Below are 72,089 nucleotides of genomic sequence, written 5' to 3'. Positions count from 1 at the left end.
TTGCTTATTAACTGCTTTTCAATTATTTGAGAACTTTGGATCAGCAAGTTTTTATAGCACTGGATTAATTTCTATCAATCCTTAGCAAGAGAAATTTTAAATCTAGGTTGAAAAAAAATGTTTTTTTTGAATAAACAGCAAAAGTGTGCTTTTTTTTTCCTTTTTGCATCTTCCATTTTTTTCTTTTTATTCTTTCCTCTTTTTTAGTGTCTACACCTTTTTGTTTCAATTGTAATCTTCAATAAGAGTGCTATAAAAAGGAATATTTAGCGGGGGGAAATATTGAATGTATGCATACTTAGGAATAAGTGTGCCAATAGTAGTAAATTAATGTATTCGGTCAATTAAATTTAAATCACATTCTGTTTTTTAATTGGCCTAAGCACCTTTTGTCATGATCCTGCTCATTTTTGAAATAGGACTTTGAGAACATCATTCTAAGTCACAGTCCATCACACCCACTAAATCAGAAGTTTGCACTTAGTCCTAGGCTCATTTGGAAAGAGTTCCCAGATAAATGTTAATTCTTAGTTTTTTGGTTTAATCTGCACTGATCATTCAGTCCAGCAAAGCAGTACTGATGACAATGAGATCTTTTGAGTATCTGATTATATTTAAGGTTCTTACCAATAATTATTTGGGAATATATGTCAAGTGTCAAGAATGAGATGCCTGGATTTTGATTTTTTTAAAAGCAAAATATGATCACATTTTACTGCTGCTGTTCTTCTTTCGGAATTAAGTCATTGGGAGGAGCTATACAAGGCCATTGAAGTCAACTCCCTGTTCATTCTAGGAATACATTTAAGCATTTCCAAAAGAAGGCTAGGTAGCATCTCTTTGAAGACATCTAGTGAAGCCCACCATATCTCTGAATAATTGGTTTCACTGTCAGTCTGATTTTACTGTGAGGATGTTTTTTTTCCCCTAACATTCCGTCAGAATCTAGCTTCCTATGACTAAAACATATTATTCTACATATTCTGAAATTATGGAGAACGGATCTTGACATCCTTTCAAAGCTAAACTTGCCCAGTTCTTTCAGTTTCTCATCTCAGGATTTAATATCTAGTTCCCTTTCTCTCTTCTAAACCAGTTTATTTGAATAGCAATAGCGTTTGCATTTATGTACTGCTCCATAGTGCTTTAATGCCTTCTCTGATCGGTTTGCATAGTCAACAGATTGGCCCCCAATAATTTAGGTCTTCATTTTACCTATCTCATAAAGATGGGAGGCTTGGTCAACCTTGAGCCCATCAGGATCGAACTGCAGGCTGAGGGCAGAGTTTGCTTTCCATTCTGCATTTTTGACCACCGTGCCACCATGCGGAAGAATCTTTGGAAATTTTTTCTAAAGTAATTTACTCAAGAACAGGATGCCATACTTAATATGGAGCCTGAGTAATGCATAACTCTTTCTTGCATGACTTGGAAACTGTATTTCTGTCAATGAAGCCTAAAATTGACTTTGCCTTTTTTTAAAAAAAAATAAGTCATATTTCTGTGCTGATTCATGTTTAATTTAAATATGAAATCCTTTTCTTTAGAATGGAAAAGGTGCAAAAGCTGAACAACAATTTGATATGGCCATAAGGTGCAGGAAAATCTAAGAATCTACTCGGGTAGCTTCATGGAGCTCTTCATTAAACTGTCAATTCTGTTGGACAAAGATTCACTAGGTTAGACAGAGAATTGATGGAGAGGCACTTATTGTCTAAAATGAAAGAGGTGGCTGAAAGATTGTTTCTTTCTCTAACCTTTAAAATTTTTAGTGCACTTCCACCTAGAATAGATTCTTTGGAAAATACAGGTTTTTCCCCAAGGCACCTCCTTGATGTTAGCCCTTTGAGGTAGTCCATACAAGGAGCATTATCTGTGAGTATCGTCCCTCTCTTTATTGTAAGCTTAGTGACAGAATCTTGCAAGACTGAAAGGATCTCTTCTCCCCTTTTATTCTCCAGAAAACTAGCTCTACCCTTTGAAGGGACCAAACATACTTTAAGGACTCCAGGCTTTTTAAAGGTTAAAAAAAATATTGGCCACTACTTTTTGAAGGTTAGAAATCAAGTGCAAAGCTAATATGTCTGTACATGTATTGTGGAAAAAAGACACTGGATTCATGGCTTGGAAAGAAGGTTTTTAATGGTGGATAGGACCACATGGTATGAGTTCCGGGGGGAGGGGAGGAAAGAGATGCTGAGAGTGCCTTGATTTTATGCCTTCTCTGGGCTTTTGAATTTTAGCTAGTATTCTGATTGGTTGTCAGATTCCCATGGGGCCATTGAGGGGCAACTCTGTAGACTGTCCTGAGTCCCATGCTTGGTTGAGCCTTACTGGGTGATGATGTAATGAAAGGGCTTTGGGCAATGCCTACTATGGCTCTGCCTGAAGGAGGTAGGTCTTTGTTATGTAGAATAGACTGGCTCAGCCCTTAATGGCCCATTGACAAAGGTGGGGGTTTGAGTTTCTGCCTCCCCTTTAAGGGAAATATTCTGTCCTTGAAATATAGCCTAAAATATTTCCTTTTTTCTAGGAGACGGGTGAGTGCTAACTTCCTACACTGATATGGATCCACTAGCAAAAAAAAAAAAAATGTTCACCACTCTTACTCAGGAATAGGAATTCTGTTCAATCCCCTGTTAAGAGCAAATCAGGAGAAAGCAGAAACTCAGCAAGATTAATGAGAGCTTTTTTTTGCAAAGCACAAATATGTATTTATTTTGAAGCATGTGTCATCATTCTTTCATACTTGTGATAGATTGAAACCCAGCGATAAATTACTTCCCTGGGACAATTGTGTTTTAGTGTTAGCAGGTGTAGACACTAAATGTGAATGTAAATGGCCAATTCCTTCTCTTCTTGGTGACCTCATGAAGTCTTCAGGGATTGGGTTCCATTTCCCAAATGAAAGAATTTAAGAATTTAATTAAAGAATTTAAGCATTTAAAAAAAAACAACCCATGAGTGTCAAAGCAAGCAAAATGTACTCATCCACCTATCTGGGCAAGGAGCTTTTCAGTTCTTCCCTGGGTCTGTTGGATTCAGTTGGATACCAGAGTAGAACCTTGAATTCTTCTACTTTCCATGGATGGACTCTCTATTGTGGGAAGCAATCCCACCCTCCTCAAAAAGAATGAAATATGTTGGGAAATACTAAAAAAGGCAGAATATTATATTTCCCCAAAGGAGAAATACCGTATTTTTCGGAGTATAAGATGCACCTTCCCCCCCCCCCAAAAAACGGAGGGTAAAAATCTGGGTGTGTCTTATACACTGAAAGCAATATTTTTGGCCTACCGAAACACCGCCCCTTCTCAAAAATGGATGTGCAGAGGGTTTGGGAGGCCTGCAAAGTTCTTCTGGGGGCTGGGAAGGGCAAAAATGAGTGAAAAATGGGCCGGTTTTTTTGCCCGTTTTTGTTCCCCAGCCCCCAGGAGCACTTTGCAGGCCTCTCAAACTCTCTGTATGCCATATTTTTCACAAAGGAGGCAGGTCTTTGTTATGTAGAATAAACTGGCCCATTGACAAAGGTGGGGTGGGGATGAGTTTATGCCTCCCTTTTAGGTGAAATATTCTTCCCTTTTAATATTTCCCAAAATATCTCATTTTCCTAGGAGAGGGGTGGGTGCTAACTTCCTACAATTAGTAAATGCTTTTTTCAGAACTGAATTCAAGGCCATTGAATTCAATCCCTTGTTAGCCAAGGAATCCCATCTAAGCATGTTTAACAAATGACTATTTAACCCCTGCCTGAACAGATCGAGGTGACAGGAAACAAGCAGCACTTGGGTGATTTGTTCCATGGCTGGAACTGTTGTTCCTTTTCTGATTTGTGTGTTTCTTTGTTATCTTTTTAAAATTATCCAATGAAAATCTATGACTCAAGTTTTGTGATGGGTCATCACTTTTGACAGCTTCTTGATTGGCAGAAGTGATTGCCTCCACTCTGGGATTAACTAAAACAGTCAGAATTAGATCAATGCAGGTGGGTGACGTGCTCGTGTTATTTCTTTCTTGATAATAGTTCATCAAAATTCACAAGCCTCTTCAGATCTAGATTTAATTTGAATGTAGGAGAACCTGACACAGGCGGATGTATCCATCACCACCAACCCTTCGCAGGAAGGAAGGAACTAGGAGACAAACAGACTCTAAGCCAGTGTTTCTCAACTTTGGCGACTTAAGTCCTGTGGACTTCAACTCCCAGAATCCCCCAGCCAGCTGGGGGATTCTGGGAGTTGAAATCCACGGGACTTAAAGTCGCCAAGGTTGAGAAACACTGCTCTAAGCAATCAAGCGATTTATCAGGCTGACATTTTTCAGGGGGAAAAAAATCCAGTGCCTTTGTCTGAGACGCTGGTTCAGAGTTCCTCCAAATTGTCAAAGGGTTTCTGCGCTCTTGTTATCAATTTCCTTCCTCCAAATCTCACAATTTTGTCGCCCATAAATATTCTGAGCACTTTCAGGCATGCATGTAAATCAGCATGAATTAACTAATCTGTTCCCCACTGCTGCTGTGTTGAAATTCCTCCAGAGATGTGGGGTTTTTTTTTTTTTTTTAGTTTTCTTGTGTGCTTCCCCAAATTGTGGGAATTCCACCTCCCCTCTGGAAAATGTTTAATGGAGGGTGGAGAATTTAGGAGGCCATTTTCATTTCGACCTACACATAGCCTCACAGTGCCACCCAGTGGCGATTTATCAGAATGGTGATTCCACAGAGAGGAAAGAGGGATGGGAAGAAGGGAGGAAGAAAGGAAGGCGTTCTCTCTTATATTCCTAGAGAATAGATCTCTATAATGGCCAAATTAAGGACAGATTTAATCGAAGAATCTTAGACCTGATTTCTGTTTATTATAAACTGTAATAGATAGGGAGCTAAATTGCTTTTCCTCATAGGATTTCCCATCTGGCCCAGAATCTTATATTTCTTCCAAACAAAAGCCAAGGTAAAGAAAAATCTAAGAATAGAAAACGACATGGTGGTACATCATAACCCTCATTTGTTCATTTGCCTATAGACTTCTTCGCTTCTGTATACTGACCTATGTGTTCTTGTTTAATATTACAGGAAGCAACATTGCAATGAAGATGATATCATCTAGAAATATCTGACAGGGAAATTATATCGTGTATTGCGTGAGCTTGCGTGTGGATAAGCAAACAAAGAATAATTTAAACATGGTATGAAGCTCTACCTGTTAGAAGAGAAGGAATGCAAGAGTGGAACTGCATTTTATTCAAGATAAATAAGCACTGCTCCCGAAGACTCTGATTTGCAAGTTTTAACATCAGTAGGGGAAATGATTAAACATATATAGAATAAATGTATTCACTCTATTTAGTGGAATCAATTTATGTTTAATGCACTTGAAATTAATTACATTGGAGTCTCTGTTTTGACTGTCATTTTTTCCTTAGTATGCCCCAGTGGGAAAATGTAGCCTGCAGCATGCTACTCTGAGCAATGTAGAATTCGCATCTTTTTTTTTTAAAAAAAATTACATCTCTGCAAAACAGGAACGATACAACTAGATCCTGTTCCTAACCAGAGCTGGTCTTCTCCATTTTCTGCTACAGATTGTTTGCAAGAGGCAGCACTGAGATATTGGTCTATGGAGAAAGACTGAAATTTATTCATGAAAAATATTTCAGGCTTGGAAACATATCAGAACAGAAGAAAATTAATTTTGAGATCACATGAGGATGACAGAGTAAGAGGGATCGTATAACATGAAATTAAGTTTCTGGGATTTATTTTTTATTTTTTTAAAAATGCATTTAGATGTAAATAGAATTTCATTTTCCAGTGATTGCTTTATGAAGCCCAATGTCTTATTTAATTAATCAGGGAAGTTTGCATTAGTGACAAACTCCCCATCAGATTACTTTAAAGGTGTCGGTTCTATGAAGATGGCATTAATTGCAGCTCCATCAAGGACTTAATAAAGAGTTACAATATCTTCATCGGAGAAAAACATAAAGCACGAGGCCCAAGAGGGGTAGAGTTTATCAGAGAATGCAATTTTCTAATTAGAAAATGCAGATGCTTCGGAGCATTTGAATGCACAAGCTAGCACTGTTATGCTTTTTTTTAATCTGATGCCCAGCAATAAAATAGTGAGACTATCAGAGAAGGGTGCGTGAGCATTTCAGCCGAGCATTTTAGCTGAGATATCTGCAGTGGTCTATCTGATTCCACTTCCTAGCATTGGAACTTCCTTCATCTAGCCCAGGAGTATCAAACTCAAGGCCTGGGGGCGGATCCAGCCCGCAGGGTGCTTAGACAGGGCCGCCCTGAAAACGGCAAAGGACCGGCCCATGGTGCCTCTCTCAGCAAAAACAGAGCTCAGGGGGGCCACGGGCAGCCCTCCTGACCTTCGTTTTTGCTGGCAGAGGGTTGCGAGAAGCCATCGGGAGCTCTGGAACTTGTTTTCACTGACAGAGTGTTCGAGCAATCATAGGTGTCTCTGACATGAGTGATGTCAAGCTGGCCACGCCTCCTGGCCACACACCCTGCCTCCCCCCAAAGTCAAACACAACCCTGATGCGGCCCTCAAATAAATCGAGTTTGACACCCCTGCTCTAGCCTTTACAAATGGTAAATATGCTGTTTTTTGAGAATGGGGTAATAATTAGGGGATGCTTTCTCCGAAAGGGGAAAAGGGATCAAGCAAACGAGGCAGGAGAAATGAATCTCAGACCATTTATTTCCCCCAGTTTTGAACTGCAGTCCAGATGTCTTTCTCAAAGGACAACAACTAAGATCGGCAGTTGCTGAGTAATGCAGTCAAATGACATTTAAAGGCATCCATTCAACTGGTGGTTTATTTTTTCAATCATTCCTTTTCAGCTAAATTGATCTCACACAGGGGGAAGGAGAAGGAGTGGATATGTTTGCTGCCGTGAGTTATTTGTAAAAAAGGCGGATTTAAAAAAAAATAATAATCTAAAAATGGAGGGAAAATAACAGGTTGTTAGAGCCATCGTGGCACACACTGGTTAGATGTAGTATTGCAGGCTAATTCTGCCAACTGCCAGCAGTTTGATCTCACCAGCAGTTTGATCTCACCAGAAAAAGGAGGCCCCAGATTGTTCGGGGCAATATGCTGACACTTTAAACTGCTTAAAGAAGGCTGTAAAGTACTGTAAAGCAGTATATTAGCCTGTGCTATTGCTATTATAGAACTCTGGTTTTCAGTAGAAGGAGAAAACAAAGTAATGCTGGGTATTTGGCACAAAGGCTCAATAACATCACATTTGTTATGTCATCATTTAGCTGATATGAATTGTGTAATGTACAATGTAGCTAACATATATTCCATCGATTGTGCAATGATAGGACACTATTTGCCCCTCTTGGAAGCTGCAACATTTTTAATAACATCTGAGCAATACACCAATGTTTTTGTCCATTTATTACTTTTTTATATCACCCATCCCCTCACATCCTGGACATAAATTGTTTCAACTTCTACCCTCAAAATGATGCTATAGGGCTCTGCACATCGGAACAAGGACATAACGATAGTTTTTTTCCTGAATGCCATTACTCTGCTAAACAACTAATTCCCACAACGCTGTCAAACTACTTACCAAGAGTTTATTATTATTATTATTCTCATTCTTCCTATTATCTATCTGCTCCCACTTATGACTATAACCATGTTGCTTGTATCTTTACGGTTTATATTGTTCTATTTGTTTCCTAGTATGATTTGATTCCTTATTAGTATCCTATGACTATCATTAATTGTTGGACATTGGAGAGCATACGCACCAAAGACAAATTCCTTGTGTGTCTAATCACAATTGGCAAATAAAGAATTCTATCTTCTATAAGTCCCCCGCTCCTCAAATAAAGTGGCAGAGAAAATAATTTTTACGTAATCTAATCTTGGAACTGTTTTCTTTATGCAAAGTTTATCCATGTACTTTATTTTATAAATGTGGTGTTATAGTATACTGTCAACACCATTATACAGTGTGTATGCCTTTTTTTGTTGTTAATTAGTATAAGGACACCAAAATGCTCCCCCTTGAACCATTTGTTCTTTTCTGAATTCCGCATATTTTATAAAACCCCAAATCCTACTTAAGGTGAGATATAAGATATGTTGTTAGAAACAGGACTAAGATCAGAAATGATTTAAACTGTTAAAAGTCAGTTCAGTAAGAAGAAGCTAAGGTCAATCTAGAATGTCATTAATTTCTTTATTTCTTTTTTCTCAATAGATTTTAGACTGTGTTAGTTAAAAATCCATACCGGGTACGGGTTCTGGGAAGTCGGGGGGGGGGGAGGAGGAAGGGGTGGGGGGGTGGAGGGAGGGAGGGGTACACACACACAAAAAAATTGTACTTCAATGTCTTAATGATTGACAAATGATGACATATTTGTGTTTTTTTTTAAGGAAAAAAAATAAAAAAGTTCTGTTTCAGGAAAAAAAAAAAAAAAAGAAACAGGACAATAAATAATCTGAATGTATAAAATTAGCCTCTTCTAGTTTGTAGTCTTGGCCTCATAGGCCAAAGACCTATGGCGATAGAAAACTTAATAGAATTTTAACTGTTGGAAAGATGAAAGCCTGAATCAAGGATTATATAGAGATGGGTATATAGAGATGGATACAGTAATTCTAGTCTAGACTTCTAATTTTCTCCTCCATTTTTTCCATCCCTTACTGTTGTGGCCCAGCAGGAGCTGTTGGAGCTGCCACCAGACTCCGACAGCGAGGGGCCCTTTGAGTCAGCTCTGGAGGATGTGGAGGACCCTGGACAGGGTTCCAACTCCGCGCAGGGCGCAGAGAGGCTGCTTGGCCACCAGGAGGCGCCTGAGCCTTGGACCAGTGGGGAGGAGACAAGGGAGTGTGATCCTGACGTCATGCATTGGAGCAGTGGGAAGAGCCAAGGAGTTGTTCGTGGATGCTCGGCAGCGAAGAACTAATAGGCGTAAGGAGCAGTTACACAGTTACAAGAGATAATTGCACTCAGCTGATGGTAATTAGGCTCCTCTCAAGACTATAAAAGGAATGATTGAGTGCACACCCTTTGCAGGAGTCAACATAATCACTAAAGTTGGAGAACTCTCGTGGCTAGCTTGGCAGGCTGGATTGCTGCCAAGATTAGTCTGTGCTGGATTGCTGCCAAAGCCTGGACTGTGCTGGATTGCTGCCAAGGACCTGTATCTGTGTTAATAAATCCTTGAAGTATCCTTGTCTTGGCATGCTTTGGTGTAGGACGAGGGGGGTCAGAACACCTTACTAATCTTGCAAACTGGTCCCATTTAGCCTTGAACAAACAGCAGTATGGATGTATTAGCATGTTCTGCACATTTTGGCTAGACACTGAAACCTTTGGTCCCAAATAAATGAAAGCCTTAAAAAAAAGGAGGCCCAAGAGTCCCCAGAACAGGATTTCATCTGCTCCTCCACCATTTCAGAAAGGTCACCCACTCATAACTCTGTTATTGCTTGAAAGTGCTGGCTAGTTCCACACCTCTGGTACATTAGGGCAAACCTCATCAGCAGAGTTCAACAGCAGTTTTATAAATGTCAGCTCTTAAGGCTTACACAGGAAAGTTCATTGGTGCAGTAAAGCACTTGGTTGGCCTTTTGGATGGCAATGGAGTATTACATCCCAAAGGTCAGAGGGATACAGTTACATTATCAACATGGGAACAGACAGGTTGATCAGTCCAGGGAGTCACCAACCTAATTAATCCTTAATTACTGCTTAAATCATGGGAGGAAGGGAGGGAGAAGGAGAGAGGGGGGGAGGGAGGGATGGAGGGGGAGGGAGGGAAGGAAGGAAGGAAAGAAGGAAGGAAGGGAGAGGAAGGGAGAGAGAGAGGGAGGGAGGAAGGAAGAAGAAAGGAAGGAAGGAAGGAAGGAGTCTCCTAAACAACATTGGATCAGAGAAGCAAACCAAGGATTTTCCTCCTTTGGGAATAATAAAGGAATAATAATAATAAAGGCAGGTGCAAGTTAATGCTAACAATTTTTCATGAACTCTTCCATTCCCCCACCCCACCCCCCATCAGAATAGATTTCTGATGATTACTTTAAAGACACACTATTATTTTTCCGCTGCTTTAATAGCTTTATTATAACATCGATTACCTTCCTCCTATTATAACAGCCATTTTTGGAATAATAATCAACCACTGGTATATATATATAGACTTCGGAAAACAATATAGCCTTTGGTTTATAACCATTTCATATACTGTATATTTATTCAGTATATACATGTACACATCCATCATGTTATTCTCTTCTAAGGTTAGAAATGTTATGGGAGAAAAGCAGAGGTGGTATTCAGCAGGTGCTGACCAGTTTTGGAGAACCGGTAGCAGAAGTTTTGAGTAGATCGGAGAACCAGTAAATACCAGCCCTGACTGGCCCTGCCCCCATCTATTCTCTCCTCCCGAGTCCCAGCTGATTGGAAGGGAATGGGGATTTTGCAGTATCCTTCTTCTGCCATGCCCACAAAACCACACCACGCCCACAGAGCACGCCCACAGAACCAGTGGTAAATTTTTTTGAATCCCACCATTGGAGAAAAGGATTAAGAAATAGCAAGGCAAAGAAATCAAAGGCATGAGGAAAGATAAAGGGAATGCAACCAGTAAGATGTGACCATAGCAACTGCCACTGCCATATATTCAATATGGTTGTTTCTGTTACACACAGATATCACTTTATATATAGTGCATTTTGTTCGTAAGATCTTCTTCCTCCTCCTCCTCCTCTTCCTCCTCCTCCTCACCCTCCTGCTCCTCCTACTCTCTCTCCTCCCCCTGCTCCCCTTCCCCTCGTCCTCGTCCTCCTCCCTTTCTTCTTTCTTCTCTACCCTGTGCACACATAAGGTTTCTAAACACACTTCAAACAAGCCACACAGACATGTCATAAGAAAACCATCTCCATGTATTAACGTTTCCGCAGTTGCATCATTCAACCTTAATAGTTACTCTCCTCATTCTTTTACAAACCTCTCAAATATCCCCTCCAGCATCACCTCACTTAGGTTTCATCCCAGTTTCAGTGTTTTGATTTTTAAAATCTTTCCTGCTGTAGAGGGTTTTATTTTAGTTACCGTATATCTTTTATTCGTAGATTAAATTAGATTTATAGATTATTATTTTTATTATGACACTCAAAAAGCAATGTACATAATGCCCCTTCTTTCCATCATCACCCACAAAAAAGTGAAGTTATGAGGCTGAGAGGGTGGCCCCAGGTCACCCCCCATCATCTTCAAGGGGTCAATGTGGACTAATTTGAGAGCTTCCCTGCTAATGGTCTAACAAATTAACCCAACATCACACTGACTTTCCTTTCTTTCTCCTAAGTTAGCCTATTGCCTTAAAATCTCTCTACATTTCCTCTCTTCTTTTAAATCATCTCTTGCTTTGGAAAATACCACCAGCAGGCAAGACAAGAAACAATGGATGGAAAATAACAAAGGAAAAAAGCAACCTAGAATTAAGGAGAAATTTCCTAACAGTGAGAGCAGTAAACCAATGGAATAACTTACCTCCAGAAGTTGTGGGTGCTCCGTCACTGGATGTTTTTTTTTAAAAAAAGAGACTGGACAGCCATTTGTCTGAAATGATATAGAGTCTCCAGCAGGGGGTTGGACTAGAAGACCTCCAAGATCCCTTCCAACTCTGCTATTTTGTTTTCTATTCTTTTTCACTACATTCTTTTCAACTACATTTTTAACTTCTGTATACACACTAAATAAGTCCATGCTCTCATTCTCATTCTGTCTCTTATGATCATTTTTGTCTTATCCACAACATCTTTCACTTCATCATTCCACCAAACATCCTTTTTCATACTTCCCATTAGCACAAAACTACATACTTGTACATAATTCTTCTCACTCTGTTCCAAGCTATTTCTACAATCCCTTTACATCTATTTTCCATTTACTCTGTTGGGATATTATTCTGTCTTCTAATATATATTCATAGAGCACTCATACTTTTTTCTTCCCGGAATCATTCTGCTTTTGCTCTGCCTCCCTCCTCCTCCCTCTGTATCCATTTTTCTTCAAGATTTTCTCTTGAGACTAGCAAATAATAGTGCCCTACATTCAGAGCCTTTCTTCCCACTCGTATTCTTCACCAATTCTCTCAATCACTCATAATAAATCATCGGATCAGCATACTTTTATATGTATATGCATCACTTTGTCATCTTGATATGCAATTAGACTTAAATTTAAATCACTTATTCAAAAAAAAATCAGTCCCTTTTTTCAATCAGATTCTCATCAGTCGTCATTTTTGTTTGTATTTGAGTTTTTGAATGACTCAGTCACATGCTGTGTACTATCTTGTTTTGTTTCTACCCATCTATTCATATCCTTTGGCAGTTGACACATATTCATTCAGAATGGGATACAACAATCCCCAAAGTTCTCTGGTTCTTCCATTATCTGTATTCACTGAAGTGTAACAAGCAACTACCAGGATCTTACAGGTTCTACTGCTATTGTTAAATACTAGATCAACATCTAGCAGTGATCATTCAAGGCTACCGGATAATAGTTTTTAGTAAGATAAAATGTGATGGCCAAACATTGGATCTCAAATCCAAAGAAAGTTCTACTAATCCTTTTGCTTGGGCAGATTTCCTTTTTTTTGCATATTGCCATGGACATAAGGAGCTCCTAAGAAAACAAGTTGGTTAGGCTCTAAGATTTATTTAATGTGTTTGCGACCTTACCATAAGGTCACTACTTCAGCTGACTGCAGTTCTGCAGTTCGGCTGTTCAAATCTCACCGGCTCAGGGTTGACTCAGCCTTCCATCCTTCTGAGGTGGGTAAAATGAGGACCCGGATTGTTGTTGGGGGCAATATGCTAACTCTGTAAACCGCTTAGAGAGGGCTGAAAGCCCTATGAAGCAGTATATAAGTCTAACTGCTTTTGCTATTGCTATTGATCTTGAACAAGGATATAGAACTCATCATTTTTATTAGTGGGAAGTTATTTCCTCAAGAAACATACTACTTCACAATAGAAGAAGAGTATATGTCCATTAAAAGACTCTTGAAGGCTTACATTATTATTTGCTAAGGAGGCCATTTAAACTTTTCACTGATCATTCAAGCTTTGAAATGGTTACATGGCATGGCCTATCATAGTATGCCAAGAGCAAGCTGGCAGATACTCAAGAAATTTCCTCTAAACCATGCAATTTATTCCAAGTGGTAATTAAGATGATCAATGAACAACTTATCCCTTGCCTCTTGAGCTCACTGTAGAGTTGAGGCTCCTGACACTGACCAGCTACCAGCTATCTGGTAATGTAATGAAGACAAAGCATCAGCTTCCTTGGAAGTAAGCCTCATCAGCAGGGAATGAGTATTTTCTACTGCTTAAGCTTAAAGGCTGCACCAACAAGGAGAAAAGGAAAGAGGGAAAGAACAACGGTTACAGTGAACACCAACCAATGATAAAAAGCAGAAATTATTTGGACTTCTTTGTGCACACCTGTAAAAAAAAATGTCAATGTTACTCCTGAAAAGGCAATCTAACACATTTGAATTAACAGTTTGAATAGCTGAGGCTGCAAAAGAGCTTTTCTTGTTTTAAAGACAGGTTCCTCAGGACCTAAGAGGCAAGGACGAATACTTTTTAATAAAACTCCCTTCTCCTTGGGCTGTTCGAAGTTTGCTTTTCTGGCTCAAGCAACTGCTAGCAAATGCCCCACCAACAGTATCTACCTAAAAAAGAGTCACTGCCCCAGAGATAGACATAGTTTCTTGATTAGCATTCATGACATACCCCCTGCCAAAAGTAAGGATGGTGTAGTTATGTTGTTGGTTCGAGCTTGGTGATTTGGTTGCAAACATTTCGTCCCCATTCGAGGAGACATCGTCAGTGCGCTTTGGATCCAATGGGGACAAAACATTTGCAACCAAATTGACAAGCTCGGAGCTCAAACCAACAACATAACTATCAACCCGAGCTACTGATATTCAAAGACATTGCATGACGTAGTCACTTTGAGCAAATTTGGGGAAAGCACAAATAAATCCATGTTTATGTTTAAGCATGTTCGTGCTATTCCATTCAAGCTCAGAATACTACCTTAGATCAGGGGTGTGAAAGTCAAGGCCCAGGGGCCAGATCCAGCCCTTGAGGTGCTTAGATTTGGTCTGTGGAACTGCTGTCTGGAAACTACAAAAGAACAGCCCATTGTACCTTTGCCAGAGAAAACAGAGTTCTGGAGGACCATGTGCGGCCCTCACCAGCTCCATTTTCACTGGCAGAGGGTTGCAGAAGGCCATCACTGTGGGAATCTACCCCATAATTGGCTGGGTGAAATTAGCTGGGATCAATAGGATAGGATGGAATATCTATCTGGATCAAAGAATCCCAGTGAACATTTTACCAAAACCATGACAGCCCTGGGAAGATCAAGATAACAAGGTGTTGGAAATTCATCTTGAATGTTTATGTGAAAAGTATCTAAACATAAGCAACACAGAGATGAATTAGCCTTGCAAAGTTTAAACATCCTTTTGCCTGATAATTAAAAGCCGCCTCATGTAACAAGACTCCATATGCCTAGGCTGAAATGTAGCACTCTATGTGATTTACAATTCTATACTTCCTAATTTCTCCTAATCAAAGCAACAGTAAGACCGTTTGTTCCTCCTCCCTGCTCTCCTTATCAGGATGTGGAATGCCAGGATGTGTAATCAAGAAGTGATTTGTAACATACTGTGAAATCCTTTGTTTGTACTAACTGCTGACTAGCTTTCTTTGAACTTTCCTAATAAAAAGTGTTCTGGTTAAGCCAGAAACCACCATTTTCACCCAGTCTGCAGTGTGCGTGTGTGTCTCGTTGCCAAAGCAGCCTAGGAATTAGAAATTCGTGGAGTGGTCCATCGGATTGGGAGAATGCTTGTATCCTCAATGCAAGCTCATTCTTTCAATCACATCTGAAAACGGAGCTGGGGAGCCTGTATTTGCTGGCAGAGCACTCAGGCCATCACAGGCACCCCCAACACAAGTGATATCAAGCTGGCCATGCCCACCCTGGCCCCCCAAGGCCAAACACGACCCTGATGTGGCCCTCAATGAAATTGAGTTTGACACCCCTGCCTTAGATCTATTTTTATTATTTTATTTTAATTTAATTTAATTTCAGTGTTATTATTATTTTATGTAACAAATGTACATAGCTGCCCAACTCACACACAGAGGCATAAATACTTTTCAGATTAAAGTTCTGTGACATATCCAAACCAAATAATGCAAGCATTGCCAGTAAAGTTTCTCTGGGTTACAGATTTGTTTAATATCCAGGCACAATGAGAGCTCCTGTTGATCCAAAAATTAGAGCATTCGATTTTGATTTGGAACTTGTAACGGGGTTCCTTTGGTATCCCTATAGAGTATATTTGAATGGTGCAATACAGTTTCTTGTTTTTGCTTCAAAATAGATAGATAGATAGATAGATAGATAGATAGATAGATAGATAGATAGATAGATAGATAGATAGATAGATATTTTATTTGTATGCCGCCCTTTTCCCTGGGGGGACTCAGGGCAGCTCACAGTTCAGGGGGAGGGAGGACAAACCATGTTAAACACATAAAACAACATTAAAAGCACAACATTCATACAATTCGGGTGGGGTCAATATCTTTAACCCCAGGCCTGTCGGGACAGCCAGGTTTTAAGGGCTGTGCGGAAGGTCTGGAGGGTGGTGAGGGTACGAATCTCCACGGGGAGTTCGTTCCAGAGGGTCGGAGCTGCCACCGAGAAGGCTCTCCTCCGCGTAGTTGCCAGTCAACATTGACCGGCTGATGGAAGTCGGAGGAGGCCTAATCTATGTGATCTAATTGGTCGAGTGGAGGTAATTGGCAGTAGGCGGTCTCTCAAGTACCCAGATCCAATACCATGCAGGGCTTTGTAGGTGATAAGTAGCACAAAATGCAGCCCAATCCAGTGGAAGTTTATTCAGCGATAAGCTCTATTGTGGTTAATTGGACTACCAGGAGCAAAGACTCTCTTCTTTTTCTTGCATCAGTGAAGGGGAGTAGCTTTAAATATTCTTGCTATTTATGCAATATTCATGCTTTGTACAGCACTAGAGAAATCCAGGAGCAGAAAAGGGGTCAGTTGAACATTTATTGCAATGTATACATTTATGAGCTTTAAAAATAGCAATATCACATTAATTGTATGCATAAGGTTTTCTTTTTTTTCTATTGGAAGAACCAGTGGTGATTTGAACATGTTGCCATTGTCTGTAACATACCAGAAGGTGCATCTAATCAGCGGTCATTTTTCAGGGCTTAAAACCAAACCCAGTCAATAATAGAAACTTGCCTTCCATATCAAAGCCCCAATTCACTCAGGTCTGGCATAACAAGCTGTCCCACCAGATGTTGGGGGGAGGGGAAAGCTATCCTCCCCCATCTTTCCTAAAATTAAATAAAAACTATTATAGTGGGTTACAGTTATTTAATGAAAATCAATAAAGAAAGACAAGATATTGTTTGTTTTGTTTTGTTCTGTTTTTATTTTTGGCAAACAATTACACCTCTATTTTTTTATCATTTGGGGCACCTTACTGGTGGTTAGAATGCAGTATTGCAGGCTACTTCTGCTGTCTGCCAGCTACCAGCAGTTTGGTAGTTCGAGTCTCACTGGTTCAAGTTTGACTCTACCTTCCATCCTTCCGAGATGGGTAAAGTGAGGACCCAGATTGTTGGGGGAACATGCTAACTCTGTAAACTGGTTAGAGAGGGCTGTAAAGCACTGTAAAGTGGCATATACTGTAAGTCTAAGTGTTATTGCTACTGTGATCACACTTGCTCTCCCCCCCAAGGAAATGCAAATTATTTTCCTTAAATTTGGCTAAAGTTTAATGCAGCTCGTTTCAGTTTTATTTTCACTGATAAGGACAAAAAATGTGTGTGTGTGTGTGTGTGTGCACGTGTGTGTGTACACGCGCGCGCACGCGCACACACACACACACACACACACACATGCAGATTTTGGTGTATTCGGGTCTTTTCCTGTGTAAGATTGAGAGGGTGAGGACTGTATAAACCTTCATGCCAAATGCCCAATAAAATAAGATCAGGCCATTCCCTTTCCTTGTCTGTCTCTCTGTTATAAAATAAAAGCCTGTTCGATCATTGAGAAATAACATTTATCATTTACTCATTGAAGAAGTCAAGAGCTAGTATGCACTTTCTGTGATGAATAATCATCATTTTAGCTGGGCATGCTGCTCAAAATGCCCATAATTCTTAATCCGAGGGAAGATTCTTTATATTAGGGAAAATCTTAAGAGAACATAGATATCTATCACAATCAGCAGTCATGATTAACCACATTAACAGTCCTGTAATTTTAGTCCTTGGCATTTTGGGAGACAAGCTGGGTTAGTCTAAGGCAGCAGAAATATGCTAAATTTCTCTTGGACTCATGGCTCCTGATGGAAGAACAGGCGGTAGCTATGAGCCAGTGGTGGGATTCAAAATATTTTACTACTGGTTCTATGGGTGTGGCTTGGTGGGTGTGGCATGACTTGGTGGGCATGGCAGGGGAAGGTTACTGCAAAATCCCCATTCCCTCTCGATCAGCTAGGACTCGGGAGGCAGAGAATAGATGGGGCAGGACTAGTCAGAGGTGGTATTTACTGGTATTTAATTACCATATGTTTCATATAAGATGCACCTTTTCCCCTCAAAAAAGAGGCTGAAAATCTGGGTGTGTCTTATACACTGAATACAGCATTTTTTTGCCTCCCAAAACCTGTCTCATTCATCAAAATGGCTGTGCATAGCTTGTAGGAGATTTTCAGAGAGCTCCTGGGGGCTGGGGAGGGCAGAAATGAGCAGAAAATGGGCCTTTTGTTGCTCAATACCCCCCAGCCCCCAGGAGCACTTTATAAGCTTAATACAATACAATAGCAGTTGGAACGGACCTTGGAGGTTTTCTAGTCCAACCCCCTGCCTAGGCAGGAAACCCTATACCATTTCAGACAAATGGCCATCCAGTATCTTCTTAAAGCCTTCCAGTGTTGGGACATTCACAACTTCTGGAGGCAAATTATTCCACTGATTAATTGTTCTAACTGTTAGGAAATTTCTCCTCAGTTCTAAATTGCTTCTCTCCTTGATTAGTTTCCACCCATTGCTTCTTGTTCTACCCTCAGGTGCCTTGGAGAATAACTTGACTCTCTCTTCTTTGTGGCAACCCCTGAGATATTGGAACACTGCTATCATGTCTCCCCTAGTCCTTCTTTTCATTAAACTAGACATACCCAATTCCTGGAACAGTTCTTCATATGTTCTAATTTCCAGTTCCCTAACCATCTTTGTTGCTCTTCTCTGCACTCTTTCTAGAGTCTCCACATCTTTTCTACATGGTGGCAACCAAAACTGAATGCAGTATTCCTAGTTTGGCCTTACCAAGGCATTATAAACTGGTCTTGATTCTATCCCTCTGTTTATGCAGCCTAGAACTGTGTTGGCTTTTTTGGCAGCTGCTGCACACTGCTGGCTCATATTTAAATGGTTGTCCACTAGGACTCCAAGATCCCTCTCACAGTTACTATTGAGCAAGATATCACCTATACTGTACCTGTGCATTTCGTTTGTGTTGCCTAAATGTAGAACCTTGCTCTTTTTGCCATTGAATTTCATTTTATTAGATAGTGCCCAATGTTCAAGTTTGTCAAGATCCTTCTGTATATTAAGCCTACCTTCTGGAGTGTTGGCTATTCCTGCCAGCTTGGTGTCATCTGCAAATTCGATGAGTTCCCCATTTATTTCCTCATCCAAATCATTGATGAAGATGTTGAAGAGTACCCACATTCTTCTATTTTATCTAGTAGTAGGTTATGGTCTACCTTATCAAGTGCCTTACTGAAGTCCAAGTAAACTATATCGATGGCATTTCTCTTCCTAAGGCTCTTTTTTTTTTTTTTTTTACAAAAAACAGGGCGCTTTTGGACATTTGAGGGTGGAAAAACTTTTTTTTTAATTTGCCTCTTGGTGCGTCTTATACTCTGAAAAATATGGTGCTCAAAATTTCCGCTACTGGTTCTCCAGAACTGGTTAGAACTTGCTGAATACCACCTCTGCTATGAGCCCTGCTGGCACAATCATTAGAATGCAGTATTGCAGGCTAATTCTGTCCACTGCCAGAAGTTTGATCCTGACTGACCAAAGTTGATTCTGCCTTCCATCCTTCCAAGGTTGGTAAAACGTGGACCCAGATTGTTGGGGGAAATATGTTGACTGTGAAAATGGCTCAGAGGATGCTGTAAAGCACTGTGGAGTGGTATATATGTCTCAGCGCTATTGCTATTCTGAAGTAATCTCTCAGCATGAAGTTCTGTAATCTGAGTTTGCCCTATTCTCATCATCCCACTTCCTTTTTCTTTTACCTGAGCTCCAAAGAGCCAGGGGTATGAATACATGTTGCAGTTTTGTGTTTTCAGCTGCTGATACTCAAAAGAGAGCAGGTGCAAGAACGAATAATCTTTTTCAGGGGCATATTGAGTGGATTAAGAATGGGGAGGGATTCTTCTCAGGCTACAGTCTAATCCAGGAATATACAACTTGAAATCTGACAAGTACATGAGACCCTCATCCACCACCTACCCCAAAAAATCATGGCACCCCTTATGTGGTCCTCTGGTCTTGAACTTGGCCTGCCAGTTTTCCAGCCAATAAACCCAGAATTTTAATGGCTGTAGCACCCAAAATGTGACAGAAGGGATTTTTTTTTTCATTTATCATTGAGGAGCCGAGGCGGTGCAGTGGTTAGGGTGCAGTACTGCAGGCCACTTCAGCTGACTGTTATCTGCAGTTCAGCGGTTCTAATCTCACCGGCTCAAGGTTGACTCAGCCTTCCATCCTTCTGAGGTGGGTGAAATGAGGACCCAGACTGTGGGGGCGATATGCTGACTCTGTAAACCGCTTAGAGAGGGCTGAAAGCCCTATGAAGCGGTATATAAGTCTAACTGCTATTGCTATTAGATTTTTATTCCACTTTTATTACTTTATAAGCAAACATACCTAATATTTCTGCCTGCTCCTATTTACCTCACGAGAACAACCCTATGCAGTAAGTTGCTCTGAAAGAGAGTGACTAGCCCAAAGTCACACGGCTGACTTTCATACCTAAAATGGGACTAGAATTCACAGTCTCCTGCTTTCTAGCCTTAATCATTAGACCAAACTGGCTCTATTTAGTTATATGTATAGGGAATACCGTATATACTCGAGTATAGGCCGACCCGAATATAAGCCGAGGCACCTAATTTTACCACAAAAAACTGGAAAAGTTATTGACTCGAGTATAAGCCTAGGGTGGGAAATGCAGCAGCTACCGATAAATTTCAAAAATAAAAATAGATACCAATAATGCCATTGCCCATTGAATAACATATACAGCCTGCCTGTGCCCATTAAATATACAGTAGCCATTGTAAAAATTTGCTCTGCATAACAAATTATTATCACACAATACCGGTGTATTCAATGAAATACTTCACTCACCTCATGATGCTGATGTCCCGCTGTGATGATGATGTCCCGCCTCCTATGACACACGGCACAGTGATTCCTATCATTGGATCACTGTACCAGAGGAGGTGGGACATCGCTATGTGGCTGCTTGCCATAACAAGGAGGAGGTGGGACATCGTTGCAGAGCGGCAGGAGGGGGAGGAAGGGGAATCGTAAGACAGCCCTGCATTACATTAGAACGTGAGGAGGGGGGATGGTGCGGTGCACGCTGCGCGGCAAACTGACACAGAGGGAGGGGAAACTCAGGGGCGCTGGGCCATTCACGAGCGTCACCCAGCGGCATGGCCCCGCCCCTTTTTCTCCTCCATTTCGGGCAAATTTTTCACTGACTCGAGTATAAGCCGAGGCGGCTTTTTTCAGCTCAAAAAGTGGGCTGAAAAACTAGGCTTATACTTGAGTATATACAGTAATATACAGTGCTATTGATGTACAATGTTTAATCTTTTACAGTGAGTTTTGCATCTAATCAATCATTTCTCAGGACAATTATTTGTCATGGCCCCAACTACTTTTCGGAGTGCAGTTCCTAACATGTCACACAAAGGGGAAAGGGAGCCCTCCCAAAGTCACACAACTATGACCTAAACTCTTATTAGATTCATCTCATTGATTGTCTAAGTGCTGTTAAGTTATTCTTGAATGTTAGCAGCTTTGTGTCTTTTTCCCAAGATGATCTGTCCTTTAGTTTAACCTTTTAGGTCTCTCAAAAGATCATTCATTGGTGTTGTAATTACATGACCTGGTCATTCTCCTCTCTTTCTTTCCACTTTTCCCAGCATTATGAAGGGTGCTGGGTCTTCGTGTCTCCAATATATGGCAATTTGAGCCTCTTCATCTGTGCCTCAGTTGAGAACAATGCATTGATTTGTTCTACAGTCCATTCCACCATTTTCTTGCTTCCAGAGTTTTCTTCTTTTTCTTCTCACGGATCTTCATCAAACTAAAGGCCAAACTTATCAATATTCCTTCCATCCCACTTTTGCTGTTTTTGCATCTATAGCGTCACAGGGAAAAACAGTTTCTGCATCATTCTGATCTTGGTATAAATACATGATTGGTGTGAATATTTTTTTTTGTTTTTCCAAGGCCTTCATTACTACTCTACTGAGTGCTATTCTGCAGTGTATTTCTTGACTGCTGTCTGCTTGACTATTGATAGTTCTTCCCAAAAGATAGAAGCTATTTTTAGCATGTCAGCTAACTAAGGCTGATTGCAACACCTGTTGTCATTACATTTGCCTTTGTCATCTACCGAAAATAATATCAGCTCAACTAGAATGACTAGTTCTAAAATGCCTGGAATTCCTGGAATGCATTTGGGTCAATATTAAAAGGGGGGGGGAATGACATTGCCATAGATATATACTATAGGCCAGTGGTCCCCAACCTTTTTATCGCCGCGGACCAGTCAGCCTTTGATAATTTTACCGTGGCCCGCTGAGCGCGCGCAGGGGTGGGGGGGCGTTGTTCGCGACAACACATTGATTGTCGTGGGGGAAATAGGGGGTGGGAGTATTAGGTATCTTCACTACCATATATAAAAGGAGATACTATCTTAAATAACAAAGTGGGCCCCCACCTCCAAAATATACTAAAAGAAAAAAGATTCCATGTGCTCAACTAATTTTTTTTTAAATCATCACTATATTATGGACTACAGACATAATACACATATATACACACATACATACATACATACATACATACATACATACATACATACATGCATATATACATACCGTACGTATGTACGTACGTATATATATAATGTCCAAATAACAGGAAAAGCGCTTCAAGGACCAAAGTATATTCCTTTTTTGCAGCCTTAAGAGAACTCTCGTTTTTTGAGGCTCAGAACCAGGCATTCTCGTGGGCTGCAAAAAGGAAACGCGACCCGGGAGCGCAGCCTCCAAGAGTCCATATCGTCAATAACTACGCGTGGGGGGAAAGGAAATGTGTTTTGTGAGGAAGAGAAAGAGCGCGCTTCACCGATGCCCGTTGGCGAAATTTTGGAAGAGAGGCAAGAGACTTCAGGCACCGAGCCCCCACCCCTGGCTGCGGCAACTGGAGCGGGCGGGAGGTAGGGAAGGGGTTGGCAAGACCGCCACTTTTCCACCGTGCGCTGCCCCCCATCTCCCCTCAAAAGACCCCCCCGCCCTCGGCTGCCCGACATTCTCTCTCTCTCTCTACCTCTCCCGCCGTTCCTTCTCACAAGCCAAGGCCGGGCGGGGAAGCCGCCAGGGCCTCCAAGGGATCCGCTTCCAGCGCATGGTCCACCCCCTCCTCGCCTCGCTTCCAGGTGAGCCGACTGAGGCGAGAAAGGAGAAAGAGGCGGAGGCGTTCACTGAGGGGACGGCTGACTCGGGGAGGGGGCGGAGGTGGTGTAATAGCGGGGGATTCTTCCTCCTCGCCTCACTTGCTCCTGTGCTTCCGCGCAGCTCCCCCCCTCCGGCGACGGCGCTGCATGAGTGAAGAGTCGGCCGTTGCATGGCCCCCGGCCGCTGCGCGGCCCGGTGCCAGGTACTCCACGGCCCGGCACCGGTTCGCGGACCGGGGGTTGGGGACCACTGCTATAGGCCACCCAACCAAACAGAGGAAATAGATGAACTTTTTGCTAGTCAGTTAACTAAGGTATGTAGGAAGCACACCACAATAGTAATGGGGAATTTTAATTACCCAGGCATCAACTGGGAGACAAATTCCAACATGTTCTTAACAAACCTAGCAAACAATTTTGTTTCCAAAAAGTAGAGAAGGTCACAAGAGGATCAGCCATATTAAAAGCCATACTGGACTTAATTCTCAATAAAAGAGATGAAATGATGGAAGGTGTTGAAGCTACATGAACCTTGGGGGCAAGTGATCATGCAATATTGGAATTCATCATTATGCAAGCACAAGCAATAGAACAAAGTCAAACTAGAGTCTTGGACTTTAAGAGAGCTAATTTCAATAAACTTAGAGAGAGCTTGGGAAGGATTCCATGGATGAGAATCCTCAAAAGAAAACAACCCAAGAAGCTTGGGAAATTTTGAAAAGTGAGATTATAAAAGCCCAGTCTATCACAATACCAATGAAGAAGAAAAATAACAGCTCTCAAAAGAAATCAGCATGGCTGCATAAAAAGCTCTCTGACAAATTGAATGACAAAAAGGACAAGTATAAAAAGTGGGAAGAGGGGCACATAACTATGGCAGAATATCAGCAAATAGCTTGAGCCTGCAAAGATGAAGTGAGGAAAGCTAAGGATCACAACGAACAAAGGCTTGCAACAAAAGTAAAAAAATAACCGAAAAAGCCAATAACCAATATGTTAAAAGCAAGAAAAAAGTTAAGGAAATAATTGGACCACTGCTGGGAGAAAGTGGCAAGAAAGTGACAGGCAACAGGGAGAAAGCAGAACTATTTAACTCATTTTTTGCATCTGTCTTTATACAAAGGGAAAATTATAAAAAGAAAAGTTGGAGAAATTTCTTTGGAAGCTAGCAGAGGGTTTAAAATTCATTTGCATATATCCTGTCATACTATTCCATTTTGTGAAAATGAAAGAATTTATGCAAAGTGCTGTAAGGAGGAACAAACCAAAGAAATTCAATGCATGAAACAAGAGAACCAATAATTTTGTTCCTCTGTACTTCTATACTTGTAAAACATTCTTGCTTCCACTATATTCATCTCATCAATTCATACATTGCTTTAAGTCTTTCCATTTATCTTTTTGAAGATCTTATCAACCCCATCCAACCAACTCTCTCAGTCTTTCCTATCATATCAGTGCATTCACTCTTTCTTCATATAGTTGTTTTGCAATTTGATTTTTTTTTTAATTCTTCCTAAATGACCAAACTATTTTAACATACTTCCTTTAATACTGGTCACTCTCTTTCACATATTCCATATTTAAATAGTTAATATTCCAAATTGTGCACCTGTTCATACTTAATTGACAGACTTATATGTCAAATTTTCACTGCATACTACCATACAGCTGTTTCTCCTGACCTTATCATTCTGTCCTAAAATTTGGACAGAATCACACTCTTATAAGCATTTTTCCACAAACATGTAATCCACATGCCTATCACATACTGCCCTCTATCTTTCTACCACCACAACTTTCTCCATTGCCTGATCTCTAGCTACTACTCCATCATACATGTAACCTGCAATTGTTTGTTCCATTTTCCCTGTCAGAACAGGCATTCATTTAATTATGGTCTAAAGTTACGATGACTTCAGAAAAAGTGGCTTATGAAGCGTACTTGCACTTTTAAATTGTGTTTATTTATTAGCTTTAGGTGCTGCCCATCTCACCTAGAGAAGATCAGTTATGACCATCACACCATTCCTTGTGGACTTTTTTTCTGCTGATTTCTGAGTGGAGGGGGGAGGAATAGCTATTGGGAAATCTGGATTCATTTAATGACCATGTGAGTCAATTACAACTACAATCAGAATAGAGCTGGAAGGGACCTTGGAGGTCTTCTAGTCCAACCTTCTGCTCAAGCGGGAGATCCTATACCATTTCAGACAAGTGATTGTTCAGTCTCTTCTTAATAACCTCCAGTGATGAAGCACCCACAAGTTCTGAAGGCAAGCTGTTGCACTGGTTAATTGTCCAAACTTAGGAAGTTTCTCCTCAATTCCAGGTTGCTTCTCTCCTTGATTAGTTTGCATCCACTGCTTCTTGTCCTGTGGTGGTTCGCTTAGCAACTGTGGTGATTTAGTTAATAATAATAAAAAATTTAAAACCAGGTCCGACTTGACTTACAACCACAATTACTTATGAGAGGAATATGCCTTCAGTTGTGGCCGTAGGTTGAGTATTACCTGTATGCAATGGGCTCTACATGGGGTTGCCCTTAAAGTGCATCCGGCGACTGCAGTTAGTCCAGAATGCAGCCGCGCGAGTGATAGTGGGCGCACCACGGTTCGCCCACGTTACACCCATCCTCCGCGAGCTGCACTGGCTACCTGTCGATCTCCGGGTGCGCTTCAGGGTATTGATGACCACCTTTAAAGCACTCCATGGTAGTGGATCTGGGTACTTGAGAGACCGCCTTCTGCCGATCACCTCCCTTCGACCGATTAGATCGCACAGACTGGGCCTCCTCCGCACTCCATCTGCCAGTCAATGTCGACTGGCGACTACACGGAGGAGAGCCTTTTCTGTTGCAGCTCCGACCCTGTGGAACGACCTCCCCATTGAGATCCGCACCCTCACCACCATCCAGACCTTCCGCACAGCCCTCAAGACCTGGCTCTCCCATCAGGTCTGGGGATAGGTTCCCAATTTACCCGCCCGAGTGTTGACTGTTGAATGCAAGTTGTGTTTCTATTATTTTCTTTCTTTTGTTCACATATTGTTTGCCTTTGATAGTGCACCCCCTTCCCTTTGATTGTAAGCCGCCCTGAGTCCCCTCAGGGAAAAGGGCAGCCTATAAATCTCAATAAAATGACTAAAAAAAAAATCTTGATCTGTGATATATTAATTTTCAAATCTTACTTCTTATTGAGCCATATCATTACCTAATATTCCTGCAAATAATACCACTTCTTGGCCAACAGCACAGCATCATGTGTTCACATCCCCAACAATGTACTACAATAACACATTAATCTTTTAATACATAAAAAGAAAGGAGACATCATACATTCCTATGTTACTTTCTAATCAGTGCTGAGCCAGTAGCTAAATATTCTTTTTATTCTCATGCAAGTATCCATGATATAGTTGTCTTATCACTTTTTCGGCAATCAACCTTAAATTCTACATTAATGCCAAGCATGAACTAATCCACCTGTAGCTTTTGCATTCATTTTTTTGCTATCTATTCATTTCAACAAGGGCTCAATAACAGCATTCTTCCAATCTTTGAGCACTGATATTCGGCATTCAAATGCATTGAATAACTCACGCAGCCACTTCATAACCAAATCCCATGCATATTTAAACATTTTCCCAGTTAATGTTTCACCCAGATCACCTTAATTCTTACGGTGTTAAGTATTTGGAGTGGCCCTTGTCTATGGAACATTCTCTCTTTGGAGATTAAAAAGGGCCCTTCCACATTAGTTTTTCATAAGGTCCTAAAAACTATGTTCCTGTTAGATGTCCCATTTCCTAGCTGTATTGCCAACGGGTCAAGTATCTTGTTTAATCTGGATATTTTTAGTTTCTTATCTTTATTGCTTTAAAATGTTTTAGCATTTTTAATTGTAATATATATTTTTTTGAATTGTAAACAACCCAGAATCATTGACTGAGAAGGGCAGCTATAGAAATTGAGTAAATAAGTGAACAAAAAAAAAAAACCAAATAGTTTTCATCACTTTCTAAAGTCACTCTAATTTCATTTTCAATTCCGTTCAGTCTGTTTGACCTCCTCTGGTTCTCTTTGTCCATTGCCAAACATTTTTTTAAAAAAAATTCAATCAAAGTCACTGGATTTTCTCTACTTTTTTTAAATCTTAATCTTTTCTTGTCATTTTTGATGACCATTTTCTCTATTTTTTGCAGAAATCATTGCCTTATATCAGGGATGTCAAACTCATATCATCATGTGACGTACCACAACTTTTTTCCCTTTGCTAAATTGGGTGTGGGCATGGCCACCATGTGACCCATCTGGCCCACGGGCCACAAGTTTGGCACCCCTGCCTTATATGCATTGTCTTCATAACTATAACTTCTTTTACAGAATCATTCAATTATTCTTCTAAGCAATTGCCATTAGCATAATTTCACAGACATCAGTAGCACTCTGTAACACAAAGTTTTTTACTCTGTTTCAAGTTGTTTTAACATTGTCTTGCTTAGTCTTTTTTCTCTGTTTCAAGAGTACCGGTAATCTACCTTCTAACATATATTCATTACAGACTCACCCATTCTCATTCTTCCATTCTTCTATATCTACTCTACTGTCTTTTATGGTCCACATTTCTCCCAAGAAAGAGCTATTAAAATAGTCTGTCCCAAATTGGAATCCCATTAGTCTTACATTTTGTCTTCATCTTAATCTTTCATTCAATTCAATATTATTATGACCCATAATGATCTGAGAAAACAAAACAAGATAAAAGAAACGGAAATAACTTTAAACATCAGTATATATAGCAATCCATCTTATTTTTTGCTATGGATCTCCTGCTGGAATCTTGATGCCAAATTATATGTGGCTGGAAAAAATCTTATCAGCAAGCAGGAAATCAATACAGAAATATCTGATTGATCAGAGATTGCTACTAAAAGAGGAGAAATAAGCTGTTGGCACAATATCCACAGTACAAATATATAAAGAAAATTTGTTGTATCTTTATAAGCCACAATGAGTTGTAGGAAGTTTGCATTACCTGCCCTATAACAATACTGAATGGAGGGCATTGAGGCAAGCATTAGCAACTGGTGGGTTGGGTGAGTCAATGAATAAAAAGAAGGGGTTATACGATTAATTGTTTTTGGGATCATACAAAAGCTTAAATTATACTGAAACGTGATTTTCTTCTTTTTTTAAAACAGTTTTTATTAGTAGCAAATAGTAGGAAAAATAGGGAAGGGAAAAGTGAGGAAAAGAGTGGGGGGAGAGAATGAAAAGCCATCCAACTCTGTTTGGTGCAGTAGAATAATGTAATAACATCAAGCCTCAACTTTTTACATTTACATAATAGTTTAAAATAGCTTAGCCATTTCAACAAATCTATCAAATCGATAAACCCCAAAATCAAAGTTTCATTTTTTTTACCTCAAGCACAAAGTCCAGAAGTGGTTTCCAGGTAGAAATAAAAGTATTTGCATTTTTTTTCTTTGATCAAATTAGTCAATTGAGCTATCCCTGCTAACGAACTCCATCATTTTTTGCAGCCGTTCATCCATTATGGGGATCAAAATGTCCATCCATTTCTGTGTGTCGTGTTGAAGGCAGAAACTTGGTTTTCAAGTAGTTGTTGGCTGTTTGCCTGAGACCAGATAGAATTACAGGAGATAATCTGCTGAAGTCAACTGTTCAAAATAAACAGAACTTTTTCTAAGCAGTAGTTCATTAAACAAAATCATCTATCTTATCCAATTGTCTCCAAATGGGCCAAACACTTTTTTATACATTTTATTCCCATCCATTCATTTATGTTTCCCTCTGGATTGCGTTCATTCAGACTCTACAATATTCTATATTGTATGATGAAATAAATCTTCTATACTAGCTAGGTTCTCTAATCTAGAGACAAACTTGCAAGCCAGCATCTTGTAATGCTCATCTTATACCAATTTGGCTGCACCAGCACCGCTTCTACTTAGCAAGGAACTTTCTGCAATTTTTTTACCTTGTCCCTTGCACTTCTATAGCCTCACAAATCACCTCCATTGACTTCACTTGCAGAGCCAGCATCTATACATTTGCCTCTTGGGCTTGAGGATTCATAGCCAGCTTTCCATCACCTCTAATTTCTTGTTAGAGCAAGGAACAGTGAATTCTTTTGTCCCTCTGCTCTTATGGGAGGCACTATGCTCAAAAGAAAACTTCTGAGCAATATACTCATTAAAGCAACCAGGATAGGGAGTGACTTACATTGCTCATTGAAAGAAAAACTGGCTTCAAAACAAGGTGTTCTTAGTGGAGTTTGTGACCGAGGCATATATAAGGAACCTGGTTGAAATGCACCATTAGTTTAGAGACTCTTTGAAATTACAACGGCACAGAAAATGTGTTTTACACTCTCATGACCATTGCAGCAGCCCCATGGTCATGGGATCAAAATTTGGTTGCTTGGCAACTGGTTTATATTTATGAAAGTTGCAGTGTCCTGTGGTCATGTGATGTCAGGAAATTCCCGTGTTGCATTTCCTTACAGGAATAGTCCAAGAACCGAAGGTTGGTAAGTGAATGTTTTCATCACCTATGATCAGCCATGCCTCTTGGAGTGCTATGAAATCAGACTCAGAGTGGAACTCCACCAGAGTTTTATCTGTTACTCTGTCTTTCCAACCAATGATAACCCATGGCAATATTTGCTTAGAACCCTTGTGCTTAATAATGATGGGGATGATTGGGAAAATATTGAGATTTGAGAGTTAAATAACAGGATCCCTTCAATGGGAGTGATTGTCCCATTTTCTTCTAGTCTATAAATATGTTTTGTTAGATGAACTGCTAAATTTGTATATGCTACCATCAACCTATGAAATTAGGCATTTTATAGAATGTCTATGGAGATTCTCAGTCATCCTGGTCATGGTTGTCCCAAAGGTGCTTTTTTGTGGGGGGAAGAGGCAATTGGACTTTCTGTTTTTTCTTTGAAGATGTTTAAGGTTTAATAAGGTTTAAGGTTTAATAACATTTGTATGCCGCCCAATTCCGTAGGACTCCGGGCGGCTAACAATACAACGTAAATCAAAAGAAAGGAAGAAAAGAAAAATAGATTTAAAAAACATAGATTTAAAACACACCATGCACTCCGTTCTAAGTGGGGCTGGACCGCATTTGGGGTCAACAGCCCCAGGCCTGACGGAACAGCCAGGTTTTAGTGGCTTTACGGAAGGTCGAGAGAGTGGGAAGGATCTCTGCCGGTAGATCATGTCACAGGGCTGGGGCAGCTACAGAGAAAGACCTCCCCCGAGTAGTCGCCAACCGGCATTGCCCGGTCGATGGTACCCGAAGGAGGCCCAGCCTGTGATATCTTATAGGTCGTTGGGAGCTATGTGGCAGGAGGCGGTCCCGCAGATATCCAGGTCCCAAGCCATGTAGGGCTTTAAAGGTAATGACCAGCACCTTGAATCGCGTCGCGTTCGGAGACCGATGGGAAGCCAGTGCAGCTCGCGGAGGATAGGTGTAACATGGGTGTATCTAGGTACACCCGATATCGCTCGCATGGCTGCATTCTGGACCAATTGTAGTCTCCAAACACTCTTCAGGGGCAGCCCCAAGTAAAGCGCATTACAGTAATCAAGCCTAGTCAATCATTTCTCATCCAAGAAGCTTCTTCAGTTCTGAGCTCTCAGCTTCAGAGCTGAAGAAGCTTCTTTGATGAGAAGCAAAGTGTCTTTAAAGAAAAACCAGAAAGTCCAGTTTCCTCTTGAAAAAACATCTTTTGGACATTTTGTAGAATGCCTAGGAAATCTACATAAGGCCAAAAATAGAATGTCAAAGTATTAAATGCTTAATATTTTGCCCATTTCCAAAACATTCTGTGCAATACCAAAAGGAAAAGTATAAAATATTTCTGCTAAAATGCCATTCCAGCCTTCCTTGTTGCAACAAGTAGGCCAATCCTGTTTTTTTCTCTTGTTTTTTTTTTTTTAGTTAGAAAATCCTGTACATTATTTTCCATTTCTTCATTCATTTTCATATGTGTCCAAAAAAAAGAGAGGTGGGGGAAGAGTTAGGATTATTCCTATCCCTGTCCCTAACTCTGGTGCTGGAGAAGACTCCTGTGATCAAACCAGTCAGTCCTAGAGGCAGAGGTGGTATTCAGCCAGTTCTGACAGGTTCTGAAGAATCAGTAGTGGAAATTTTGAGTAATTCAGAGAACCAGCAAATAGGCTGGCCCCACCCCCACTGCCTCCCAACTGATCTCCCTTTGTTGCCCTGAACAGAGCTAAAAAGCAGGTGGGAGAGAATGGGGATTTTGCAGTATCCTTCCCCTGCCACGCCCCCAAAGCCACACCCACAAAGCCATGCCCACAGTAAAAAAAAAATTGAATCCCACCACTGTCTAGAGGAGATCAACCCTGATTGTTCTTCAGAAGGCCAGATCCTGAAGATGAAACTCAAATATTTTGGCCACCTAATGAGAAGGAAGGAATCACTGGAGAAGAGCCTAATGCTGGGAATGACTGAGGACAAAAGAAGAAGAGGATGACAACAGAGAATGAGGTGGCTGGATGGAGTCACCGAAGCAGTAGGCGTGAGCTTAAATGGACTCCGCGGGATGGTACAGGACAGGAAGGCCTGGAGGAACGCTGTCCAAGGGGTCACGATGGGTCGGATATGACTTAGCAGCTAACAACAAACCCTAACCCTTTTCATGACTCTCTTTTCATACTTTGTCTAAATAGTTCTTGTCATTCTGAATAATGCCTAGGTGTTATATACAATGCCTAGGGAACGTATACAGCAGATTAAACGAACACAGACCTTTTATACTTTGCCTAAAAATGTCACACACATTCAATAGATTTCTTTGGCATTCCGTACAATGCCAGCTTTTCACGCATTGCCAGTAACATGTACAAGGCAGTTCAGTTAAGAATCTGTTAGATTGAACAGCTTGGGGTGATGTATTTAACTCAACATTGATTCTTTGTATTTAGCATGTATGTAGTTTATGATTGTATTTTCATTCACGTATTTTATCCTGGAAACAGACTTTGTATTTTTACTTTTATTTTCATTTATTTAGCATGGTTTTAAGACAGATCGATCAATAAACTATAAGCTATGCTAGTAAGTTATGTCAGGCTTTCCTAAACTGATGTTCTCCAAGGGTGTTTGAATAATAACTCTTAGGATTTCCAGGGATGGGTTTCAAAAATGGATATGTGTATTAGAAATGTTCTTGTGTGCCTAACTCTATAAAGCAAATAAACAAACGTCTTATTGGGGTCCTAGAAAAAGCCCCCCCACCACATAGACAGACACAGACAAAAAAGGATGTGGTTTATTTTATTTTACATCCAATGCCCTTTAGACTTTGCAGGCAGAGCCAAGGTCAGGTTAATAAGTCCCCCCTCCCATTATTAGGGCAAATGCCCTGAAGGGGAAGTGATCAAGCTGGATGCTGGAGCAGAGGAGAACACTTTGAAGACCAAAAAGCTGAAAGCAGCGTAATGAAATACAATGAGGCAGAGCGGAGGGAGCTTGACCGAGTGAGAAAAAGCATCAGAGGAATCAATCGATACCTTGAGAAACCAACAGCCATGCAAAGTGGAGAAGAGAGAGAGAGAGAAAGAGACAAACACTTGGAAATACAAAGCAGAAAACTTACTCAACTAAGCGTAGGCTGTCAAACTGTGGCTGAAAAAGAAGAGAACCCTGTTATCACAGGGCCCCTGAAATGAACTGATCAGTTACCCGTATCTTAAAGGTATTTAGCCAATGAGCTAAAATGTACGTAGTCACAAGCTTGTGACTATATGCACTTTATTTTTCCCCATTTTTTATTTAAACTTTAGCAAACAATATCAGGTCACTACATTAACAGAAATCCAAGAAATAGAAAATAATAATAATAAAAAAAAACTTACTACAAGAGATAAGTGCTGTACAAGAACAAATTTACCAATATGTGTTCATGGATGTATTGCACAATGTTTACAGAGAGAATGGGGGAGGAGAGAGAGGGAGAGAGATTTCTGCAGTACAAATGCACCTTCTCCTTCTTTCTGAATCTCTACATCAAGTTAAAGTCAAATCATGATTTTCTGCATAGCTGATTTTTTTTTTTTTTGGCTTGGAGCAAGTGCCTTATTTGTTTGTTTATTTGTTTATTTGTTTATTTGTTTATTTATCTTTTTCTCATTTTTTCGTTTTATTGTTTTATCATTTTATCGTTTTATCGTTTTATCATTTTATCGTTTTATCGTTTTATCGTTTTATCGTTTTATCGTTTTATCGTTTTATCGTTTTATCGTTTTATCGTTTTATCGTTTTATCGTTTTATCGTTTTATCGTTTTATCGTTTTATCGTTTTATCGTTTTATAGTTTTATCATCATTTTATCAACGTTTTATCATCATTTTATCATTTTATCGGTTTATCAGTTTATCGGTTTATCGTTTTATTTATTTGAAAGTTGAATGCTCAAATTAGGAGTTACTCCCCCTTGCAAAACCAGGCCTAGCCTCGTGGTCCTGCCACTACAGATGAGGACATACATGACTTAATTGCCAGCCCCTCCATATTTCTTGGAAGCTCAGAAACTAAAATGCAGGCTGGAAAGAATGGTCTAACTCTAGTTTCAAATCAACTAATCATCACACTCATTATTATCATCACTGCAATAATCATAAGTGAAAGAATCAATTATAAAGTTCCCTTTTCAACACTACTGAAACTTTGAACAGCCACTAAATAGGGCAGTTGTTAATTGAGGACAACCTATTTAATGTGCCACACACATTTTTAAAAGCTAGAGTTTTAATTTCACTTTTTATGACTTCCATCTTGATTTTTGTAAGTACACACTACAAAACCCCTATTGCATATCTTTGGTTCTCCTGCCCAAGTCTACCCTATGCTTTGCACTAGCAACCCCAGCTCATTAATTCTCTAGCCCTCCTTCTGTTCTGCCAATCTTCTTCACATGCCCTTCACCATATTTTGCTTTGCAAAAATTTCCTGTAGATGAAAACTCTTCTGGCAGTTCTGTGCCCGGAGTTTCTTGATTCTGAATGAGTGCATGTGTGAGTATGATACTCTTTGCTGACAGATAAGCAATGTCGGGAACAGCATGGAAGTAGATTGATCATCTTAGGCACTTCATCTTTGGAGCTGATTTCTAACACTGGCTACTTTGTGAAGCCTAAAATGGAAGGAAGGATTAGTTCAAACTTGGGTAGTCTATTTTATTTCTGCTAAAAAAAGTATTGGTAGCAAAAGTAGTTTATTCAAGGAAGGAATGCTGCCTGTGTCTAATTCCTATGAATATATAATCTAAGGCAGGTTTTCTCACACTTGGAAATTTAAGATGTGTGGACTTCAACTCCCAGAATTGCCCAACTAAAGTTTCCAAGTGTGAAAAACACTGACCTAAACTCAGAGAGTTTTGAGTTCTTGTTAAAATTAGCGCTATCTTGAATTGCTTATCCTCCTTCACCCTAATTCCTTTAATTTATGCACAAAGTAAGCCACCCTGAAAGGAAGGGATGTGCTAATCCTTCCTTCCTTTCCTACCTCCCTTTTTCCTTCCTTCCCTTTCTCCTTCCTTCCCTCCTTCCTTCCCTCCCTCTCTCCCTCCCTTTTTCCTTCCTTCCATCTGGATAGCACATATATTCAAAAGAAATAGAACAAAAGCAGGAAATGCTCCTAATGATAGCTAATATTTTTGAGTCTCAGTCTGTATGAATAATGTATAAATTATACTTTGTGATTTAATATTTGTTTCTTTGTTGTGCCAAAAATAACATCTTCTCCAGAGGACTGCTGCGAAGGGAAGTGGAGCTATTCCTCAAACATGTAGAAAAATCAGTTCTGTTAGTTTGTTCTTCCTCTGAACTGTGTCCAAGTAAGTCATTACATACAAAATTATTGTTTGACTAAGAATTGTCGCCTAAGCTTGTTTGTTTTGTCTTCCCTATCTTACTTTCCTTCTACAGCAGGACTTTTAGTTTATAAATATGTTGCTTTTTTCTTTTCCTGGATAATAAAAAAAAAACTATCATGGAAATCTTTCTCTAAGACGAATGGAAGAATTGATTTATATAATAAACCAACCAATTCCATTTTCTGGTTAATTTTTAAAGATAATCTCAATGGCCACCGAGTAACGGTAGAATCCATTATTCTGTCACTGAGATTAGGTTGGGTAAATGTTATCAGCATTGTTTGGGCCTTTCCCTTTGTTTTTCCTCCTCAGAAACAGAGCTTGATACAAGTCATAAACTAAGGACCGCAAGGTGTTCATTTTGCAACTGTGTTGTCTTAAACATTGACAGGCTGTTTATCCTTCTCCAGGAATGCTGGCAGTCAGCCTTCTGCCTTTACAGAGCCCAGGCACTACCATAATGTTAGCCCTGTTACTCACACCCATCCTACTTTATTCTATCCCTCCAAGCTGGAATTGAAACAAACAACAGTTTGAGAGCAGTTACAGCAATTAAAGAATATGTGTGGGGAAAACAGCTCCAAACCAAGTTCTCGATGTTACGCCACCTCTGTCACCCTGAAAGCAATGATAAATAATAGCATATTCAGAGCTGGAAGCAGATCATGTTAGACGGGCAGGATTTATTCCTCATCCTTTTCTTGCTAGTGTTTCAGGATAGTCTGAAAAGGAAATGCTGAAAAATTGGCACATGTTGCCATTTGCATTTTTTCATAATGTAGATATTTCATTCTAATATGCAGAAACTACATATACGTTTCTGTGCTAAATACTGCTTTTTAAAGCACAACTACCCATAAGATCTGTATAATTTTTATTTTGGGTTCTTTTTGTTGTTGTCATGTGACTTTTCTAGGTTCTTGAATGTGTTAGCTCTTTGAGGTAGTCCAGACAAGAAGGGCAACTAGGAGCTTCGGACTATCTTCATGGTAAGATACATTAAACACTGTAGAACCCTTCAAGAATGAAAGTATTTCTTCCCTCCTCTCTTTTTAGACTCTGGAACACTAGGAAGGGTCCCTTCCTGAAATGCTTCCCATGTTTTCTCCCCACCTATGGACGGGGCTGCCTTTTATCAGACTTTTTCTTAGGCTACAAGGTCATTCCTACATTTCATCAGAACATGTCACCTGCCAGGTAGAAAATGAGATGGAGGGCATTTGTCCATATAGTCACCAGATGCGACTGACTAACTTTCCCAAATCTTTGCTGATATAGATTTTGTATAGGGAATATATACCATAAGATTGAAGAAACTATTAGTTGCTTTACATATTTTTTCTGCACCCATGGTGAAGAGATGATAGATAAGTAGGTAGGTAGGTAGGTAGGTAGGTAGGTAGGTAGGTAGGTAGGTAGGTAGGTAGCAGGGACGTGCAGTCACTAGAGGCAAGGGAGGTGGGGCCTCACCAGTCTCCTCAGGGAAAAGATTTTAAATAATTTTCTTAAAATAATTAAAGCCAGGGTAGTTGCTACCAGATTTCAAGTCATAGTGGCTTGATGTCTGCTCTCAGTATTAACTAGGAGGAGGCCAGAGAACTAGGGGCCTATTTTGCATAAGGAATTTTTCACCTTTTAAGAGTTAAGCAAGGGTTAACAAGCAAAGAATTCCTTATGCAAATGAGGCACATATTACCTCACTCCTGTAGAGTGCATTTTTAGAGGCTTTTTAGAGTTCTCTGGGAGCAACTAGCTCAGTCTGACAGAGCTCTGGCTTTTCAAGAGGGGAGGGCAGGGCAGGGCAGGGCAGGGCAGGGCAGGGAGAAGCAGAGTTGAAATAGTCTCTGAAACAGCTGGAAAAGGTGCGTGTGGGGAGTGGGAGGAATTCAAAAAGTTTGATCGGAAGGCAGCAGGGGAAAGGGGGGATATGGCAGAGGAGCTGCTTTCAAGCCTTTGGAAAATATATCCAATCCAACTTCTGTGTTTGTGTTTGAGAGTGAGTGAATGAATGAGAGAGGGGTCGAAGTTCTCTGTGTGCGTGTGTCTGTTTGAGAGAGGGTGAGGGAGGGAGAGAGGGAGGAAGGAGGGGGAGGGAGAAGAAAAAGAATGCAAAAACTTATTTTGCAAGGGGGGAAATGCTGTCGCTTTAAATCGGGACTGAGCATGCCTGGCTGTGGAATTCTGGGAGTTGAAGTCCACAAGTCTAAAAAGTGCCTCACCAGGGCTAAAGCTGACCGCATGTCACTGGTAGGTAGATAGAGAGATAGAGAGATAAAGAGATGGATGGATGGCTGGATGGCTGGATGGATGGATGGATGATAGGAGAGGGGGAGAAGACATGATAGATCCATGTTTTTGCTGGCAGAGGGTTCCAGGAGCTAGGGAGCCTGTTTTCACTGGCAGACCGCTCAGGCCACTACAGGCACTCCAACAAGAGTGATGTCATGCTGGCCAAACCACAGCCCCTCGAGGTCAAACACAACCCTAATGCGGCCCTCAATCAAATCTAAATTGATTCCTTTTCTGTTTTCTATATTTCCAAAGTAAAATGAATCAGATTGGTTCATCAAAAAAAATCTAAATGATAATACATGAAAAGTATTTTTGAAATATAATGATATCCACTCTTTCTTTTCATGTTAATCTCCTCCGAAAATCAGAGAAGGGTCCAAGTGCAAATAAAATGCCTATATCTCAACCTAATTACAACTTTTTGTTTCAAAATCATATTGTCGCAGCTTTATTAGCTCTTACGGAGGCTTTCCACTGTCTTCTGTCTCTCCAGCATCATAAAATGTTCTTGGAAGTTTTTTCACTTTAATTTTTTAAATTTCATAAAAATAACATTGCAGCCTTTGACTGCCTACATCATTGAATCTAAGAAAAATGAATGCCTGCACATCATTTGTATTTAGAATTGCTTGCTTTAGCTTTGAAATGTTATTTCCATTTAATAGAACAGCACACAACTGATATTCCAGGCAAAATTAAAAAAGGAATGGAAATTGGAAATGTCAGTGGAACTCTTGAAGAAACAAGAGAATTGATCCTGTACATATTTCTAAGAAGCTATCATATTTCTAAGGAACTGATAGCAAAACTCATTTGCTGAATTATACAAACATCATTCTCTGTCAAATATTGTAGCTGAAGAATGGAGTAGTTTAAAATAGCAATAAAGTTGCAACAATAATATTGATTGTCAGCAACAAACTTACGTTGTCATTCAAAATTACAAAGGAATAATTGTGAGATTCTGAAATCTCTATTTAGTTGTATCTCAAAATGTTACCGTACCCATTAATTTAATGCTTGTTGGAAAGTGTCTCCTATTATTGCTACAATATGCGTGAAATTCTATTACGTTCCCCCCAGATCTTCATTACTATTAACAGTGACCTCAATTTTTCTTTGTTTTAATCTCAATGCTCATCCACACAAATTTGCACATTGCAAAAAAAGAAATAAAGACAGACAGAAAGACAGACAGACAGACAGATAGATAGAAAAAAAGGAGGGAGGGAGGAAGAAAGGAAGGAAGGAGGGAAGGAAGGAAAAAAGAAAGGAAGGAAGAAAGAAAGGAAGGAAGGAAGGAAGGAAGGAAGGAAGGAAAGAAAGAAAGGAAAGAAAAGAAAAAAGAGAAAGCTAAATGTTTTAGAATATTTATTATAGCTTTCTTTGAGCTGTTGGAATTCTACAAGGTGTAGTCATTGGGACTACACATGCTCCGAGACAGCCGCCAAACGTTTGCCACTGGACGGTCCAATCGGACCTAAGCCATCCCGTAGAGATGGTGAATAGGAAGAATATTTCTTGCTGATCTCAGGAACACTGCAAAGTCCCTGATCGATCCAAGAGAAGTTCTTCAAGCCAGTGACAAAAAGCTCAGCCCCAGACTAATGAAGTTGGGATAGCTCCAGAACAGATGGGAAATGGAAAGGGAAAATGTGTCCATCTGGTGAGGAATCTTTACTGTTTTGGAAAAGACTGCCCCAAAAATCTTTTTTAACTTAAATTAAATCTGAAAGCAGAAGAAAACAAGTGGCAAAATTAACCTATATTGGATTGCTTTGGATAGTGTGTTTTTCTTTTTTTTCCTTTGTAATTCTACTTTGTGGATTGAAGTGCTCACAACTTTTTTTTTTAAAGAGAATGAATTCGTTTTTCTTCTTCTATTTTTCTATTTTTAGTTCTTAATTTATGGATTAAAATCATCTTTGTTATTTTAACAAAGACTTTTACTTCTTGTTATTAATTCCATTTAAGAACTTTGTTTCTTTTGAGTTTGAAATAATATTAAAGAGTGGGAAGCAATACTGCCACTTGGAGGCTGGAGGCTTGAGCTTTTGAAACAATGCAATTTCCCTTTTCCTTTTGATCTCACTGACTTTGTATCTCAAGGTTCTGCAACTTGTTTATAGAAAATGATAAGAAGCAAAAGCATGAATTGTTTATACAGGTGCATTCTGAGATCTTTACTAGCAGTGGGAGAGAAAAAGAAACAGAACCTTATTTTTTTAAAAAAAATATATTTTTTTAAACAGAACCTGTTAGAAGCACAATTGACAATCAAAGATAAGCTGATTAAAATAGCAGATGGAGGGCATCGAGATTACTTAAGTGATGCTACAAGCAACAAAGTGCAGAGAGAAGTCCACAAAAAATGTATTAAGAAAATAGATAGAAGACCAATTCCACAAATGACAAAAGAAATAAGATTGTATTATTATTGGAAGGATACAGGCTGATATATGAAAGTTGATAATAAAAAATAGTTAATTTTAGTAATTAGTAATTAGTAATTTAGTAATCTCTAGAGTGCTATGTTAAATAAATAATTGATAATGATAATAAGGTATATACATGTGTTGGTACATATTATAAAGGGGTAATATTATTGGTTGATATTAGAAATAATTAATGAAATGCTATTATGTGGTTGTGTTTTTAATTTTGGACTATTTTATGTAAAAGGATGTTAAAATAATTATAGTCAAATGATAATTGTGGTATGTTAATAGAAAGATATATAAAGATTTTTGATTTAAAATATTCAATATGATATGAACAATAATTAATGACTGTGGAAAAGATGCACGAAAGTTATTTGTAATCAATCGACACACTTCTATAATATGATTAGTGATTAGTAATTTAGTAATTTTTAGAGTGCTATGTTAAATAAATAACTGATAACGATAACAATGTACACACGTGTTGGTTTGATGAGAGGAAACCTGATATAATTAGTGAATGAATTTCTATTAATAAATAATAATTATAACAATAACAATGAAATGACAAAGGATATAATTAACTCTGTGTGTGTGTGTGTGTCTGTGTCTGTGTGTGTGTATTGGTTTAATAAAAGGAATTGGGATACAAATTGTAAACAGCAATTTTGAAAAGAGGATTAGAAATTTTGTTACCAAACATAATTAATTCTTACTTAGAAGATGTTATAAAGGTGCAATGTTATTGGATGCTATTAGAAATAATTAATGAAATATCATTATGTGGTTGTGCTTTTAATTTTGGATTATTTTATGCAAAAGGACATTAAAACAACTATAGTCAAATGAGAATTGTGGTGTGTTGATAGTAAGGTGTTGTGGCCCAGCAGGATCTGGTTGAGCTGCTGATGGACTCGGATAGCAAGGAACCAGATGAGTCTGCCATGGAAGATGTGGAGGACCCTGGGCAGGGTTCAGACTCAGAGCAGGGACCAGAGAGGCTGGTTGGCCACCAGGAGGTGCCTGAGGCATGGAGCAGTGGGGAAGATCAAAGACGGTTTATCCCTTATGCTAGATTACGAAGGGCTGAGAAACGGAAGCAGCAACTCTGTAGGCAGTCTCACAGAAGATAATTACGCACAGGTGGTTGTGCCTGGGCCCCTCCCAAAAGAGTTTATAAGTGAGGTGTTGGGAGGGGACAATTGCAGGAAACAACCGTTCGAACCAGTATTGGAGAAATCTGTATTCTAGTCATGTCATGTGGAATTATCTGCATTGCTTTCTTGGAGCTTTCTGGGTTGCTGCCAACCTATTATCTTGAATGTGAGTTTGCTGGGCCTTCAGCCAAAGGATTTGTTATCACATTCATTAAATAGTGACAAACAGCCAAGCCTGTGTTCTGGTTTATTCACAGGCCGGGGGTGGGGGGGGGTCAGAACAGTAAGTTATATTAAGATTTTTGATTTAAAATATATAATGTGATATGAACTATAAGTAACAACTGTGGAAGAGATGCACGAAAGTTATTTGTAACCAATTGACACACTTCTACAATATGAAACGAAAGGTGATATTTTTTGTGTTGTGTTTGTCTGTTTAATCAAAAATAAAAATAAAATTTATATAAAAAGAAGAAGAACATCACCAAGAAACTGATTTAGCACAATGCACTGTTAATCAAGCTCTTATTTTTAATAGAACAACTTCACAAAGGAATGAAAAAAATATAAAGGTAAGCTTGTTTATTCAAAGACCATCCAAGCTGAATGAAACCCAGGAAACCAATGAATTTTTGATGGAAATTGACATTTCTTTTTTTAGTTTCCAATAGCTTACCTTGGTCGTTGACATAACTTTGATGGCTCCCAAGTTAGATAGATTGAAATGAATGGACTGTATTTATGATTATGTTTTTGATTAATAAAAAAAACTTGGGACCAAGAGAAAACTTATTCATTTTGCATTTTACTACAATAATACAATTAATATTTCCCTCCTAAATTCCAAACCAGAATACAGATATTAACCATTACTAGTCCAGAATTTTGCAGTGGAATTTCAATCTTTAAAATCTATATTATAAAAATTGTGCACAAGAAGGCATATATTAAAAGAAAGTATATGTTGTGTGGGGAAACACATTATGGAAAACTGCCTGGGAGGAAAATATTTTCATGAGATAAATGAGAGGAGAAATGGTTGTAAAAAAGGAATGTTCTGTGTTTTATTACTATTTTATTGTCTTACTTTTTTTTAAGACTGCTACGAGGAATACAACATATTCTTCAGTTCATGATAAACATCATCATCCTAGTCAGGACTAAGTTACAGTCCATTCCCAATCAAACATCTAACCAGCATGTCTATATTGTGTGAATTATCTTTTCTTTTTAATGTTATTGATGTACTGATACAGTACTTTAGTGTTATTAACATCCTGCTGCATATGTAGATGATTTAACAGTATTTCTCAACCTTGGCCACTTTAAGACCTGTGGATTTCAATTCCCAGAATATCCCAGCCAGCATAGCAGGTTGGAGATTTCTGGGAGTTGACGTCCACAGGTCTTAAAGTGAACAAGGTTGAGAAAACTGATCTAAGATGTTGGAGGAAGAATAGAATCATATGAACCTGAATTGTATCAATGCTACAAAACCATCATATATCCTGGAATTGGCTTTGAAATAGAACCACTGAGAAAGAGTTTTTGAGACCACTGAATAGCATTATATTATACTATTATACTGAAAAACTGGGGTGGGCTTTAAACAGTTTAACAAGAGATTCTTTGCCTGGTTGCTGGGTGGGCGTGGCCTAGTCAGCCTCCTGCACCATGGTGGTGGTGGGATTTTGCTCTCCCTGGGCTCCGGAGGTTTTCCTCGAGTCTCCGGGAGGGCAAAAATGGCCTCCCCAGGCTCCCGAGGCCCTCTGGAGGCTGGAAATGGGCCCATTTCTGGTCTTCCTGAACTTCTGGTAGATCAATTTTTTCCCCTTCCCCGAGCCTCTGCACATGCCTTGCACTTACCTGCATCCAAAACGGGCTGTGTGGGGACTCCTACGAGGGAAGAGGCAGGGCCAGCCAGGAGTGGGACTTGGGGGTTCTCTGAACTGCAGAGAATCTTAGCTAGAGGTTCTCCCGAACCCCTGCAAACCCCCAGCAGCCCACCCTAGAATAGCATTATATTATAAGAGTATCGCGTGATTACTTGTTCAGGCACATGTGACAACTGTTGCATTGTTTAGTTCATCTGTAATGAATGTTTAATTCTAAGGCTTGTTCTCAGCCTTGCATCTTTAGCAGAGATAGAATCCCACTGAGCACCATTTAAACCCAGATAGCATGAGTAACATGGATATGGAACTCCAATATATGTTTTCCTATTTAAAACCAGTCTGGTCATTGACCGATGGGTCCTTTTGCAGCAGAACAATCATCACCAACATGGAAACGTTCCAATTTATAATGCACCAAATTCTCCAAAGCAATGTGGATCCTCCCACATTTTATCACAGTCGCTTATACAACGCTCCTTTGTGGGCATTTCTTTATAGTATACCAGGAGTAATGCTTTAGTTCAGGGTTTGCAGGGTACAATTTATGTATTTCACATTCTCTTCAGCCAACAAAGCAGCGGAGCGTGAATTACACAAGGACAAGAAGCGAAGGACAAGAATTTGTTCAGTAAATTACATGCGATTGGTTCTGCATCCCACAAGGGAGCCATCATGGCAGATATATGCAACTTTTTCCTCCTCCTGGGCTCCCTGATGATTTGATCCTGAGTTAAAAAAGGGACTTTGGCTCCGTCAAAGAAAAAAAAAACATATTCAGTTCTTTTAAAACAGAAGGAGCAACTTGTCACAAGTGGCCTTCTAGGGCAGATAACTATTGTTTTCCACAAAGAGATCCTTTAACTCACATCGTATATCCAGGTTTCCTTAACATGGAACTTTTACAGCTAATGAAAGGCAGTCAGCTTTTGCTGTGCTGAAATTAAACATGAACAAGAACATTTTTTTTTAAAAAAAAAAGTTCTTTTACGGAGCTAAAGAAAGATCCCTTAACAAGATTCTGGTCTTTCTAAAACCTGAATTCAGCAGTTTTATGAGGAGTGGGAGGCAGACAATAGGGATGGGGGGGGGGGGAGAAGAGAGATCTAAGAGAGATGTATATGGGTTTAGGCCACTGGTTTTCAAATTTGGCATCTTTAAGATGTATGGACTTCTGCTCCCAAAATTCCCAACCAGCATTCTGACATCTTAAGATTGTCTATATAGGAGATGACCAGCTGAGCCTGAGGGAGGGGTCAAACGTATCATCAGCTTTGAGTCTCTTTGTGCCCACAAGATATCTAAGTCCAGCCCATCTTGAATTCTACTTTTATCTACCACTGATTTGCTTTGACTGTTAGTAGTCCAGATTCTTGTAGAGAATAAACCTTTGAACTGGCTGGATTTCCTGATTTCTCACAATTGACAGTCTAATTTGAAAAATGCTGGTTTAGAGCTACATATTAAAGTGGCATGGAAGGGGACTGAAGAAGCCAAGATTGGGAATCAAGAGTCTGAAAGCAAGCCACCATTTATTAAAACAAAGTTTGTAGATTTCTTCCACATCCAAGACTGAGAGAAATGAATGCAAGAAGTCTGTCAAGGCAGGAGGATATAACTAGCTGGGGCTATTGTTGTTTCTATATTCAACCTTTGGTATTTCAACCTAATCAACTGATCATGCCGTTAAGACTAAAATGTAAAATAACCATTCATGATAAAGCACAACATATTCAGACCTATGGGACAGAATGGAAAATGGCATAATAGCAGTTCAGATTTGAAAGCCCATTTAAAAAAGAAGTCTTTAGGGCTTTCAGGAATGCCAACAGCAAGCCTTATCTCCAAAGCAGCTTTTTCTACAGTCAGGGGGCAACCAAAGAGGATTGCTGGCTCATATCATTTTTGTCAGAAAATTACTGTGGGAATTTCAATTTTTGTGTACACCCAGTGAACTATCTATCCAGGTCACGAGCAAGTCTCCATGCTACTCAGCACAACTAAAAGAAATATAGCTTGATTTTTTTAAAAAATAAAAAAAGAAAAGAAATGCAGCAAACATAAACAAAACAGTTAATTGGAGAAAAATGGTGAAAAAAGTAGGCAAAAGCGAAGAGGACATCAGGCAAAGGATAAAAGGACTTAATATGAATGACCTACATCAGTATTTTTCAAACTTGACAACTTTAAGGCATGTGGACTTCAGCCCCAGTCAGCAAACAGGGGTTCAGAATCCTGGGAGTTAAAATCCACATATCTTAAAGTTGACAAGTCTGTAAAACATTACTCTACATTAGTTGTAGATCAGAGGTGGCATTCACCAGTTTTGGAGAACCAGTATCAGAAATTTTGAGTAGTTCGGAGAACTGGTAAATACCACCTCTGACTGGCCCCACTCCCATCTATTCTCTGCCTCCTGAGTCCCAGCTAATTGGGAAGAAATGGGGATTTTGCAGTAACCTTCCCCTGGAGTGTGCTGGAAATGGAGATTTTACAGTATTCTTCCTCTGCCACACCCACCAAGCCACACCCACCAAGCCTCGCCAAGCCCACCAAGCGACACCCACAGAACCGGTAGTAAAATTTTTGAATCCCACCACTGCTATAGATCTATCTATATTAAAAGAAACAGGAGTTCCCTGATTAGCCAATATTGTATGTAATTAGCATGAACAGGACCAAAGGGAGTGAGCTTTGGTTGTTCCAGCTACCTCCCTTTTATATCCAGAATTGGAGCAGTTTAGAGATGGAAAATAGGACGCTGGGTGATCCATCCTCTATTATGCACTATGATGGAAATAATTTAATGTGTACAGATAAGGTTATTTGAAGGACCCCTTTCCCTTATTACATCTGCGCAGCCCACCAGTTCTTATAACAGTGTTTCTCAACCTTGGCGACTTTAAGTCCTGTGGATTTCAACTCTCAGAATCCCCCAGCCTGGGGGATTCTGGGAGTTGAAGTCCACAGGACTTAAAGTCGCCAAGGTTGAGAAACACTGATTATAATATTTATTTATTTAGGGAATTTATTTATTTAATTAGGGAATTTATTTATTTATTTATTTATTTATTTATTTATTTATTTATTTATTTATTTATTTATTTATTTATTTATTTATTTATTATTATTTATTATTTATTTATTATTTATTTATTTAGGGAATTTATATTGAATTTATATTATATTCGCACACAGTGACTCAAGGTGGCTTACAGAACATAAAACCTCATATAAAAACAACAAAACTAATAAAGAAGGAGTCATATAATAAATTAATATAATAAATTCCAAATATATAATTATTTATCATTAAGTTGAGTTATTTCAGCATGTCCTCCATCGCTTATTCTTGTCTGCCTCTCCAAATTCAAAACTTTTATATTATTCAAAATTCAAAACAGCTATATTGTTTCTTATATAATTGAGGAATCTGTCCTATCTTGTTTTACTTTTTTTTTTTACTCTATCAACAGCACAATTAATTAATTCTAATCATGTTTCCGCAAATGTCTTGTTCTGGAAAGAAAATGAGCTACGACTGAACATATTTTCATTAGAATGGCATCTTTTTCAACCCTTCTTTCTCTCTTTCTCTCCAAATCTGTATTTTTATCTTGAAAGGGGGGGGATTCCCCCCCTTCCCTATTTGTTTTTAATACTCCTTTGGCTATAGTCCCAGAATACAAATACAACATGGATATTTTTAGCTTCTTTCCTATTGTCAGCACATTGATTTTTCCCCAAGTTTTTTTTTTAATTGCACCAAAATAAATATGGCCATTGTTTTATATATTCCCTGTTTTAGCTATCCATTTTGTGAGAGCACAGGCCTTGGGAACCAGGGATGCCCTTGTCGTATCAGATAAGGAAACTGAAAAAAATAAATAAAGCAAAACAAAACAAGAAGTGAATTGGAACTGTTGAATTATTTCAATCTCATCTTGCAATTGAGCGAAATCATTTATGTCTCTTCCTTGCTTTTCTTCTTAGTGTCGTTATTGGATTTTTCCTTCTGCTGTGAAGAGATCCCATTTCAACTTTTTTGTTATTTTTATAATAATTCTACATACTCTTTCCTCCAGATCCTCACTAGGCTGTTAGAACACCGGAGGTTGGTGTTTCCAAAGAGCCAGCATGAAAACTTGTAGATGTAAGAACTGATCTTCTCGCTGTTCATATCCTATGTAGTCACTGAGCATGATCATAGTGAATTATTTTCAAAATTGTAAGACCACTCCCGATGTTTCTTTGATTCACATAAAATGATGGAAGCCACCAAGTTAGACTTCAAAGGGGGGGTTCAAGAGATTCATGGCTGATATACTATCAGTGGCGGCTGCTCATGATAATTAGATATTATAACTAAGCAGTAGCAGCCACAGGGCATTGGTAAAGGTATAAAAATAAAAATGGCAATCAGAGCTGCATGATCAAAGCTGCACCCCTTTTGTACATGCATCAATGATGCACACATGGACAAAGGTGTCAGGCTTTGATCATACTTCTGCATCCATCGCTCTGAGTTTTACCAATAGAAGATAATATTTGTAGCTCAGGTTGAACTATGGTATCCTTGGTGATCTCTAAACCTGTTCTTCTCTTGCAGGTGTTTCATTACCCAGCTAAGTAACACCTTCAATGTCCACTGATGAAGCCACCACCAATTACAGCATTTTATCTTGTTTTGTTTCCATTTGCAATTCTCATCAGGGCCCTTAATAAAAAATATTTACCCAAGTGCCTTTGTGCAAAAATTCTTTTAAAAACATGCAACCAATGAGAAATAGACACATTGTAACAGTGGTGGGTTTCAAAAATTGTTGGAACCTGCTCTGTGGATGTCGCCTCCTTTGCAGGAGTGGCTTGCCACCCATGTGACCGGATGGGAGTGGCTTGCTGCCCATGTGACCGAATGGGAGTGGCTTGCCACCCATGTGACCGGATATGAAATTATGAATTAGTACTTAGGTCGGTCCAAGTAGCTATTCAGAAGTTAGTGGTTAGAAGCAATCGTAAAGCAAGATATGGAATTAAAACCAGAACTATTTGTTGGCTATTTGAAAGGGAGTATAATATATATTTAATTTTACACATGTTAGCAGCTGCTGGAATTGTGTTTGCACAACAGTGGAAAAACAGAGATATGTAAATGAATAAATATTACAATGTGCAGGAATAAATAAATTGACAATTAAAATCAAGAAGGCTTTGAATACTTTTTCACGTGGGATTGGTTTTAGCAATTGCCAACTAACAGAAACAGAAATTAGAAATCCAAAAGTATGAAAGAAAACACCAATTATGTAAGGAAAGGTCCCTAAAATGTATAAGGAAATATTACTAGATCATTATTAATGCGTAGATAACTGCGGGGCATTACACACCCACCAGTGGTGGGTTTCAAAAATTTTTGGAACCTCTTCTGTAGGTGTGGCCTGCTTTCTGGGTCCATTGGTGGAACCTCTTCTAACTGGTTCGGTAGATTTGACGAACTGGTTCTACCAAATAGGTGCGAACTGGTAGGAACCCACCTCTGCATTGTAAGTACTGTATATTGTAAGTACTATTGTAATGCTGGTATCTGTTTCTGCAGAACAGAACCGATGATAGTTGCTGAATAAAATTATTGCTTCACTTGTTGGTCTCCTCTGTTCATTGAGCATGGAATAGTTATAAACACAGTTATGTGGGTTTGGCTGCAGAGGACCTGTAACTCTCATAAACTGAATTTTCTGGGAGCCTCTGGGAGCATTTATCTCAGTTCTTACCTCAGGTGTTTGGAAAAAACAGATTATACTTATCCTGACGTGAGGAAATTTACACTTTCAGAACACATTGTCCAGAAATAAAGATTCTGGTAGCACCTTTTCAGGCTAACAACCTTAAGTTTGTGTATTAAAAAGCAGACTTTCTGATAGATGTTTACACTGGGAAGAACATAAACTTTTTCTAATGCTCAGGTGCTAAAATTGACACTGTGAAGTATTCTATGTGGGCAACAGCTTTTTTAAATTATTATTATAGTTTTATTTAACCCATTCTTATTTTATAAGTAATCCTTCAATTTATGATGACAATTAGAACTGGCTCTCAAGATGAGATGTCCCATAACTGCTTCACACAAGGACCACAGTCTTGGCATTCCCAATTGAGGTTGATAAGTGATTTTGTTTGTGTGTGTCGTTTAGTGGATGGAGTCCCAGGTAAGGAGACCTTGAAAGGCCCAATGCAGACCATGCACAAATGTCATTTTTCTCAGGAGCTGAAAATCCTCTTGCTAAACTCTAAGCAGAATTTTCACACCCTGAATGAGGACAATTTTACATGCCACCTATGCCAGGCTTCCCTACCCTCCAGAGGCACCCTGCACTCCTTACCTTATTGCACTGCCTCTCTGCTCAGGGGATGAAAATCCTGCTTGGATTTCACCTCCCTCTTATATCTGGGTATATCTCCCTCTTATATCTGCCTAAAAGAGCTCCTGCCAAAGGATTTCAGCTCTGCACAAGCTGGCACAAAGGATTTCAGCTCCGTGAAAGTAGGCACAGAGCTGAAAAACCATCAGCAGGGAGTTCTTTCAGCCACCCTCATAAAAGAAAGAGAGAGAGAAAGAGAAAGAGAAAGAGAGAGAGAGAGAGAGAGAGAGAGAGAGACAGAGGGAGACAGAGAGAGAGAGAGAGAGAGAGACAGAGAGAGAGAGAGAGAGAGAGAGAGAGAGAGAGAGAGAGAGAGAGACAGAGAGAGAGATCTTGAAAAGCAGCATTCTGCAATCTTCCCTGCCAGCTTCCACTGACTTTCTGAGGAAGCGGCAAATAGCAGTCGCACTTATAGCCCCACCCCATAATGTCAGCATATTGACCCCAACAATCTGGAACCTCATATGGAAGGATGGAAGCCTGAGTCAATCTTGAACCCTATTAGGATTGAACACCAAGCTGTGGGCAGAGTTTGCCTGCAATGCTGCATTCTAACCACTGCGCCACAAGGCAAAGAAGTATTCAAATGATGATCACATAATTGTAGGTGATTGGCAACTGATTGTAAGTTAAAACAAGTTGCCAAGCACTCTATTGCAATGATGTGACTATAAGTGTAGGCATGAAAGATATTGCAATGGTTGGAAGTGCTTTTCTGTCTATAAAACACCATTTCTGAGGCCATCATTAATGCAAGCCATCGTTAATCAAATGGTCATATGTCAAGGACTATCTGTAACCACAAAAGGGAAATAGAACTGTGTTTTGATTCTGATGTCTTCATACTTAGACTTCTGAACAGAAGCTGCCACCACATCAAATGAGTAAATTTGCATCTGCCATGTAATTATGGATGATATCTAATTGTAATGAATACTGTCAATGTATTAGCCAAAATATGTTTATGGCCTTTGCTCAGATGTCTCCTGACAGCACTGGGACATCAGCACTGAAGTGCCACAGTGCATATTTCGGTTTCCCCTGCATAAATAGAATGATGAATGTCCAAAAAGACTTTTGCACTTCTCACTGTTGAGCATTTGTGAAATGAAGTGGTCATGTATGGTTGTCAAAAGATACTGACATCAAATCTTTTTCCATCCTCACACTAGAGAGCAGTCAAACTGAGCTAGCAAAAGTAAAGAAGAAAGAAAATGATTAGCAGATTGAACTGTTTGATAGCCTAGGTATGTGACAACTCAGGTCTCCGGGAATAATGCAGAAAAACCAGGTTTTAGACCAGGGTTGTCAAACTTGATTTCATTGAGGGCCGCATCAGGGTTGTGTTTGATCTTGGGGGCCAGGGTGGGATGTCCAGCTTGATGTCACTTGTGTTGGGGGCATCTGTGGTGGCCCAAGTGCTCTGCCAGTGAAAACAGGCTCCCAAGCTCTATTTTCAGCTGCGACAGCCTCCTGCCACCCTATGCCAGTGAAAACGGAGCTCAGGGTAGGCGCAGCCCCCCCAGATCCATTTTCATTGACAGAGGGCAACAAAAGACCAGTCCTTTGCTGTTTCTAGGGCAGCCCCAAAGGCCATATCTAAGCACCCCGTGGGCTGGGGTCTTGAATTTGACACGCCTGTTTTAGACTAATCTTTGCCATAGTTCTTTGACTTAATGTACAGTATGTCTCATACATTCTGCACAGCAAAATATGGTGGAATTGGTGGTGCCTTCCAAACTCATCACCCAAATTATCTAACACCCTCTAGTTCTGAATTGTGGCACAAGGATAGCTAGATTTAAAATATGGATAATTGCTCTCAGTGCAGTTTCAAAAGGTTGGCAATTCCCTCTCCCTTGGATTCTTTTTCATGCTTGGTGATGAGTTATTGTTTTTTGAAGTATCAAGAAGAAGAAGAAGAAGAAGAAGAAGAAGAAGAAGAAGAAGAAGAAGAAGAAGAAGAAGAGGAGGAGGAGGAGGAGGAGGAGGAGGAGGAGGAGGAAGAGGAAGAGGAAGAGGAAGAAGAGGAAGAGGAGGAAGAAGAAGAAGAAGAAGAAGAAGAAGAAGAAGAAGAAGAAGAAGAAGAAGAAGAAGAAGAAGAAGAAGAAGAAGAGGGGGAGGAAGCAAAGAGGAGTGGAAAATGTAGCATGTCTGAATGCCTAGTTAGTTACTGCTCAGATCAAAGGAGCAGGAGTAGTAAGAGGAAGAGTTTGATCTCCTGAGTATAGAAGACTCAAATTACAACGCCAACTTTGACAAAAAGATCTCCTCCCTCCCAATCTGGAGCATTCTGGAATCAGTTGAAAAGGGCAGCCAATCCCAAACTGCACACAAAAGAGATGTATGAGTTGAACAGTCCAAGTTTCTGGTGAGCCAAAGGCAGCGATCTTGGAGGAAGCCAGTGCTTCATGCGATGTAATTTTTCTAGCTTTTCAGAAGGTGATTTAGATACATCCTTTGAGGAATGGCAATTGCCTCTTCCAACAAAGTCCCAACAAAAAAGATGCAAGGATGACTAGCTTTCATTGCAGGTTGTCTATAGCATAATCGGTAACTGATCTCCATAAATCTTTTATTCAGCAGAAATGGTCACGATTGCCACAAAGAGCAAAGATGCCAATAGAAGAGAATATTTGTAGCTCAGGGTTGAATTTTGGGGTCCTTGGTGCTTTCTGACTTTATTTTCTTGCAGATATTTAACACATACCTATAATAGCGGGGGGAGGAGGATATTTAGATGAGGGTCACCATGATGGGGTGTGGCCTTATTCTTTTTCTGCTGAATTTCCCCTCTTGGTCTGAGTTGCTTTGTGTGACACATATTTGCCTTGTACAGGAAATGATAATTACTCCCCTTGAGCTTGATCAGTCTAGGGATAAATCCACCATTAGGACTGCCAACCAGTGAATAAAATGCTGGACTCTACAGCTCTCAAAAAATTGTTGCTCTGCTGCTCTCTACCTTTTAGTCATAGAATCATGGGGCTGGAAGAGATCTTGGAAGTCTTCTAGTCCAACCCCCTGCCTTACACCATCCTGTATGAATAGTTGTCCAATCTTTTCTTGAAAATCTCCAACCATAAAGCATCCACAAATCCAGGAGGCAAGCTGTTCCATTGACTAATTGTTCTCACTTTTAGGAAAATTCTTCTTAGTTCCAGGCTGGATCTCTGTTTGACTAGCTTCCACTCATTGCTTCTTGACCTGCCTTCAGATGCTTTGTAGAATAAATTGACACAAGCAAGCAGTCTGAGAAGGAGACCCAAACTCATTGGTATTCTCATATTGCAATGAACACGGACACACATTCTATTTTGCAGCTACCAAGATTGTTGGACAAGCAGGCACAAAAACAGCCAGGGAAGTGATTGATGTCTGCGAAACTGGCCCCTCATCAGCCAACAGGAGTGCTCATTTAATACCAGCCTGTCAAGTACTTAAAAGGTAAGGACTAGGAAGTACAAGCAAATGACAGCTAATCACTTAAAATTTACCCATCAGCACACCTCAATCGACATCTAAAAAGTCACTTACAACAGTTACTATAAATAATACAGACAGAGCAGCACACACTCTGCTACAGAGAAGTTCCCTGAAGATAGGCTCCAACACAAGGCCAGAAAGCTTGAACGACAAAACCTCTGGTCCAAGTGACTGATCTAGATTGGATCCTGCAACTTTATTCTGGACACATATATATTGGATATGACAGCCCTTAATGTATTGAAGCATGGGTATCATGTCACCCATAAGCCTGATCTTTGTTAGGCTAATCATACCTAGCTCCCTTAGCCTTTTAGCTTCCAGACCCCTTATCATCTTTGTTGCTCTTCTCTGAACACCTTCTAGGCCTTCAGTATATATATATATATTTTTGTATTGTGATCAGAACTGGACACAGTATTCAGTGCAGCATTACTACTGCAGCATAAAACAGTACTATCAAATAGTCATCCAGATGACTTGGAAACCAGCTTTGCTGCTCCTAATTGCATCTGTTCATTTATCTTGGTAAAGTTACAGAAGTAGCTTATCATTAGTTTCTTCCAGGGTATATGTTCATCTTCCCATTTAGTCCAACAGCCTTGAAATTCCAGGTGGTTCACTCACCCAAATACTGACTAAATCCAGCCCAGTTTAACTTTTGAGTGCATCTGTAACAAGTCAAAGCGAGCTGAGATGAAAGGCTCACCGATGTGATCAATCTAATGTAAGGATCCCAAAATTATACCTTGGAAGAGATTTATAATCCAGTCTCAATGACAAATCTCATGAAGAGCAATGCAAGCTGTCACATTGGGGAAATTCCTTTTGGGAATCTGTAAAATCAAATGCAGTCTGGGTAACTGGTTTTGAATGACGCAGATGGAAAAATATTGCACTTACAGAGTTACTATGTTGGTTGGTTGGTTGGTTGGTTGGTTGGTTGATTGGTTGAGTTTTATGCCCTGCTCATTTCTGTGGAACTCCAAGGCAGTTTGCAAAGTTAGAGAATACATATAATAAAACAGGAAGAAGTGATGTTAATTATGCCACCTAAAATGAACTCAAATACAATTAAGCCCAGTCAAAAGTAATTTATGAAAGGCAAGGAAAGTCAGAGTATCCTGGAAGAGCTGTGGTGGTGCAGTGGTTAGAATGCAGATTGCAGTATTGCAGGCTAAGTCTGCTGACTGCCACCTGCCAGCAGTTCAGCAGTTCAAATCTCACCTTGACGCAGCCTTCCATCCTTTTGAAGTTAGCAAAATGAGGATCCAGATTGTTGAGGGCAATATGCTGATTCTGTAAACTGCTTTGTGAAGCTGTAAAGCAGTATATAAATCTAAGCGCTATTGCTAAAGTGCTATTTAGGGGACAAGATTGTGTATAGCAGGGAGACAGCTACAGATCATCAGGCCACACTCCCTTGACCTGACATGAAATGGGGGATCTTCAATGATCTCATTTAAGATCAAGAAGAAAGTTCTCTTCAAATCAGCCAGTGAAGTTTTTTTTTTAATTAATTACACAATCTTCAACATAGGAAATGTCCTATATTGAGTCAAATATGGTAAGAACTATTTATGGAAAGGCTGGGTTATCATGACATACTTGACTGGATGAGCTCCCCAGATGGCTTTCAACAAACAGCTCTCCCAATTCTCTAAAACACGGGGATAACTTTACAATAGCTTTACTATCCAAATGATGATATCAATGATGGCAAATATACGTGTCCCAGTATAATGTTGCAGGATCCAATCCAGGCCGGTCACAGAGATTGAACTGGATTCGATCCTACAAATCATGACAGTACCAAATTGCGTCCTATAAAATGCTAGGCCATACATTATTATGTATCCAAACTGACTTAACTTTGGGCTGATAACCTAGACACTAAGTGAACAGTTTGCAGTCATGATGTCTTTTAAGTCTCTTTCCTTAATCAACTTGCCTAAATAAAAATGACATTCGTCACTGATAAAAAAATCTTCCCAGAAATTGAACCCAGATTCATACGTATTTTGATGCCACCTAGATTCCAATGACCTTCATCTTTTCATTTGTTCGTTTTATTATTTTGGTTCATTAAAAGCATTTATAGACAATGCCTACGAAATATTTCCAAGAAGATGAAAAGCAAATTTTGACGACAATCGTAGAACAAAACATAGAAAACAGTCAATGTGTAGCATTCCTATGCAAATGAACAGGAGAGGAAAGGGAGCAAACCAACAAATTACAGCTGTATCATTCTGATCATCCTTGCCAAAGACACTGCAATGCAAGAGCCATCTGAATCCCTATACTACCTTCCATGCAGTTTTATCAAGCAAGTGGCTATTTTTGTTTTCTCTACTCAGCAGTTGACTGGGATTTGGAAGAGTGGAGAAATGTGCAAATAGGCACATTTAGCTTTTCACAGGGCCATTGAATTGGAAAGTAGAAGGAGGTGCATAATAATATCATTTAGATCCCTTTATATGTCTTCCCCCAACTATTATATTGTTCTTTCAACCGGCACTGTGTGCACATAGGCACAGCACAGATTTTTATTATATAAGCGATGCCCAACTTGGAAACTTGAAAGTATTTTCAAAATTGCTGCTACAGTACAATTTTTAGAAGGTAAATTCTCAAAACTGAGCTTGACTCCTAGTGTCTATGTGGATGCAGTTGTGCAGCATTCTTGGAAATAGTCTAAAAATTAGCCTCTTCTTGGATGTTTTCTGACTTCCAAATCTTGCACTTATTGAAATTATCAGGCCACTCCTGTAATAGCCTGATAAATTTCTTATCCAAGTACTGACCAGATATAAGCCCATTTAGTTTCGGTACCCAAATATCATCACAGCAATCATATTAAAAGTCACATTTAGTGAGTGCTGATTTTAAAAACACGCATGCATTTGCTAGGCAAGATATAAATCTCATCCCTACGAGTAACAACTATGCAATTCCAACAATTTCACTAGCATATAAGAGGACTGTGCTCTAACCTCATGTCAAGGCCTGAGTGAGACACAGATCAAGGCAATTTGGAGTAGGTTTCTTCTTAAATTAGCAATAGCAATAGCAGTTAGACTTATATACCGCTTCATAGGGCTTTCAGCCCTCTCTAAGCAGTTTTACAGAGTCAGCATATTGCCCCCACAGTCTGGGTCCTCATTTCACCCACCTCGGAAGGATGGAAGGCTGAGTCAACCTTGAGCTGGTGAGATTAGAACCGCTGAACTGCAGGTAACAGTCAGCTGAAGTGGCCTGCAGTACTGCACCCTAACCACTGCGCCACCTCGGCTCACTAAAGGCAGATTGGCCCCTAAAGTTATCCTTGATTTACTATCCATCATAAGACTCCACATCTAAAATATATTTGGAAATACTACTGCAGCTTTCCAGAAAGGAAGGGAGGGAAAGAGGGGGGAGGGAGGGAAGGGGGGAGGGAGGAGGAGGAAGGAGGGAGGAGAGAAGGAGGGAGGGAGGGAAAGAAGGAAGGAAAGAAGGAAGATGTATTTTCTTCCATTAAACATTTTGGAGGTGTGGGATGAGACGAGGCAATGGGGAAATACTGTCCTTAGTGACCAGCTGAGATTTTCTAAAGTCAGAATGAGGTCTATCAGCTAACTATCTCTGTCAAGGAAACAATGGGCACAATTGAGGCAGGATTTAATCAAAGAAGAAAATTGAGTGTAATAGTTCAAGAATAGGATTCATTATTTACTTACTTAGAATATTACTACGCTACAGCAATCAAAGCGACTCTCAGCTGCTTATATAGAAGAATACAATATAAAATGTATGTAATACAAACAAAAATGATAGCACTACAACAATGCAAAGGAAGCAATAGCAGTAGACTTATATACCGCTTCATAGGCCTATCAGGCCTCTCTAAGCGGTTTACAGAGAGTCAGCATATTGCCCCCAACAATCTGGGTCCTCATTTTACCCACCTCGGAAGGATGGAAGGCTGAGTCAACCCTGAGCCGGTGAGATTTGAACCGCTGAACTGCTGATCTAGCAGTAGCCTGCAGTGCTGCATTTAACCACTGCGCCACCTTGGCTCTTAATATAAGAATATAAGAAGAAGGCAATTCCCAGTCCACTCCTCTCAGGGGAAGGCTCATCAAACTGGCTTAATCTTCAAGAGTTTAAGATCATTTCTCACATATTTTACTTTCCCAGGGCGCAAATATCTTTTTTGTCAGAGCTCAAGTTTCCCCCCCCCCTTCTCTGAGTTAACCTGTAGCTTTTTCTGGAGCTGAGGATTTTACTGTAAAGTAAGTTAGGCGGTTTGGGCACCATCTTAGCAAAAGCAGTAGCACTTAGACCAGTGGTGGGATTCAATTTTTTTTACTACCAGTTGTGTGGGCGTGGCTTGGAGGGCATGGCATGGCTTAGTAGGCATGGCTTGGTGGGCATGCCAGGGGAAGGATACTATAAAATCTCCATTCCCTCCCCACTCCAGGGGAAGGTTACTGCAAAATCCCCATTTCCTCCCAATCAGCTGGGATTCTGGAGGCAGAGAATAGATGGGGGCGGGGCCAGCCAGAGGTGGTATTTATTGATTCTCTGAACTACACAAAATTTCCGCTACCGGTTCTCCAGAACTGGTCAGAACCTGCTGAATACCATCTCTGACTTAGACTTATATACCACCCCACCGTGCTTTACAACACTTTTTAAGTGGTTTACAAATCTCAACAAATTGCCCTCAACAATCCGGGTCCTCATTTTACTGACCTCAGAGGAAGGAATGCTGAGTCAACCTAGAGCCCTATGAGGATCGAACTCGAGTCTGTGGGCAGACTTTGCCTGCAATACTGCATTCTAACTACTGTGGCACTGGCACTCTTAAGACCTAGCTTTGTTGATTGCAGACTCTCAAGCAAATTAAACTCATCTGCATTGGTTTTTTTAAAAAAATATATATATTATTTCTGTGCAGAAACTATGCGTTTTCATTTCATTGCAAAAGCCATGCAACACCACCTCGAGCCATTTGCCAGAAGGGAGATGCAAATGAAAGACTCTGCAGCTCTCCAAATACTCCTCTTGAATATTTTTTTGGCAGGCCTTGGTTATCGTAAAAAGAAAGGGCCTTATTGTGACTCTTCTGGTGGGAATTCTGCTTCAATGGAACACCGAATTCATCCAAGCACACAACTGAGAGAGAAATGTGTAGCTGTGAGAAACACTGGTTGGATGCCATTGAGTGCACAGGGAGACACTTTGAAGTGGATCCTACTTTCAATTAATGAGGGAACCTGGGGCTAGAAAGAGATTTTGGCAGAGTTTTTAACTTTTTTTTTCTTTGTTTTGGCCTTGAAATCAAAAGGGGGGGGAAATGAAGGGGGGGGAGCAAAGAATCCATTTCAATCATGTATTGTGATTGCTTTGCTTTGCTGTGCCACTAACGTGCACATTTCAACATTTTGTAACGTATAAAACTTAAAAGAAAAACAACCTAGATTCTCACCCAAGGGGACATCATCTTTCCTCCTTTAAAGTGAGATGAAACTGTAAAAGGCATTTGGACATTTGGAGAAAAATAGTTATTTGAAATAAGTAGGAGAGCTAGTTTGATGTAGGGGTGAAGGTAAAAACTGGGAGACTGTGAATTCTAGTCCTACTTTAAGCTCAAAGTCAACTGGGTAATCTTGGGTCTCTATCCATCCCTCCCTCCCTCCCTCTCTCCCCTTCTCTCTCCCCTCTCCCCCCTGCCTTCCCACTTTCTCTGTTATAGAAAGGAGGCAATGGCAAACCACTTCCAAAAAACTTTGCCAGGATTACTGCTGGGACATGTCCAGGTACTGTATTTTTCAGAGTATAAGACCCACCAAGCTTTTGAAGAGGCAGATTTAAAAAAACAGTTTTTGCACTCTGCAGACCTCCCAAAACTGGCCCATTTTTTTGCAAAAACAGGCCTTTTTTTCAAAAAAGGGGCACGCATAGCAGTGGTGGGTTTTTGCCGGTTTGCACCGGCTCAGGAGAACTGGTTGGTGAAATTTACTGATCTGGTGAGAGGAGGTTCGACCGGTGACCCGGAAGTAACTTCCAGAACCCCTGCCCCGGCTCTGTCGCTCACTCGCTCTGGCCGTCCCGTCGCAGCTCGTTCACTCCCCCACCCTTCTGCACTAAACTAGCCCAGCCCGCCTCTCACTGATTCGCTGGAGTCCAGCCAATCAGTGGGCAGGCTGGAGGCGACCAGTTTAAAAGTTTGGCACCAGAGACTTTCTCATTCCCAAGCAGCTGTCACATTGCATTTGCTGATCGATCCTCCCTTCACTTCGATTCGCCTTCCAGCAGCTTGCTGCTTCCCTCAGGTAAGCAACTAAGCGTGAGAGGGCAGCAGGAGGCTAGCTTATGTCGGCTCGTGGCTTTTGCAAGGGAAGGCCTTCCAAGCCTTGCCTCACAAAAACTGTGAGCTGGCATACACCGCATGGCTGAAAGCGGGTGCACCTGTTTTTCACTCATTTCTCCCCTCCCCAGCCCCCAGGAGCACTCTATAAGCCTCCTAAAGGCTATGCACAGCCATTTTAGTGAAGGGGGTGGGGTTTCAGGAGGCAAAAAATGCTGTATTCAGTGTATAAGGTGCACCCAGATTTTCAGCCTATTTTTTGAGGGAAAAGGGTGTGTCTTATTCTCTGAAAAATACCATAATTGCCAAGAGTCAATACTGACTAAAAAGCAGGAGGGTTGGGGAAGAGGTATGTAGCTACCTTATATTAGGACAAAAGAAGATAGAAGTGATTATCCAACCTCAAAGTTTGAGAGCCACTTTGTTTGTTTAATTTGTTGTCAAAGTTTATTAGCCTACTGATCAAACTGGGTGAGTTTTAAAAACATCTCTGGAGGCTACATCCAAGACTTTGGAAGGCCTTCATTTGGTCTCTAAAACTAGGAGCTTCATGCTACAGACAACTGACATAATTTAATGTCCAGGAAATTTAGAGCAAGATCCAAGGAGAGGAGCAAAAGGGCACTTTAATTTTTTCCTTGCCAATAAGGCACAGGCCAACAGCTGCTGCCCTTCTCTTGGCTGGTAATTGACCATTACCAGCATAAAAGAGGCCAACTAAGCTTAGATGGCTTGTTTTTTGCAAGCTAGCAAAGCACAAAATATGCCTTTGTGGCATTTCATCACCCATAGTAATGTCACTATGTAGCTTCCCCCTCTGGCAGTGTTACAATGAAGGCAAGTAAATGAAGTTGCATTACTGAAAGATTCTGGCTGACTAATGCCACATTAAAGCGGCATAAGAATACAGAAGGAAGGAACCTTGGAGATCTTCTAATCTAACCCTCTGCTCAGGTAAGAGACCCTATAACATCTTGGAAAAATGGCTGTTCAATCTTTTCTTTAAAACTTCCAGTGATGGACCATCCCACAACCTCTGAAGGCAAGACATTCCATGGATTAATTGTTCTCATTGTCAGGAGTATCTTTTTTACATACTTATGTATTAAGAATTTCTTTTTTTACAACAAAAATTATGATCAGACTGTTTTTCCTTTTAAGAATTTTTCTCCTTAAGTTTGGAATACAAAGAGGGATGTAAAAGCAAAGGAAAAAGAAGTAACACTGCCACTTAAAGGCTGGAGGTTTGGAAACATTGTTTTTCTTTTTTCTCTTTGAACATTTGACATATCTCAAGGCTTCTGAATTTGTTTATTGAAAGTGATAGTGGGAAGAGCATGGGTTGTTTACACATGTGCTCCTCTGGAGTACTATCAGTAGCTGGACCGGAGTGAAGAGAAAGCCTTGACTTGAAAGATTATAATGAACTTGCTTGAAATATAACAAAAAAGCCCTGGATATTATAGTGGCAGTGTTTATAAGTTGGAAGAATGGTGCAACATGAAAAAGAAACATTAATATTGCAAATTATGCTAGAAATTCAAAAAATATTAGTAACAACGGAGGGTATTGAGAAGAGAATGGAGAATATAAAACACAGAACAGGAAAAATAGATGGAAAAAATGAGGATACTTATCAAACGATGATGAAAGTTGAGGATAGAGTTCTAAAAATTGAAGAAAAAGATGAACAAAGAGATAAGAAAATTGTTGATATTGACAGTAAACTGAGCGTGGTTGGAAATGGCAAGAGTGGAATATGGAAAGAGGAGATTGACAGATTGTAACTCTACCTCAGACCTCAAAATATAGAAGAAGAAAAGGGAGAAAATTTGACAGAAGTAATGAGAGAAATTTTGGCAGAAGCATTGGTGATAACCATAGGAAAGCTGATCGAAGGAACAGATGGAGGGTTTTGAGTTTTTACAAGATATGTAATGAGCAACAAGTTGCTAAAAGAAGTCCATATAATAGCAGTTAGCAATAGCAGTTAGACTATACCGCTTCATAGGGTTTTCAGCTCCCTCTAAGCCGTTTACAGAGTCAGCATATTGCCCCCAACAATCTGGGTCTGCATTTTACCCACCTCGGAAGGATGGAAGGCTGAGTCAACCTTGAGCCAGTGAGATTTGAACAGCTGGACTGCAGAACTGCAGTCAGCTGAAGTAGCCTGCAGTGCTGCATTTATCCACTGCGCCACCTCGGCTATCGGCTAAGACTTACCAAGAAGGCAATCAGAACACTAATACTACAAATAGATATACAACAGATATAAGATTGCGGTGCTAGTGGAAGGACACAGGATGATGCAATGAAAAGTCATAATAAAAATTAAGTTAAATTTAATTTAAATATAGAGCACTATGTTTAAAATGGAGTGATAAAATTATAGTTAAATAAATGAGTAACAATGATAATAATGTATATACACACACAGAGAGAGACACAAGGTTGATAATATGAAACTTTATACAAATTGTAAGTGAGGACTATGGAAAGGATGTTTAAAAGCCTTGTTATTAAATATAAATAATTTTCATATAGAATATGGTATAAAGATGTAATATTATTGGATGATTTTAGGAGGATGTAATGAAATGCTATAATATAGATTTACTCTAAATTTAGAATATTTTATATAAAAGGATGTAATAACAGTTGTAGTCAAATGAATGTTATATGTATATTTATTTAGTGTCACAACCCCTGGTATGCCCAAATATGGGAGGAAGCCTACTGTTTCCTATTCTCTGTCTATCGGCTCGTCACAAGAGACCATCCAGACAGAAACCCAATATTTTTACTGTTGCCTTTGTTACATTTGTGTTGTACTTGTGCTGATAAATAAATAAAGGGAGACTAGTATAGATCTATATACCTATGTACCTATTTCCCTGGCTCAGCTGATAAAGGAGGAGAACCTTGTGGCTTAGTGATTAACACATCTGCCTAATATGTAATACAGCCCAGGTTCTAATCCCAGTAAGGGTATGGCTAGCTGATGAGAGCTAAATAGCTTGAAATAGATCTATACTAGTCTATAGTATACAGAAGTTTCAACATACAAGAAACCAATCCATCTTTTTGGCTTAGGTGTCCCCTTCCTTGCACTTACAGAATCATCAAATAATGCCTTTGTCCATGAATAATTTTAGCACCTGTCAGGTTAAATCACATGAAGTGTTAATACCACTTTATAATGCCTTGGTAAGGACACACTTGGAATACTGCATTCAGTTTTGTTGTGAAAAAGATGCAAAGACTGTAGAAACAGTGCAGAGAAGAGCAACAAAGATGATTAGGGGACTGGAGGCTAAAGCATATGAAGAACAGTTGCAGGAACTGGGTAGGTCTAGTTTAATGAAAAGAAGGACCAGAAAAAGAAGGGGAGACAGGATAGCAGTGTTCCAATATCTCAGGAGCTGCCACAAAGAAGAGGGAGTCAAGCTATTCTCCAAAGCACCTGAGGGCAGGACAAGAAGCAATGGGTAGAAACTAATCAAGGAGAGAAGCAACTTAGAACTGAGGAGAAATTTCCTGACAGTTAGAACAATTAATCAGTGGAACAACCTGCCTCCAGAAGTTGTGAATGCTCCAACACTGGAAGTTTTTTAAGAAGATGTTGGACAACCATTTGTCTGAAGTGGTATAGGATTTCCTGCCTAAGCAGGGGGTTGGACTAGAAAACCTTCAAGGTAACTTCTGTTATTCTATTCTATTCTATTCTATTCTAAATTATCCATTGTGACTTCCAAGATCCTTTGTATCGTTTTTGAAGAGATATGAAATGTAAGACATACTTTTTTCTTTTCTTTTTTTTTAAATGCAACACTCCTGACCCCCTATCAATTTTCTCTTTTGTAAGATTCTCTTAGCACTTTTTCTGTCTGAGTGCCAGATAAGGGTGCATTAAAAATTGATGACTTGTGGTATTCAGTTGTAGGCTGATGGTTATAATGGCATTTGACTCAGAAACAAGCAAAATGCATGGGTGCTAAGGAATAGGAAAAGTTGGACAAAGATAAGATGCTGATGGTGGCAGTTTGAAACAATAGATTGAGCCAGCTTGAAAGGAAGAGTCTGGAGAGGAAAAAAAGAACCTGCTTATTCCACTTCCTTAATTTTGAAAGATAATGTGCTGAAAAAAATGTTTGCATTGTTATTGTCAGGGTTCCAAATAGCATCCAAAAGTAAATCAGAATCCAAGGCAAAGTATTGCTCAAAGTTCCAATTTATTAAGAGAGCCATGTTGGCACATCTGGGAAAACCCGAATCTGAAAGCTTACCAGTTTTCCCACCCAGTTGAAAGTTCAAGATCTTGCCCCCACACCCACAAGTCCATCACATGGTCCAATCTTCCACTGCCATGCTGGCAGTTCCACCCATCCAGTTTTGGTCAGGTACAGAGGTGCAAAGACAAAGGATGACCTTGGCTTTGTAGAAAGAAGCTATCGTGACATTATTGCTACAACACATGTCACTCCTACAATCCCCTCTCCCATTTTCCCACAATAGGAAATGCATAGTAGAATAATAGAAAGTGTGGGAGGCCAAAGAGCAAAAAGAAAAGATGGTCGCAGGCCTGAGAGTTATTTTATTTCATTTTAAGTTTTCTCTAACTGTAAATAGTGGGAACTCATGGCAACTGCATTTGTGCTGCTGAATTGTGGAGGATAACAGGTGGTACAGAGAAGAGTAGGGTGTTCTTGGTGCCCTTGAGTCAGTTTTTGACTCTTGAACATCACCTGGGTAAGGCTCTTCAGTGTTCTTTGGTAAGGTTTTTCAGACATGATTGTTGTTGTTAGTTGCAAAATCGTGTCCCCCTTCGCGACCCCATGAATAACATTCATCCAGGCCTTCCTGTCCTCTACCATGCTCTGGAGTCCATTTAAACTCACGCTGACTGCTTCAGTGACTCCATCCAGCTACCTCATTCTCTGTCGTCCCGTTCTTCTTTTGCCCTCAATCTTTCCCAGCATTAGACTCTTCTCCAGAGTCTCCAGAAATGATTAGAGACATAAAAAACTGATGGCAGAAAAAAATCTCAGTGGCTCATCAAGTCTGCTCTTTGAGTTTGTTTTCCTTTTTAATTTATTTATGAATTTTTTTAAAAGTATTTATTTATTTTTTAAAATAAATGTCATTCCCTGCTTCCAAGAGCTGAAAGAGAGTCACTGACCTAAAGTTACATAGAGGGCTTCATGCCTAAAATGCAGTAGTGGATTCCTACTGATTTGGACCGGTTTGGCTGAACCAGTAGTAATTTGGCAGCCTGGGTCGCTGGAACTGGCAGTGACCCAGGCCTGCCATGCCCCCGAATCAGTTCTACTATGGCAGCACCATCTTGATTTTCAGTTCTGCACATTTTCACTGTACAAATATTTTGCATGCCAAACCGTCAATAATGCTAGCAACTCACCCCTGCTAAAATGGGATTAGAAATCAGTGTCTTGGTTTCTAGCCTGATGTTTTAACCACTATTCAAAACTGGTCCTCAGGGCAAGGGTGGTATACACTTACATTCCCTACCAATTCACAAATGTGAGTGCTCACGTGCGTGCGCTCACTTCATTTGCATGCACCATCTCTGAGCATGCACAGACCAGTTGGATTGTCAGTTTTCTTACTACCAGTTCGAGTGCGCTCCTGTGTGCATGCGAGCAACACTTCTGTGCATGCACAGAAGCATCTGGGTGGTGGGCGGAGCTACTAACAGTTTTCTTGATCTGGACCAAACAAGGAGCAACCCACCTCTGGCGCACACCTTTCCACACATATGCTTTTGGTGAAAAAAATGGCCTAAATGGATGACATAGATCTGGGCACAGGTGGGCGTAATTTCTGCTACCAATTTGGGTGATCCAGTCAGAATTAATAGAATACCACCTCTGTCTCAGGGTTATCATAAAGAGCAGGAAATGTATGACTTGATAAGAACGGTGATTAAAAAAAGCTTCAGAAAATGCAGGCCAGTCAAGCTAGTGCTATTGACTTAATTATAAAGAGCTTACTTTTGTAGATCCAAAATCTATCTTCACCTAAACTACAAGAGTAACCTCTTTATAATGTTTTAAGAGAAAGGGCAAATGATTTGATTTTAACCATTAGACTTCTTAACAGCTGATGGGAAGCACTCCTTTAAATTTCAAGTGGAATCACTCAAAATCCTCCCAAGGAAGTACCGTATTTTTCAAAGCATAAAATGCACCTTTCCCCCCCCCCCCAAAAAAAGAGGGTGAAAATCTAGGTGTGTCTTATACACTGAATATAGCCTTCTGGGCTTCTGAAATCCCACCCCCTTCACAAAAATGCAGAGGGTTTGGGAGTCCTGCAAAGTTATCCTAGGGACTGGAAAGTGCAAAAACGAGTGAAAAATTGGATGTTTTTTGCTCGTTTTTGCCCTCCAGACCCCAGGAGCATTCTACAAGCCTCCTAAAGGCTATGCACGGCCTTTTTTGGCAAAACAACAGGCCCATTTTTGTAAAAAAAACAGGCCTTTTTTGCTTGTTTTTGGCTTCCCCCCAGCTCCCAGGAGCACTTTGCAGGCCCCTCAAACTCTGCATGCCCTGTTTTTCACAAAAAAATAAGGCATGCAGAGGATTTGGCAGGTCTGCAGAGTGCAAAAACTTTTTTAAAAAATTTACCTCTTCAAAATTTTGGTGCACCAAATGTGGTAGTTTTGGTCACTTACTAAGGAGAACATTCCCAAGTAGACAGTGCCACAATGAGATCAACATGCCAACATGCCAAAATTTCAGAAAGTAAATCATGCTCAAATACAAATAAGTTTCGGTAAATCATGTTTGATGGGGTTGAAATTGCAGAAGGTGTTGTCACTTGCTCATGTATGTATGTTTTCTAAGCACCAAGACTGAATAAAATGCCATCCCTTCATCTTCCTGAATATTCTCTTGCTGTCAAGCATCCCATTTTTTGTTCTGGGTCTTCATCAAAAGCATTATCTACTCCATCAATGAGAATTGCAAAACAATCAAAACTTCAGCAAAAATGACATTTTAAAAGAAATGCTGAGGTGGACCCACTGAAGTTGTTTTTAAATAATGTACAAGACATGCCATTCAACCTGGGTAAACATTTAGCGAACAAATATGCTATTTATTCCAAAATGGATGCCCAGCACTGTCAGCTAAACTTGGTTTAAAAAAAATATATTCCAGTACTAATTTTTTACTATGGAGAGATTAGTAGACTGGCAAGATGCTTCATCATTATAAACCCTATACCATTTCAGTCAAATACTTGTCCAATCTCTGCTTAAAAGCTTCCAGTGATGCAACATCACAATTTCTGAAGGAAAAACATTCCACTAAATAATTGTTCTGTCAGAAAATTTCTCCTTAGTTTTAGGTTGGTTCTCTTTTTGATTATTTTCCATTCGTTGCTCCTTGTCCTGCTTTCAGGTGCTTTGGAGAATAGGTTGTCTTCTTTGTGGCAGCCCCTTAGATATTGGAACACTGCCAACATGTAACCTCTAGTTCTTTTTTTCATTAAACTAGACATACCCAATTCCTGCAACCATTCTTCATAAAAAAAAGAGCCAAGGTGGCGCAGTGGTTAGGGTGCAGTACTGCAGGCCACTTCAGCTGACTGCAGTTCTACAGTTCAGCGGTTCAAATCTCACCGGCTCAAGGTTGACTCAGCCTTCCATCCTTCCGAGGTGGGTAAAATGAGGACCCGGATTGTTGTTGGGGGCAATATGCTGATGCTGTAAACCGCTTAGAGAGGGCTGAAAGCCCTATGAAGCGGTATATAAGTCTAACTGCTATTGCTATTGCTATATATTTTAGCTGCTAGTTCCCTAATGATCTTTGTTGCTCTTCTCTGTACTTTTTCTGGTGCCGTGATGGCGAACCTAAGGCACGCATGTCACAGGTGGCACGCGGAGCCATATCTGTCTGCATGTGAGTGTTCAGCTCCAGTGCATATGCGCATGCAACACAGCTGATTTTTGGCCTTCTGGAGGGCCAGGGGAGGCCATTTTCATCCTCCCCAGGCTTCAGAAAAGCCTCCAGAGCCTGGGGAGGGTGAAAACTCCACATTTTCTTTATATTGTATAATCAAAACCATGACAACCAAATCTGGATGTAATGATGACTCATATTTAAATGATTGTCCACTAGAAGTCCAAGATCTCTCTCACAATTGCTACTGTTGAGCCAGGTACCACCTGGCCTATACCTGTGCATTTGTTTTGTGTTGCCTAAATGTATAACCTTACTTTTCTCACCATTGAATTTTTCTATATAGGGCCAAGTGTTCAAGTCTGCCAAGATCCTTCTTTATATCTTGGGTTTATCTTTGGGAGTGTTGGCTATTCCTACTAGCTTGATGCCATCTGCAAATTTGATTATCTCCCTTTCTATCCTCTCATCTAAATCATTAATGAAGATATTGAGGAGTACTGGGCCTACAGCGGAACCTTGGAGTTTAAGAAACATTGCTCTAGGGCATGGGTATCAAACTCAATTGCCTCACATTATGTCACGTGACATATCGTGACTTTTTTGCCTTTGTGGAGCCAAGGTGGGTGTGGCCTGTGCATGATGCATCCACCCCATGGGCAGCCAGTTTAACACCCCTGCTGTAGGACATACTTCTTGCATTTCTGAAAGTATTGCGTATTTTCAAATGATATAATTCTTCAGAGTTTGAACTCATAGAATGTAAAAACCAGTAGCCGTATGCACAAACACATTTGTCCAAGATAATTTTTTAAATTATTATTTTTGTCTATGCCTTCCTTGTAAAGTAGCTTGCAGCATGGTAGATGATGTGGACCCATAACCAGAGATGGTATTCTGGCAAACTGGTAGCGGAAATTTTGAGTAGTTTGGAGAACTGGCAAATACCCCATCTATTCGCTGCCTCCCGAGTCCTAGCTGATTGGCTGAGTCATCTTTTGTTGCCCTGCACAGGAGAATGGACCTGGAAAACAGCTTAGTGGGGTGGGGAGGGAGTGGCGATTTTGCAGTAATTTTCCCCCAGGAGTGGGGAGGGAATGGAGATTTTACAGTATCCCTCTGCTGCTACCATGCCCGCCAAGCCACAACCACCAAGCCATGACCACAGAACTGGTAGTAAAAAGTTTTGAATCCCACCACTCCTCATAACTATCATCAGAATACTGAGACAGTGCAATGCAGTGCCACTCTAAGAAGGAGGAGCTTATATCACTTGTCTTTACAATTCTAACATTCAGGGACAAATGACTTGTAATGTTGCAAGCCTTGGTTGTGGCCTTCAAATGGAGAAATCGGGAGGAAACATGATAAGGGGGTAGATAAGGTTTTGATTTCATTCAGTATAGCTTTTGGGCTTTTACATTCAGTCACATATCAGTTTAAAACAGAATCTCTGTAAATAGTGCAGCAGGTTTTCGCTCATTTCAACTCATAAAGGTTATGTTGGAAATGCCGGATGTTCCAAAACGGTTCCATTCATTGTGTCACATTTTAAATTGTCTCGTTTGAGCATGTGACCCTTCATTTGTAACTCCAACTCTGCAAATCACTTACTCTTTAGAGCTATAGGCAGGATAATCCTAAAATAAATCCAAATGAATGTGCAATGAAGATCAAAGCTCTTTATAGAAACCCTGGGATTCAGCCATACTTCAAAACATGATCCATGTTTTATTACTTTGTTGTTGCTGTTGTTGTATATTTCAAGGGAAGCAACTAACAGCAAACAGCCAGCAGCCTCTCAGCTGTACCAGAGAAATCTTGTTCCGTTGCTCTCGGCTTGACTGATGAGATCATAATAGGCTCGCCTTGGATAGTTCTGCTCTTGTCCAGCTGTTGCCAGATTTGATAAAGTCCCTCTACATATATATTCTCATTTTGAGAAGATGCAAACACGGAGCCCAAATCTACACCACAATTTGCTTGATGAATTCTGGCACAGTCTGTTGTTTTCTAATTGCTGGTTGCAAATTGCTGATGGCAAATACATTCTTTTTAACTAGCAATTTATGAAAGTGGCATTTTGATTAATCAGACATTGAAACACTCTGATTTTTTTTCTCTCTCTCCATTGTTTTCTCCTTCCATCTAATGAAAATCCACTGCTGTATCTCATCTCTCCTAAATACAGATTGTTCAATTTGGCAAGCATTCCCAGGTTTTCATTCATTGTATATTATTTAAAACACCCAGTGAGAATTTTAAACAAGCACAAAGTATATATTGCAAATCATTCATGAGTCCAGTGCTTAATGATCAGAATAACTTTTTATGTAAAGCTTGCTTCTATTACAGTGGTTGGGGAGTGCATAATTATTAACTAGGTAAGCATGAACTTACTTTCAACAATTGAAAATAGGGAGCTCACACCTTTCCAGATGTTAGTGAACTACAGTTCCCAGAATTCTAAGGCAGCATGGACAATGAAAAAGGATGCTGTGCCATGGTGGCACAGTAGTTAAAATGCAATACTGCAGACTACTGCTGCTGCCTATCGGCTACCTGTAGTTTGGCAGTTCAAGTCTCATCGGCTCAAGGTTGACTCAGCCTTCCATCCAGTGGTGGGATTTTTTTACTACCGGTTCTGTGGGCATGGCATGGCTTGGTGGGCGTGGCTTGGTGGGTGTGGCAGGGGAAGGCTACTATAAAATCTCCATTACCTCATTGAATTGAATTGAATTGAATTTATTAAATTTCTATGCCGCCCTTTTCCCCGAGGGGACTCAGGGCGGCTCACAACCCAAGTCGGGGGGGGGGGGGGGTGTACAAATAAGGAATAAGAAAGACGAACAAAACAATACCAAAATTTAAAAACACACAACCACCATACCATTTGAGGGGGGACAAAGCTCATTAGCCCCAGGCCTGTCAGAACAGCCAGGTTTTAAGGGCTTTGCAGAAGGCCTGGAGGGTGGTGAGGGTTCAAATCTCCACGGGGAGCTCATTCCAAAGGGCCGGAGCCCTCATCCTTCTGAGGTGGGTAAAATGAGGACCCAGATTGTTGGGGAAAATATGCCGACTCTGGAAACCGTTTAGAAAGTATTGTAAAGCACTGTAAAGCAGTATATAAATCTAAATGCTGTTGCTATTCCTATGCATGGGCATAATTAGCAATAAATCGGTTCAGTTGGACCTTCACCTGTGAACCTAATCTTTCAGTGCCTGACACATTGCACATCCATGATCAATTAGGAAGACACTGATCTCTTCTGCAGCTTATATTGGAGATCTTGATTCAAATTTAATTTATCATCCATTCGCTTTCATTTTGCAATTATGGAACACTTCTCACTGGGGTTCTTACTAAATGAACTGTTGCTGCACAAGAGCGACCAAGACAAATTAAGAAGCTTTTGAGGAAAAAAAATTAGAAAGTATCAAGGAGAAACTGAAAACAAAATGTTAATCCTATGTGGGAATGGTCTGATATTTTTTGCTTCTTCTTTGTCTGTTTTTGCCTGTAGAAAGCCAATTTGAACTTTGGAACAGCCAAGCAAAACTCCAGGGAGATCTTGGGTGTATCATCAAGTTTCAGTCTAGAATGGGATGTGCGCAGCTCAGTTTTAAAGCTTCAGGAGATGAGGGACTTTGTAAGGATAAATACTGACCAATGAGTCACAATGATGACAGCCGGGCCATTGTAATTTCTGAAATGAAAAGGTAATGAATGCACACTCAGAAAAGCTTCTGCATCCCTTTCAATGTGACTCTGTGAGAGTAAGTCGATCAAATGGGGGAGAGGAATGATAACATTTCCCCAGAGCCCACAAGGGAAAGGAAACAAAAGGAAAAGACGACTTTCGGCATTTCCAAGCAGAAGGATCACTTAGGCATTTCAGACCGATAATTCTCCCCTTGTGACATCGGAAGACAACATGAAGAGGAATTCTGCTGTTGCAGCTAAACAGACTTCATTTTTTTCCTTTGGCAGACACACAACGAGACAATGTTTTCACCACCTGGAGAAATATAAACACAAGAAAATATTATTATTATTTTTTAAAAAGCCTACTACATAAAAGAGAGCAAAAGGTGGTATTTTTTAACCTAATAGCACTATAATTTGGACATGCCTAATGGCCTCATGTGATTGTCACATGACACAATCAAACTGCTGATGGAAATGCATTTTTATGTGCTTTTTGTGAAAGCAGGCACAGCAGTAGCAGGACCAATGGTGTACCGGGGTGGAGAGGCATTCTAGCTGGCTACTGGCAATAAGTACAGAGTACAGAATAACAGAGTTGGAAGGGACCTTGGAAGTCTTCTGGTCCCACCCCCTGCTGGTTGGACTAGAAGTGTGTCTCTTGTGTGTGTTCACATGAACATCAATGGGACATGGTTTTGGTGTATGGGAGGAACCTCTGTATGAATACTGGAAGAACAACAAACGTTCCATTCCAAGGAGAAAAACCACATATTTATTTACTTAAAAAACAAAACAAAACCCCTATCATATATTTTGTAAGAGCAGTTTGTTTGTTTGTTTGTCATCCATCTTACCATAACGTAACTCTGGGCAGCTTAAAGATAAAGGTTCCCCTCGTGCATATGTGCTAGTCGTTCCTGACTCTAGAGGGAGGTGCTAATCTCCGTTTCAAAGCCGAAGAGCCAGCGTTGTCCGAAGACGTCTCCGTGGTCATGTGGCCGGCATGACAACGCCAAAGGTGCATGGAGCACTGTTATCTTCCCACCAAAGTGGTTCCTATTTTTCTACTTGCATTTTTTACATGCTTTTGAACTGCTATGTTGGCAGAAGCTGGGATAAGTAATGGGAGCTTACTCCTTTACGCGGCACTAGGGATTCGAACCGCTGATCTGCTGACCTTTCGATTGACAAGCTCAGTGTCTTAGCCACTGAGCCACCATATCACCATTTACCTTTCCCTGGGCAGCTTACAGACATAAAAATACATCTACATTAAAACCTGAATAAATTAAAACCAAAGATTAAAATCAAGGACACATGGGGAGGGTGGTGGTGGAACGGGAGGAGGTGGGATCTGTTGTTACTTGATCAACTACCTCCTCTGTGCTGTTTCTCCCATTAGGGCCCCAAGCCAACTGGCAGAACCTAGTCCTTATGAAAGGATAGGAGATTTGGGGCAAAACTCACATTGGAGGGCAAGATGTTACAGAGGACAGGAGCAACAGCAGAGAAACTCCTCCTCCTGGTTCTTGCCAGCTGGAATAATCAAGCTGACAAGTGGGATGGGCCAATCCCAGT

The sequence above is a fragment of the Thamnophis sirtalis genome, unplaced genomic scaffold (genome assembly GCF_051295495.1).
Source record: "Thamnophis sirtalis isolate CommonGarterSnake01/CBP01778 unplaced genomic scaffold, rThaSir2_p1.2 scaffold_1, whole genome shotgun sequence".
Lineage (NCBI taxonomy): Eukaryota > Metazoa > Chordata > Lepidosauria > Squamata > Natricidae > Thamnophis > Thamnophis sirtalis.
The sequence above is the reverse complement of the archived record's forward strand: the minus strand, read 5'-3'. Positions refer to the sequence as shown.